Source organism: Gossypium raimondii, chromosome 4 (assembly GCF_025698545.1).
Source record: "Gossypium raimondii isolate GPD5lz chromosome 4, ASM2569854v1, whole genome shotgun sequence".
Lineage (NCBI taxonomy): Eukaryota > Viridiplantae > Streptophyta > Magnoliopsida > Malvales > Malvaceae > Gossypium > Gossypium raimondii.
The window spans coordinates 34,523,858-34,595,946 of NC_068568.1; the positions used below are offsets into that span (position 1 = coordinate 34,523,858).

At 34.0% G+C, this 72,089-nt stretch overlaps 3 protein-coding genes across 3 annotated transcripts; all 3 read left to right on the top strand.

Moving 5' to 3' along the window:
• The first annotated feature begins 34,332 nt into the window (after window positions 1–34,332).
• LOC105780898 (ABC transporter G family member 6) lies at window positions 34,333–37,118 on the top strand. The gene has a single exon (XM_012605428.2). The coding sequence runs from the start codon at window positions 34,611–34,613 to the stop codon at window positions 36,861–36,863; it is 2,253 nt and encodes a 750-aa protein (XP_012460882.1). The 5' UTR covers window positions 34,333–34,610; the 3' UTR covers window positions 36,864–37,118.
• Window positions 37,119–51,144: 14,026 nt separating this feature from the next.
• Window positions 51,145–51,795, top strand: LOC105778983 (classical arabinogalactan protein 11-like). Its single transcript, XM_012602737.2, has one exon. The coding sequence runs from the start codon at window positions 51,187–51,189 to the stop codon at window positions 51,574–51,576; it is 390 nt and encodes a 129-aa protein (XP_012458191.2). The 5' UTR covers window positions 51,145–51,186; the 3' UTR covers window positions 51,577–51,795.
• Window positions 51,796–65,452: 13,657 nt separating this feature from the next.
• On the top strand, window positions 65,453–65,932 carry LOC105778982 (uncharacterized). The gene has a single exon (XM_012602736.1). It carries the CDS (start codon window positions 65,453–65,455, stop codon window positions 65,930–65,932), a length of 480 nt encoding a protein of 159 aa, XP_012458190.1.
• The last annotated feature ends 6,157 nt before the right edge of the window (window positions 65,933–72,089 follow it).

Here is a 72,089-nt window from a genome sequence, read left to right on the forward strand (position 1 = left end):
TTTATATGTTCAATTACTTTTAATTTTAATTAATTGATTGAAAATAATGAATTTCTTTTAATTTGGATTCTTAAAACTCTTTTTCTTATTTAATATTAATTGCTAAGCATAGCTCAATATCTATTTTTTAACATGAATTTCTTCTAATCTTGACAATATTTCGTAGCATAACAAAAAATTTTAACATTGTTAATATTTTACTTAATTTGTATAACATTTAATAAATTTAGACTTCAAATTGAATCTAAAAGAAAGCTTAAGTATCAAATTAAGGAAAAAACACCAACTTCATGTACCAAATTGGGCTCAAAAATTTTAATTACCAAATTAAGAAAAATGTTAAATTGAAATATAAATTGATCAAAAATATAAATACCAAATTACTATATATATCTATCAAATCTTATATTAACCATTATGTATTATACTCTATTATCAGATGTACCCCTAATTAAACTAGCAAACTCTAATTCCCATCATTACTAGTCATCCAAGTGTGAAAATTTCCTTACGGGTAGCGCATTTTTCAATTGCATTTATTGCGTGGGTTGCAGTTGTTTTACCATGTCCGATAAAAGCTTTGAATGCTAATTAATTTAAATCTGTATTGGTACAAAGTGAAAAGAAGAAAAAAGATGAACTATGTTAGGATTGATAGTATATATATATATATATATATATTGGTAGAAATATAGTCTAAAGAAAATAAAAATTTATAAGGTAGGACTAGGGAGTAAAGATCCTCTACCAATATTCTTCTTTAAAGTTCCTTGAATCTCGGTAGGATTTTCAATAAGTACAGTTCTTCTTTATTTGTAAATGTCATTTTAGTTAGAGAGTTCACTACCTGATTATTTTCTCTACGAATATGTCGTATAAACTACTTTTCTTCATGTAGTCAAATATATTATATTTTAATGTTATTGGTTGGGTATAATGGTAAGATATATTACAGTTTTAAAGGATAATATAGGTTTAAATTTTAGAGACAATATTATTAAAATGGGTAGTCACAAACCTCGAATATAAACAAAAAAATAGACATAAAGAATACCAAAAAATATTATATTTTGATGTTAATTTATTAGATTAAAAGACATATTTCTATATTAATTTAATATTTTCACTAACTTATAAATAAAACATGATTTTTATGAATAAAAAATTCAATTGAAACAAATACAATTAATTATCATTTTAACAAAAATCAAATTAAAATTCATAAAAAATAGTTTTATAGGTTAAAAGGTGCTTAAATAAAAAAAATATTAATTGAGCCCCTCCACTAAATTCACACCCAAATTGAGCTACCGTCGTTAACAAAAAACAATCAATTAAACATCATCGATCATGGTTTCCATCTCTGATCACATTGACTGTTAAAATCATTTGATTGACCAATCAAATGGCAACATGTGATAGCTTCGATTTAATCTTATATGTTTCTCATAAAAATTATAAATATTATTAAAAATATTACAATACTAAAATTTATATAAATTTATAAAAAATTTACTAAAATTCTTAAAAACTTATAAAAATAAAAATAAATTAAAACATATTTAAAATATTTAAAACTTTCTATAAACTTATAAAAAATCATAAAAACTTATGAAAAAATGTAAAAGAATTGTAAAAATCATCGGTAATTATAAAACTTATACAAAATTCGTATAAACTTATAAAAGATTCAAAACAAGTTCTAATAAAGTATAAAAATAATATTTTTAAAAATTATAAAATATATAAAAATTATTTCTTCCTTATTTTGAAAGTTAAACCCCAAAATTAAAATAAACACGTGACATTAGACCAATCATTGGATAATGAGAATAGTCGTTAGAATATTTCATAATGAAATATGTTAAAATTTGCAACCATTCGATAATGAAATTTTGGTTTTATGATATCTAATTGTATAAAAATACTTTATGTCATACAATACTTAGCAAACAATTTTCAACTTTTCAATATCCAAACTACTATACTGTACTTTAAAAACTTGAGATGAAAATTTTAAAATAAAAATAATAATGTATCAATAAAATGAGAAGGTCTTGTAATTATCGTTTTATTTGTGGAAGATTGAGAATATTTTATTCAACATGAAAATGACCCTAACGGTCGATGACTAAATTTTTTTGTAGTTTATTAGAAATCTTTATAAGTTTTATAAAATTTTAATGATTTTAATAAATTTTATAATTTTAATAAGTTTATATCAATTTTACTATTTTTAATAATTTTTAATAATTTTAATAAAATATAAAATTAAATCATAAATTGTCACATGATATTATTTGATTAGTTTGTAAATTGCTTTTTAACTATTAACGTAATTAAAGACGGAAACTATTAAGGAAGAAGCTTCGATTTACAACAAGAGTGTGTAGGAATTTAGCAAAAACTCAATTGACTTTTTTTTTTTTATTAAAACGCATTTTATATGTATAAGCCTAAAAAGTAAAGTAAAGTAATAGGATTGGGATGATTTTCAATATTTTTGTGTTCCCTCATCCCTACCTTAGGTCTACCTGTTAACCTTAGAGATTAAGTAGTCAAATTAAACTAATTAATTTTGTGAGGGCAAATTAAACAAAGCTTACGCTGCAGTCGATCAATATTTGTTCTATATCCAACATCATTCATGTAATTAAATACAAACGAGTGTGCTTTCATCCACATGCATACCTTTTTTGTAGATTAAGAGCCCTTTTGGATTTTTCTCTGCACCTTCAACGAGGTTAGGTTTTCCAAGGAAAATTGAAGAAAATTTTTACATTTGAGGTACTCTGCTTGAAATTTTAAATACACCGAACCCCCCAATGAGAAGGAAAGAAAAACTCTATTTTACCACTCATGCTTGTATTTTATTTTATTTATTGTTTTTAAAATTTAACATTTATTTAATTAATTTACCTTTGAGATAAGTATGGTTTTAGTTATTATTTTTAACATAAATATAATTTTAATATTTTTTATATTACTTTATATTTGTAATATATTTTAATTTATATTTTATTAATAAATAATTTTTTGACGTACAAGTTGATTTTGCAGATTTAACAATAGTGGAATAAAATTTAGAAAAATATGCTTAATTAAAAAATAAAAATAAAAAATGTGTCTTATCAATTTTTGTTTAGGGTAAAATTCCTAAAAATATCATTTTTTATAAAAAATTTTTATTGAATTAGAGCGATTTTTTGAAAATTTATGGGATTAAGTCAGAAAAACGAGCTGGACACATTTTCAATGGATTAGAAGGAAAACACTGCTAGGGTTGTTTTATTTTAAGGTTAGGGTTTAGATTTTTGTTAAGGTAGGGTTAAGGTTAGGGTTTTGTAGGTTTTAGTGTTTTAGGGTTTGTGGGTATAGGGTTTTTTATACTTTTAAATTTTTTTATATACTCTTTAGATTTTGTATAATTTTTTGAGTTATAAAGTTAATGTTATTTTGAAATTTTGAAATTATTTAAGTCCAATTTGGTGTAATTTTCAAAAATGACAAGTACCAAAAGGATATTTACAACAATCGTATTTACACCAATCGTTTACTTGAATTATTCAAATTGTAAATTTTAGTTCAATTCAACCACACAATTGAACTACTCAATTCGATTAACTCTTAGTTTGTATTTTTTGCGATTTTTTTGAATGGTATTGATGTAGTTTACAGCAAGTTTAGGTCAACTAGAATTTTTCAAAAAATATTATCCCGAGAATCCTAGGATATCTGATGGGTGAGTGAGAAATTTGTAGGAGCTGAAATTGATAGTGAGAAAACGCTTAATGTAGGGCATGTTTTCTTTGCATTGCCAGAAAATTGCACTGAAAGTGGGTTCAGCTGGACGTGTTTTCATGCCATGTCAGCTAAAAACGCATCCAACTAGATACGCTTTCATTGCATATTTTTTACAGTGTACTGAATATGCGCCCTACGTGGAGCGTTTTCCCTCTACCAACTTCAGCACGTACAACCTTCCCACTCACCTGGGAAAATTTTCCAAATCAGTTGTCACTCATCCGAACTCTATAAAAGGATGGCTTTCAGGATTGAGTGCCATAAGGCAATTTCGAGCAAACAAAATTGCAAGAAGAATCAGAAGAAGTGGAAGTTCACATGGCATTTCGTAAGGCATAATTTGGAGAAAACACGTAATTGCATCCAGTAAGGTTTGAATTTTGTTGTTCATATATAATTACAACTCTATTTTTCTGCATAATATTTTTTTGAACATGTGAAATAAGTTATTTCATTGAAAATGAGTGGATGAATTAATGTTATTGTTTATTATGACAGTGAAGTCCGTGATACCTACAATTGTCGAAGTTGCATGCAAGAATTAGGTAAAAAATCGTCAGGTCCAACCAAATGAGAGTATCGTCATTGAAATATCAATTTTGTACTTCAATTGAGCTCATCAAATACAAGACTTTTGATATCAGAGGCATAAGAGAGATGGAGGTGATGGTGTGAACTGTAACACCCTCAACTTGATCCGAATCTTGGGTATTACCACACAATTACAAACACAAGCTTGATTTTGTAATGCGGTTTACAGATAATGACAACTTACTTAATTACAAATTTCAAACTAAAATACATAAGTAAATACAAATACAACATGAGGTAATTAAATTATAATGATATCCAAATTGAAACCCTAAATTATCACAAATACCCCAAGTGTGGATTTCTAATGAGTATTTCAATCTTTGGATCCTCCATTAAGCTTGCTTTGTATGCATAATAACTTGAAATGCCGCTTTTTGGCATAGTCCTAGCATCGTCCCTCCTAGCACAGACCCATGGTATCATGCCTGCAACATAACACACACATATAAGTTCACAAGAGCTTAGTGAGGGTAACATCTTTTACTTGGATTATATTTGCACATAGCAATCAATATTTTAGTCCGACAATTTCATTGTTCACAACCTTTATCTTTTTCTCTGGCGAATATTTCCTCAAATTTTATTCTCTTATAATTTCTTGTTGCCATGCCTTAGTTTAAGAATATTTCATTCTCTTCATTGTGTTCGATACTTTACTTACATTCTCTAAATCTCTGAGCCATCATCTTATCGTAAATTAGGTAAGAGCACATACACAAGTAACAGGTACTTCCTTTGATTATACAAAGGTTACGTCTTTATTCAAAATCCATATTAGTACTAGCTCATTACTTTGCCGTATCTCTTTAACTCACTATCTCTGATTGAACCTTAATCTTTATGATCTAACTTACCATATAGTCCATATGTACAATTCATAGTTTTGACTTCAATGTTTACGTTTAAAGGCAGTGTAGAGCATGCCAATTACTTAGCACAGAACCTGCCACAAGGACGTCCTTCATAGTTCATTACTGAGAGCCTTTCTAGAACACGCCACTAGAGCAGCTCATCTAGAGTGCGCCATAAAATTTCTTCTTATAGGAATCCTTACAGATGCCTTCCTTCATAATCTGCCACAAAGGCTTTCATGTCAGAATTTTCCACACAGGCTATTTATTCATGGTTGGCCTCCAAGACGGTTCTATAGAGTGTGCCAAGAAGGCATTCCTTACGAAGTTTGTCACAATGGCATTCCTTTCATACTGCACCACAAACGCATTGCTTATCTATTTTATTTTTGTGATATGAATTCGTATAAACTCACATTATGTGAAGTTTACCCATCATCGTATTAGGATACGTAGGGAACCCTGTTGGGTAATCATTGTTGTTTAGTTCCTTTCAGAAAATTCCATGGCCATGGGCTTTTCCTTTCAGAGATCGTATTTAAAGTCCTGACGGGCCTTTTTAAACTCCAACACGATGAACAGACACAGACTCTCTTAACAAACCCATCACGCACTGACACAGTTCATATTCATCTTTAATTCTACAATTTTTTCTTAACAGAGCATACTATAGCATACATCTAAGACACATATGTATGACTAAAACTAAACTTCCCAGATTCCATACCAGAACATGCATTCTATCCTTAGCATTCATCCATACAGTTGCATGACCATCATACTATACTTCTTTAGTTTCGGTTTCTACAGAGATGCCTTATATGGGTAGTATACATACAAGAGTCGATATAGAGACTCACTTGACATCCACAAATAATAGCGTAAATTCTAGATCCAACAAGAAATTACAGCTACCATTACTAAGAAACGAAAGAGCACCACTAAAACGGAAGAGCTCCATCAACATAAACCCAGATAATCCTTCATATAAAGCATTACTTCCTCATCTTACTGTTCAGACCCTCACAATCCTAATCTTCTATAGCATATCATGTAAAGCCATAAAACTTACTTTGACATGGAGTACCTACTGACAGAGACCCAGATCTACAACTCTAGCTTGAGGTAGAAAGAAACATTGTAAGTTCTTTAAGATTCAAGTAACAATACTTCTTGAAGAAGGAATAAGAAAAACTCTTTCTTTTCTAACTTGAGTATCTATATAAATAACCTAAGCCCTTATTGGAACCTGACATGTATCTTAAACTTTCAAGATTGCCTTCATAAAATGGTTTACAAATATAAGTAGAAATTCAATATTTTATAATTCTGGTTCAATCCTTCTTTCCATCCTAACTACCTTATTAATACGTAACTAACTTGATAACCTTATAAACTGGGCATACAATACCTTTGGCGATAACCCAATTTACCCAAAAATCGTCATTATCCTTACCAATCTCTTCTTTTCTACCACTCATCACATTCAAATAACAATTCTTACATAATACTATAACATCAACTATGCACCCAATCTATACACCAAAAGCATCAATTGGGTGGATAGCACTATGCCACTCATATTACTTTCATTTTACTCGCTAAATTTAGGATTTGCCAAAACAGGGTGTTACACAGACACGTATTATTAGCGGGTCACCAATACTCGAGTTATATACGGAGTTTGGAAACACAGATGAAGGCGGTCGGAGGTCAACATATGTTCCAGTTCAAGAGGCTGAAACAGAAGAACAAGCTGAGAGTCCAACGACAGAGTTGTGTTGTAGGTTCACTGCTTTGTTAGAAAGTTTCCATTATGATATCCCAAAATCATAAATGGGAAGAAACTCATCAATTTCAGCCCTAGTTACAACCACGAAAGTAGAACGTCCAGTAATTGGGGTTTGGTGGTAATCCAGAATATTAAACCCCGATACAACACTCAGTTAGTGGTTTTGATTTGAACTTTAGTCAACAATGTTCAACATTGGGAACACTTATATGGGTATGGCATTAAGTTCGAATGGTGGCAATCAGTAGGTGATTTTTGTTGTTTCGACAACTATACAAGAATTAATGATGCTAGTGGGGCCATCCAACCCTGAAGATGTTAGTGGGTTGAGAATGAAGAGGTCACTAAATTCGATGTCGATCCAATCCGGGATCCCGAGGCGGATGGTTCAAAAGTTGTATTATTTTTTGAACCAGAATCGATTCCAACTAAAACAAAAGTTGAAGGTTTAGACAGTTAAGGTTCGGGCGAAGATGCCAAAAAAGATCTGTAGTTCAAAGCTTACTCACCTCCGACCCACATGCATAATATAGATCTCTCAATAGAAGATGGTTTAGAGTTTGTAGAACTCCTATACAGAAGACCGAGCCATATGACTTCTTTGTTAGATTCGGGTGATTTAGAAGTAGGGAAGGAGTTTTCCTCTAAAGATGGTTTTTTCACTATTAGTAAAGAAATAAAACATAAAAAACGTGGTAAAATTTCACATTGTTAAATCCCGATTTAAAAAATTTGAGGTGAAATACGTAATGCAAGACAGGAGATGTGTATTGAAAATCATGGCTTCTGTTAAAAATAAGATAGGGTTGTGGACCATAAATAAATATATCACTCCGCATAGGTGTGTTGTCGCAGGTATTGTGTCATGACTGTCTTATATTTGGGGTATTGAATTCCTAATTTTAACGTACTTGTGTTGTTGCAAGTATTTCACAGAATCATCTAAAATTGGATTCGGAGATAATCGCGAACATAATACTACCTATGGTGAAAGCAAGTCTTAAGATTGTTGTGCTAGTTTTAATTACAAATATATACAAAACTAGTACGATTACACATCGTCGTACTACAAGGCGTGGATCACAAAGTAGAAGACATTGGAGAAGATGCATAATGGGTAGGACGCATCGTACAATTATTTGTGGAAGTGGTGTCAGGTATTGGGGAAGTACGTTCCAGGTTGCGTAACTAATCTGGAAACGATGTCTGTGTACTACAACGACCAGTTGGTCCATCGATGCCGAGTGTTTTATCATTTCTACTGGACTTTCAAGCAATGTCGATAGGCATTCTAGTACTGTAAGCCATTGGTACAAATCGATGGCACCTTTATGTATGAGAGGTATACGCATCGATTGTTGGCTGTGGCATAGGGATGTCAATAAAAAAATCCTGTCAATTGCCTTTACCATAACACGTTGGAGAAGAAACACGGTTGAGATTTCTTCTTGTCTAGGTTATGGAGGCATGTTGTCCCCTAACACGATAAATGCGTCATCTCCAACATAGGACCTAGAATACTGGCTGCAATTGAATGGTAGAGAAGCCTTTGGGATCGTATACACCATAGGTATTATTTAAAACATGATGTGGCAAACTATTATGAATAGAACGAATCTAAAGCTCAGTGCACACAAGTGATTAGCATGGGTATGTATTCACCACTATTTCAATTGTCTGATATTTAACTGGCCAGTAGATGTTGGGATTAATGCATAAAATATTCACTTTCCTTGACAGGGTACAAGCTCGTCAAACACCATTTCTATAAAATGTTGGAAAACTTATTAGCCATTCATAATGCTAGCACAAGGTATCTCTCTAACATACCTTTTGATTAGTGGACATAATAATATGACGATGGTCTACAATATGGGTGTTGGAAAAAAATCTGGTTTGAAAACAGTTTTCTTGTACAACGAAAAATTAAAATTTTGATAATCAAACTGGTTTGTGATATTTATAGCAATAAATCTTAATCAAATATGTACCTGTGTTTTTAAATAAGCGGATCCTTGATATTTTCTAGCTTTCAACCAAACGATTTTCTCTACTATTCTCGTACCACGAACTACTTTGACTGTGGGCTCGAAACAACAAAATCAAAACATAGAACACGAAAAGGTTTTCCTTTTGGGGTGAAAACAAAAATTCTTTCTTCTTTAATAGAAACTGGTAAAATTATTATTCTGAAAAATATGTTTATAAGTTGAGAATAAACTGATGCCACCTATTTATAGGAAGAGAAGGTAGAACCCTTATAAAGTTATAGAGGTTTATTTTAAATAGAAAAACAACATCCTACTTAGAGTATGAAAGGGGTGAATGATTCACCCTTGTATTTCTACTAAGGTTGCTACCTCTTCATGTTATATGAGAGGTTTTGGGCCTTTCACATCGGGTCCAATTACGAGTACTTCTTCGGTGTTTTTGACCTAGTACTCTGTAATGTGATCCAATCTAATTTTGTTTCTCTATTTCCCAAAATAAAATTTAATATTTACATATTAAATAATTTTCTAATCTCAATTTTACTCTACTAAAATTTTGACGATTCTACCATTAATAAAATTTTAAGAAAATTTGTTTAATATGTCACAACTCAACATGTTCACTATGACCAAATGGTTTGTTTTCATTTTCGGGCTTTAAAATAGTCCAAAAACATAAACTCATTCTTCCATCATTTTTTAAGTAATCCTATATAGGATTGTAAATTTCTATTTTCATTTCCATTTTCATTTTCGGAAACCTACTCCTATTTCCAAATGATTTCATTTCTCTATTTGGAGAAAATCATAATCATTCCTGAATGTTTCCCATTTTTCTTTTTCTATTCATTTTGTTCATTTTTATTCAAACACGCAATTCATTTCTGGTTTCAACGAGCTAGCAGAGGGATAAATTGGACATATGTAGTTGAGGCTCAAATGATTTATAATTAAGTTCGGGGTTTTTTCCTATTGATTATAAACTCATTTAGTCACGAAGTCATTCTAGTGTAGTATCGTGACTGAGCTTCCCCAATGACATACCATTACGAAAGCAGCTACTCAGTGCTCGTCCAATGACCTTGCCATAAGTGTGTTACCCTTATAGGATATCCTTAATCTCTTTGGGGTAATATCCGTTCTTCTAATATGATACTATTTTGTCTCATGGTAACCATTACATCTTCTTTCATGCAAAGTCAATCACTATCAAATAGTGATCAAGTCATCCATCACAAACACAGACGACCCGTAGCCACGTTTACTTTTCCTCAACCATGTAATGCCAATGAGATGATATCATTTACCCACGTTTTGGGCTATGAATTTCACTGTTGTGAATGACTCTACATACTACAGAAGTCGTACACCCAATGCACCAGCTTTTGGTTTCTTATCTATTTGAACTCAAACTTTTACTTACATTAAAGTGTACGAGTCACGCATACATAATTCATCATCCACTCAGGATTTAGGTATGATACACTATGAACGTCACAAGTGAATAAATCCATAAATGGATTTGGGGTCTATTCTTCTTGGGTGCTATTCAGTGTACTATAAGTCCAGTCAGTCACATCAATGCCTCTATCTTTTGAGAGTTATCCCGTTCAGATGCCCAAGACAAGGCATCTCCCCAGTTGGACTTTATAGAAGACATATTAGTCTTTCAATCAATTTACTCATTTTTTATTAAACTAATGTCATGTTTAGGTTTGTTTACTAATACAAACTATCTTTTCGTACTATGATCCGACTGTGTAATACTGCTTAGTATTAATTTAACGTTAGGCAACCAATGAGCAACATTTGCTTCCATTTTGCTTTACGTACAAAAACCATGTTAGGAAAATATACAAAATATTAATGTAATTCATGAATAAATTTATTAACCAATTTTGTTCGAAAAAATTACAAGTGTATTTGGACGAAAATATTACACTTAGGGCACCAGATCCAACAATAGGCACATCACGAAAGACCTGATGGAATGCATCAATTCTATATTGAAGGGAATGTGTCACTTTTCAGTAACCTCAATTGTAAAAGAAACATATTTTCATTTGGAAAAACTTTTTCCAAAGTGAGCGAAAAATATATTGGACGGAAGATGGGTGGCCACGTTTGGTGCGAGGACATTATGAAAGAAATTAAGGAATCTACAACATGAGCAAACTGTATGCACTCAGTATGTCACTCACACGAAGACCTATTGTTTTTGGTTACGGAGTTTGACAGACCCGACCGAGGTATTGCATGAGGAGCGTATCATGTACACTTGAGACAATGGACCTGCACCTGTGGGAGGTTTGACACTCTTTTATTTCCATGCGCTCATGCAATTGCAACATGTTCCTCCATACGTTTGGATCACATGAACTTTGTGGATAAAATGTAAAAATAAAACACATGTATAATGTATGGAGAAACGTATTCCCACCGGTCCCAAATGAAAGTATGTGGCTGTCGGTATCAAGCGCTTCATTCTAGTTGTTACCCAATAGTTCTTTTCATTGCAAACCAAAAGGTTGATTGACATCTACTCAGATAAGCGAAAACATTGATATTCAGGAGAAAACAAACCAACCTAGGTTATATGGGTTTTGTAGGAACCCAGGGCATACAATGTCGTCATGTCTACACCGACGAGTTACTATAAAGACAACACCTCATTAACTGATTTATTAATCTTTTAACCGAAATCTATTTGTTGATTTTTTTCATTCATACTTTTGTTTTTTTTAAATTTGTAAATATGCATTTTTATTATACTATAGAGCACAATACAATATACAACTTTGTTCCATTTTTCTCATACAAACTTGGTATAACAATATAAAATGACAATGATAACCAATTCGATTCAAAAGAATATTTATTTAAAAATATTTCATATCCAATATCGATACAATCTTATCGACTATAACTTAGCTAAACAATTAAGATTTACATAAGAGTACAAAAAATCATTCATATTGCCAATTCGATTCAAAAGAATATTTATTTAAAACATTTCATATCCAATATCGATACAATCTTATCGACTATAACTTAGCTAAACAATTAAGATTTACATAAGAGTACAAAAAAATCATTCATATTGCCAATTCTGATTCAAAAAGAATATTTATTTAAAAACATTTCATATCCAATATCGATACAATCTTATCGACTATAACTTAGCTAAACAATTAAGATTTACATAAGAGTACAAAAAAATCATTCCTATTGTCGAGCAGAATGTGTGCCACAATGTGGTGGTTGTTGATTGAGAGCCGAATTTATTTTTCATTCAAGTTGTATATCGGTCTCCTCATCTTCATCGTCACCTCTACCCTTAGGCACGTTGTGGTCTCGGCCTCTCATCTTCTTCGCCTTCATTAGTGATTGATTACAAACTGCTCTTCGGTTGTCCTCGTGTATCCTCCGTTCTAGGAATAGCTAGTTGCGATGATAATCTACCTTGGTAGAATAATAATCCTAAGGTGTTTGCGGCACTATTAGTGTAGGCATATAACCATATTGTGTCTCATACATCAATGTTAAAATAATCAGAATTTTTGTCGATCCCCTAAACATACTCCACCGACATGTCATCATTGGAATCGTTATTGTCTCAAACGTCAATGGCATCAAAGTAGAAAATAATACTTGGAGTCTATGTAGAAACAGACAAATGTGGTGCAAGATGTGGTGCTTGTGTAAAAATGATGGGCTTAGTGAAAGCACCTGAATAACTTGAGCCATACTGATTGGGGGGTGGTGCGACCATCAGTGCTTGTTCTTGCATTGGTGTAGATGATGGACCCGCCTCGACACCTGCTCCAAACCTTGGATTCTTAGGCGCTCGTTGTGGCCTCCTCGTATGATGTTACCTACCCATCGCCTCTTCCGTTTCTAGATATGGTCATGGCATGTATTTCGAATCGCAGGCTAACTCCTAAGTGATAATTGATTAGCAATTAGGTAAAAAGTCATACTTATGGTTCCAAATTTTGATATATTCTGCGTGGAATGTAACCCAAATTATTGGTTTTCCCCCGCAAGTCAATATGGTGTAGATCTTTGATGTCTTGGGATGTCGATGGAATCGTTTGCCCAAACCCAAACTGCCACATAACTCTATCTGATTCGTGTATCTGCACCTTAGTGTACTGTAATAGTTGTTTCTTAATGGTGTCGGAAACAGTGGTTTTCGGGCCATAAATTTGAAAGTGAGTTCGTAATAGTCAAATATAGTTTATAATAAATTTTGATTTGATCAATTATGTTATTTAAATGAGTAATTAGGTTCAAGTGATAAATCCTTAAAGGTAAGTGGTTTTTGAAAATGAGGTATCGGGACCTCGTTTCTATAAACCGAGCCTGTAGATATTTTAATAAATATTTATGGCGTGCTATTAGGGTTATGTTAAAATTTGGTAAAGAAATTTTAACGTTTAAATAGTTAATTAGGTGAAAAGAAATAAATCGTAAAAAGTGAATAAGTAGAATTCTATATGTTAAAGGGTTAAATGAATATGAATTTTTAAAGTAATGGGCTTATATGGTAATTATACCAAATTTTTAGATGGTGGATGGTTTTGGACCTTAAATTGTTGAAATTTTAAAGATTTATCGTAAGGGAAAAATGGTAATTAATCATTAAATTATTATAAACAAAAGAATCACATTTCATCTTCTTCATTTGGAAGCTTAGACACCTAAACAACCATTTTTAGGGTGGACTACATTCGGCCAAGTTTAATTTTTCATGCATGGTTAGTGATTTTGTCTTATTTTTAGTAATTTATGTTTTTGAGCTCGTATTAGTCTAATCTAGCTAACACATGGGTCAATTTGTAAAATTTTTAAATGTTATAGATTATTCCATGGATGAAATTGATATGTTTTTGAAGTTTTATGATAGTTGGTTAAGCTTGGTTGTTAAATAAACATGTTTTGTTAAGTATTTTTTATGATTTTAAGTTTGAGGACTTATTTATGAAAATGGTAAAAATTAAAGGAAAATATTGTGAATTGATGATAACTATGGGATGTTATGAGACTAGGTAAAAATCGACTAACATGAATTTTAGCTAAAAATGGTAAATTTGCAAGTTTCGGTTTTATGGACTAAGTTGTATAAAAGTTAAAATATTGGGGCCAAATTTTTTAAATTGTTAATAGAAGGGTTTAATTGCATAAAACCATGTGCTAGAATGTTGGAAATGTATTAATTGGGTTGAATTATTATTTAGATCAAGAAATGCCGTAATCGGATTTAAATTGAGGAAAAGCTAAAGTTTCGGGCTAGTTGTCAACTCTGTTTTAGTAACTGTTTCAGTCAAGGTAAGCTCGTATAAGGATTGAAATCATTATTTTCTATTTTGGATGAATGCAAATAGATATTTATGCTATGTTTAAAGTTAATTGATAAAGGTGTGATAAATTATTATTATGGATCAACTATAGAAATTAATCAAATTAAAGGATATGTGAACAATTATTGATGTGATTGGTGAAATTGTATTTGGTGGTCAGGAATTATAAATTGCGTCTTTAAATCTTTACTTTGATTATAGTAAGTTCATAGTGTTTTGATATGTTTAAGGAATTATATCTTGTTTCTATATCATTGTTTGTTAGTTAGTTGAATATATGTTTAAGAAATTTCATTTATTATTATTGGAAATCGATTCTTACAAATGAGTACATATGAAAATGAATAGTTGATGAAAGTATTTTTGTGATTTCACACTATTGATATGAATGTAATGGAGTTATTGTAAACATACGAAAATGATGATGTGCTTCCGAATAATGAATGTGTATAAAGTAACAAATTTATGCTTAATTCCTGGTTGAACGTAGTAAACGCTTAGGATATGATTGGCTAGACAATAGGGTTAATATGTGCATTTTTACGAGATTGTACTTCTGCGCCTCTGTTTGCACTTCGATGCCATTGTTACACTTTGGTGTCTCTATTTGCACTTCAGTGCCTCTATTTGCATTTCGGTCCACTGATTGCACAATCGTGCCTCTATCTGCACTTCAGTGCCTCTGTTACGCATCTACGATGCTTCTGGTGTGGTCTACTTACCCGAGTATTCGAGTCAAGTTACTAGTTCATTGGGCTATGAAATAATGGAGTTGCAATATATTTATGTACACATATATATTATGGCATATTTATAGTATTGGTAAGTGAAAGATATTATCATGAGTTTCTAAGTTACATGTAAGGATTGTTACTTTGAGTAAACGTGATTTATGGTATGAAAAATCCTTTGAAATGGAGGTTGTTTTGAGGTATTTGGATTGAATAGGTAACATTTGAATTATGTGGATGAATGATTTATACAGTGAAATTCTTTTCATGATATGAACTGGTATTTAAAGCTTTACAGAGTATATGACTATACGAAATGATCTATGATTTAAAATAAGGATATGGAATATATGATAAGTATAGTTAAAAGAAAATGAAGGTATATGGTAGTCATATGGTAGATGAATGGTGAAATTGAAATGTTTGATATGTCGTATGCCTTGAATGGGTTAGATTTATATGTGCATTGATTCACCTACAAACCTTGTGAGGTATGGTGTATAGGAAAAAGGAAATTTGGTCTATGACTAAATGGAATTACTCATGGTTGATTAATTTAATGCAATTGGTAAGTTTAAGTTCCTTTTTATGAGCTTACTAAGCACTAGTTATTTATATAGTTGTTTTCTTTGTTTTGTAGATCATCGAAAAACTCGATCGGTTGGAATTGCGTCAGAGCACAATCACAGTATCCATTGATCTACTTTGGTAGCTTTTGAATATATTGAAATGGTTATAAGTGGCATGTATAGGGTTTTATGTCTATTTGGCATGTATTGGATTGTGCCAAGCCTTAGTGTGCCTTAATGCTTTTGTTGATGGTTTGTATATGAAGTGTATTTATAAGATGTTAATGATTGTGCATGGCCTTTTGAAATTAGGAAGGAAATGGTTGATTGATATGGTTTTGGATGTGGATATTTGGTATATTTTAAGTATGTTAAAAGATTGAACTTATGTTGTTAAATTGATTTAGGTTAAGTGTTTGAAATGTGGTGCCTTTAAATGACATATTGGTTAGAACATATAGGATGGTTGAATTGGTATGCTTTGTATGGGTTTAAGGTGTGTTTTGGTCATATGAATGTGTATAAGAAAGGTGTGTTTTCATATTAAAGTATAGGTTTTGAAATGGCTTGTTTTTGGGGCTAAATTTGGAGTACACAGCTTGAGACAGGAGCTATCACACGGCCATGTGCCATACACGGTCACCTCACACGGTTGTGTGCCATTTATATTTTCAGTACAAGTTCCACACGGTTTGAGACATGACCGTGTGTCTCAAAAGAGTTTGTCACACAGTTTAGCACACGACCTACTACACGACCATATAGCACTATTTCAGATACACACATGAGCGGACACATGGGCTGGGACACGAGCGTGTGTCCCTACTTCGAATGTTCACATGGTTTAAGCCATGTCACACGGCCATGTAACCCCTATTTTTCTCAATTTTTTAGGTTTTACCTAAAATTTTTTATTTATTCAAAATGATCCTCAGTCGTTTTCAAATTGTTTTTAAGGCCCCGAAAGCTTAATTTAAGGCCAAATGTGTATGTTTGCTATAATTGGATTGAGTTGTTGGGAATTTATACTTAAGTTGAATTATTGTTCTGTTTTGAAGTTTAAGGTTTTGTTTTGTACATTAACATTCTGTAACCCTAATCCAGGATGGAGATTGGTTGGGGGTCTTACACGTACACTACCAATGGCACCTTCACGTGCCAGATGTCGGGATTCACCAACCATTCGGACGGGATGCATGCTCAGATCGGAGTATGGCGTCCATTCAAACTATATTAAAATAATAAAAAATTTAATTATATATTTACTATTAATTTTTAAATCAACTACTTTAATATTTGTTGAGTAATAATTTTTTTATATCTTACTGATAGGAATGTTTGGGTATTTATACATGCGGTTATAAGTGCTATTACAATTCACAGCAGGGCCCCATTACTTTATCTTTATTCTATTGTCTTTGATACTAACATTCTTTGTCCTTAGTACTGACATTCTTTGCAAACTCCAAGCCTATTGGGCACGTGTTTACAGAAAATGCAATCCTTTCTACTTTTAGGACTAACGCTTTGGGTAGGCTTTGTACTTACTGAAAACGTGTCTGGATAGCTTGCGAAGCATGTGGCCCTTTAGTAAGTCCTTTGGGCATATGTGAATTGAGACTACAATCTTCCTTTAGTTCTTACAAGTTGGGTTTGTAACTTTGCCTTGCGAGCTGCATCTATAGGTTGGTCTTTCGACCTTGCCCTGTGGGCTCGCGCAAGATTCTCGCGATTTGGGTCTACAGTCTTACCTTGTAAGCTGGTATGCCTTGTTGTCGACTCATGGTCAGGTCGTGGGTTAGAGGCTCGGATCCTTTCTAGAACTCAGGTCTCTGGTTATTGATATATAACAATCTACTCCCCCCAAGTGGGCGTAAAGGGTGTCATAAATTGGAGCTCCTTAGGTCTATCACATTAGGATCAAATGCAGCTTGATAGGTACGCTGCAGATTGTAATGCATGATGGTCGCTCTGTCACGTGCACGAGTGATTCTCGCGTGTGTATATTTGATCATTTAAAATTGAACCATTTTCATTTGTTCACATATACGCCATTGATTTCCCTCATTCATACGAACCGTCTAAGAGGCGAGAAGGGAACTTATTTAAAAATATGTCTTTTAGAACCCTAAATCATTTATTCTTAGCGTTTTCTACAATTAAAACAAAGTTGGTTTTTAAAAAATTTGCCTTTTATTTTAAATATTCTATTCTCTTCTTTTATTGATAGTACGGTGAGAGTGAGAGGAGCTGGTAATCGCATTTTCCTAGTCCATCAGCCGGTTTTGGTTCTGGTGACTGAGAAATCTTACGCATTTACCACTAAACGAGACTAGCTAGAACGAGTCTTGTTGGTGCAGGGAATAAAGCTTCCTAATTTTACGTATTAGTTTTCCCTTCCAAAAGGGTCACATCGGCTGTGCGAGACTCCCAATGATAGCTTCCTGCTTCCGTTCCACGCTCTGGAGGCTGGGTTTCATTTGCCGCTGCACCCTTTCTTCTACAGGCTTCTGAATGACTACAACATCGTTTTCCGGCAACTTTTGGGCTTTTCTTGGTGGCTCGCTATGGTGTATTTCCTTGACTATAGTCAGCATGGCGAGATACCTATGATCGCTATTTTCCAGCACTTATATCAGTTGAAGGGTCATGGTTCGAAGGATTCAACAGGGTTCTACTATTTTTCTCCTTACAATAAAGTGTAAACAATTATTCAAAATCACTATTCCAACCTTCATCTAAACCGAGGAAAGTACGCCCAAGTTCGCAATATGCTTGGTGAGGACTTCAGATTTCCCATAAGATCGACCTCACCTAGTAAGGATATGTGTACGTTTCAGCAAAGCCTTGCCACGTATGAAGTTGTTGCCCAATTTTAGAGGCTTCGCGCTAGTCACTCGCTGACTTTGCAGACGCTCATCACACCAAAGAATGTCTTTAGATATTATTTGGAAGGTTTTAGCCCTAACGGATGGAGGCTTGGTGACAATCAAGAAGTTGCTTAGTCGGTTGGTGTGTTGCTTAAGAATGCTACCTGGCCTATGATTCTTTTGATCAATTAGCCCAGATACTGTTGGTTCACATGGCAAAGCCCTTTAATTTCTTCTATTATTTCTACAAGATGAAATTTTGTCTGTTTACTCTTGCTGAGTTCGTACAAGGGTGGTTTGTTAGGTCAAATATTAATTTATTAACTGCTTCCACTAATCACAGTATTATTGCTGGTGCAAGAATCGACTAGGGCTCCATGGATACTTTAAGTGGAACTAATAGCCTTTCTCGCGAACTTGACGAGATAGTGAACATTGATTCCTTGGTTGGCGGTGCTCGCAAGAAGCGTAAGACCACCACAAGGGTTGTGCATATTAACTCTGTAAGCGAAAAGGATAGGAACAGTGCACAGCTTAAGCATCGTAGTACAAAGAGAGCAGATTATCTTGGGCTGTTGTTGGAGCTTCGAGTCCTCCCCATCATCTACCGACGAACTTACCATCTTTTACTTTGCCTGCTAGTTCACTGATCTCTGCTGTTAATGATACCCCTCTAGCTACTACTTGTATCTCTCCTCTTGTGCCCGTCATTAGAGGAATGCCAATTTGGGGTAATAGAGGTTTATTTCCTTGGCGTGGGGACTTGAGCGTGCAAGAGTACCCCTATAACCCTGATGTCATAGCCCTCGGATGGAAGGCTTCAGTGTTAGAAGCTATTAGGCCAAGTAATGCGTAACTACCCCCAGCCTCAAGCCTATGCTCCTCTCTATGATTTTTTCTTTCTGAGGCCAATGTTGTTGGATTAAGGTATGAAAAAGCCCGTCAAAAGGAGCTCGCGAATCTTAAAGAGGAGTTGGTGAGAGTTAGCGAGCAGCGTCGTAAGATGACGGAGGAAAATGATACCATCTTTAAGAAAAATAAAGATCTCAGGGACTATTTAGCCATAATGGAGACTAAGGTAGAGGGGTTAGAGCGTTAGGTGGCCACTAAAAGGGAAAGTAAGGATGCTCTGTAAGCTGAGTTGGATAGGCTTATAGAAGAGCACGCAGTAGAAACAGATAGGATTATTCATGAATGTCAAGACCAAGTTGAAGGCATGATTAGGGAACATCTTCGGGTCTTCGATAATTTTAAGAAAAAGACAACCAAGAATGTCTTAAGCTCTATTTCGAAGTTAAAGATGAAAATTTTGCTTCACGCCCAGGTCACTGTTAGTCCTTTTGATGTTCGCAAGGTGGATCTTGATGCTCTTGAAGGGGTGGATATGAGCTCGCAGGGCTTGGATGTGCTATGTCCTTCAGGTGCCGCGTGGGACTTCTTTGTGTCTACTTGGAAAGGTTTTCCAGATTTTTACATAGAGAAGGATCCTTCTGCGAACGAGGATGTGGTCCTCTCTGCTGTGAGCAACGATGTTACTCCTTCTGATGATATGTGCCGAGGCATAGAGAGGGATAATATCCCTTGATTTTTTGAATACTCTGTACTTTGTTTATTTTTTAATGAGAATATGTTTTTGTAGTTATTGCTTTTGTGTCTTTACAACTTTAATTATTTTATCGCACAATTATGTCAGTACTTACGAAGAACCTTGGACGATCATTCGCTGCAATCTTTAACGATAAATTTGAAAGGTAGCACAATTAGGGGTGTTAATACATAAGCTGTTTTATGCTTTGGAAAATTTTGAAAGATAGCAAGCTGCGGATACGAATCCACGAGTTGTTTCGTACTTAGAAAAATTTTAAAGGATAACAAACTGAGAGTTTTGCTTTCGTTAAATGTCTTAGAGGTTGTGGTTTTTCGCTTAAAATATTACAGTTGGGAGATTTGCTCTCGCTAACTATTTTAGAGGTTGCGGCTCTTCGCCTATGAACTTTAATATGACAATTGGGAGCTTTGCTCTCGCTAACTAGTTTTGAGGTTGTAGCTCATTCCCTAAACCTTAGTATGACAACTGGGAGCTTTGTTCTCGCTAACTATTTTAGAGGTTGCGGCTCTTTTCCTGTGAACCTTAATATGACAGTTGAGAGCTTTGCTCTCGCTAACTATTTTGAGTCACACGAATACTGTTGGCGAAGATTTTTCATTCATAGGATAGGGGGTTATACATAGTATTTCTTAAGATGTCGGGCATTCCAAATTCGTAGTACAACTGTGCCTTCCATTCGTGCTAGTTTATATGCTCTGTAACCTATTTTTTCTGTCACTTTATATGATCCTTCCCAATTTAGAGCCATTTTTCCTTATTAGGAAGTAGGTAGGCTAGCCTTAGTATTTCTCAAGATGAAGTTGCCCACTTGGAACTGTTTGTTTCTGACCTTAGAATTATAGCAGCTCACTACTTGTTGGGCTCGTGTTGCATTTCTAATTTTAGCTGTCTCTCTAAGTTCGTCGATCAAATCAAGGTTGAGCTTGAGGGCCTCTTGATTAGCTTCCTCATCAAAGCGACGTGTTTTATGCGACCTCAAACCAATCTTAGTAAGATTACAACTTCTGCGCTGTTTATGAGAGAAAAGTTATTTCTTCCATCCCCATGTGACTTGTAGTTCACAAAGCCCAGAAAATTCCTAGTAATTCTTCCAGCCAAGTTTCTTTAGCTTCTCCCACTTTTTCTTAATGGCTGACAAGATTCTTTTGTTCATAGCTTCCATTTGCCCGTTGGTCTGTGGCATTTTTGCGGAACTTTGAGCTAGAGCTAGTTGGAGGTTAGTGCAAAACTACTTGAATTTTCCTTGGAGCTACATGCCATTGTTCATGATAATTGTACGAGGTATCCCACATCTACAAATAATTGATTTCCATGGGAAAGACTCCATCTGCTTTTCTGTGATTGTCATTAAAGCTTTGGCTTTGATCCATTTGGTGAAGTAGTCCACAGTCTACTATAAATTTATTTTATGTTGTGGTTATAGGGAATAGACCAAGGATATCGACCCCCCAAGTTGCAAAAGGCCAAGGACCTGACATGATCTGAAGGGGCTCTACTGGTTGTTGCTAAATTTTGGCATTTTTTTGGCAAGAGTCACATTTGGGAACTAACTGATGGGCATTCTCCTGTACGGTAGGCTAGTAGTATCCTTGCCTAAGGATCTTCTGTGCAAGCAATCTACCTCTTAAGTGGTGACCGCAAATTCCTTCGTGGATTTCTCTCATAATGTATTCTGCTTCAGCCATTGACAGGCACCACAACAGTGGATGTGAAAACCCTTTTCTATATAGTACACCTTCCAGAAGGGTGTATCTATTAAACGTAGGATGAAACACGTTGTTTTAATTTAGAACATAATAAGTTTGCAATATTTAAGTATCCAACTCATATATAGGGAATTTAGTAAATATTTATAGTTCACAATAATGACATACCTTGCAGCCTTGCGTTGTAGATTTGTGAGCTCTTTCCTATCTTGACTTTCTTGTTTACCTTGCAGTGTGAGGACTATTAGCATCATCCATGTCTCCTCCTAGGCCATACAAAGTATTTGGGGCATATCATAGCTCGGGGCTTCCCTATGCTCAAGCAGGATTTTTCTTTTTTTGTTCAATAATGATGGAGGATGCTAACTTTGACAAAGCACCTGCGTGTATGTTGTCATTTCTTGGAAGTTATTTAACCTCGGCTTTGTTGAATCCTGTGAGTAGTTGAGTTGCCATCGCATGATATTTTTTCAGCACTGCTTCTTTTACATCATATTTACCATTTATTTGCTTTGCCACCAATTGGAAATTTGTGTGGACGATCAAATCCCTTGCTCCTAACTAACATGCTAGTTGCAATCTTGAGATAAATTATTCATATTCATTGGTGTTATTTGATGTTTAGAACCTGAACGATAATCCATATTGTCAATCGTTTCCATCAGAGTCAATTATGAGTGCGCATGCCCTTGATCTTGTTTTGGCTGTGAAGCCGTCAATATAAACTAGCCAAATTTTTGCGTTGTTAGTTTTATGTGTACTTTCTAGGGGTGGATTTACTATCAATGGTGTTCAACAAACAGAAAAACAATTTTTAGTACAAAATATAGGACACATGATACTTCGCCAAAAAACTTAAAAGTTGTTAGCATGTTATGCCTCATCATAAAATATGTCTGAGTAAACTACTAACTTTCATCAATGTTCATACATCACATAATCTTTACAAGGTATTTTACTATTCGATATATCAGGCTATAATCCGTATTATCTGTTGTGTCATTGGTCTTCTCAAACAAGCACTCCACTATGAAGTCTGCTAGTACTTATCCTATTATTGTTGTTCGTGGGGCGAAGTCTACCCCAAATTCAGTGAGCTCGATACTCCACTTTTTTACTCTTTCTGAGGTATCTACTTGGGATGACACCTCTTTCATAAGTTGATTAGTAACTATGATGACTGGATGGGCTTAAAAGTACGGTCGTAATTTGTGAGCTGTAATAATCAAGGTATAGATACATTTTTCCATTTTTTGTGTACCTTAGCTCGTCTTTTTAGAGTACCTTGCTGACATAGTATACGGGGAATTGATGGGCACCCTTTGATTTAACCAGTACTGTTGTGACCGTCTCTTTTGAGGTGGCCAAGTAGAGGTAGAGTATTTCTCCTATCTGATGTGACTTCAACAGTAGAGGGGAGGTGAGATACTGTTTCAATTTCTTGAAGGCTGCTTGGCATCCTTCAGTCCATGAGAAGGAGGTTTTTAGATCCTTGAAGAAAGAGAGGCATTTGTCCACCATTCTTGAGAAGAATTTGTTTAGCACCACAACCCTGCCTGTGAGGCGTTGAGTTTATTTTATGGTTTGCGAGGGAGGCATTTTCATGATGGCTTGAATCTTTTCTGGATTTACCTCTATCCCCATTTCTAAGATCATAAAGTCCAAGAATTTACTGGCTCGCACACAAAAAGCACACTTCTTTGGATTTAGCTTCATGTCGTGAGCTTTTAGCATTGCAAACGTCTCTGACAAACTTCTCGCGTGCTCCCCCCATGGACTCACTTTCCACAAGCATGTCATCCACATAAACCTCTAGGTTGCAACCAATCTGATTTTTGAATATCCTGTTCACTAGCCCCTGGTAGGTCGCCCCTGTATTCGTGAGGCAAAACGACATGACCTGATAGCCAAAGAGATCCTCTTCAGTGATGAAGGTCATTTTTTCTTGGTCATCTCAGTCCAATAGGATCTGATTGTAGCCTAAAAAAGCATCCATGAAACTCATGAAACGATGGCCTGCGGAGGCGTCAACTAGATGATCGATTGAGGGTAAGGGAAAGTTGTCCTTGGGGCACGCCTTGTTGAGGTTTATGTAGTCGATGCACAGCCTCTATTTACCACTCACCTTCTTCACTATTACCACATTTGAGACCAAGTTTGAGTATTCTACCTCCCTGATAAACCCTGCCAATAGTAACTTATTGACCTCTTACCTTACTGCCTATACCACCTGCAGTGAAAACTTTTTTTCTTTTCTATTTTATCGGCTTTGCTTCAAAAAGCACATTCAACTTGTGCTTGATTATCTGCGGGACCACACCCGGCATGTCCGCCATGGACCAGGCAGAGACATCCAAGTTTTTCTTTAGGCACTTGATTAACGTGTTTTTTTTGTCCTCCTTTAATGCTGACGAAATCTTGACCATTCTCTGCTTATTGTCTTAAAAGAGTTGCAGAGTTTTGGTGTACTTCGCAGTTTTGGGCTTTTTACTTCTATGCTACTCTCTCACATCTAAACTGTCCAGGTTAAGAACTTGGCTTGCTAATTCATCCTCCTACAAACTCTGCCCTTCAGTTATGGGTTCCATCATTTGCTTGATACACAGCATGTGGCATTACCTTGCTGTGCGTTGATCAGGTCATAGGAAACTAACCCCAGTCTTTGTTAGGAACTTAATTTTCATACAGAAAGATGCCACCACCATCCTCACCATTTTAATCATTGGTCTCCAAAATATTGCATTGTATGCCACCGAGTGGTCCACTACGTAAAACTAGACATACTTTATGGTTGTATGCTTGCCATCCCCTAAGATGATTGACAGGGTGACTAAGCCTTTCACCTCGACTAGATGGTTAGCAAAACCGTATAGCTGGCTAGATCTGGATAACGACCGCTCTTTTAACCCTATTTTTTGTATGCTCCCTAGGATAGAACCTCCACTGTCCTTTTGCTGTCGACCAATATTCTTTTGACTTCGAAGCCGGTGACTATTGCTGAGACTACCATTAGGTCATTTCCCTCTTCATCGCGGACTACATCTTTATTGTCGCTACCAAACTCAACACTCCACTTTTCTTCTCGTCGCGGCCTCTTTGGAGCACTGACTGACATCACACTTTTCATCTGTGCCCGTCTCTTTGTGTTTGATCCCGCTCAGCCGTCGTCAATACCCTCGATCACATGGATGGTGCATCGTGCCTTCTGTTTGCTTTTGGGGTCGCCTCTTAAGCTCTGGCCGTACTGCAAACTACTCTGATTGACGAATTCAATGAGTTCTCCATTTCAGACTGTGTCCTCTATGGCATCTTTCAGTATGAAGCAATCTTCAGTTCTGTGCCCTATATCATCGTGGAAAGCACACCGGTCCCTAGAGTTTATTCTCCTATCAATGTTCCTCATCAAAGATGGTTTAGGGAAGATGCCAAGACTCTTTACTTGGCTAAGGATGTAAGTACGTGTAGCGTTCAGAAGGGCGTAGGCCTGAAATCTCTTGGCCTACTCTTGCTGAGGTCTTTGAGGGTTAATAAATGCATCACTCTGGGTTTTATTTCTTTATGGTTTATCGGTTCTAACTCGTAGGGACTAGTTGGGGGGCCCTACTTGTTGCGAGGTCCTTATATGTTTCTGGGCTGCCTATCTTCTCTTTGAAAGGTAGCTCATGACGCTCTTTTAATCCCCTCGACCTCTACGAACTTATGAGCTCGCTCATATATGTAACGGAAATGCTACAGTAAGTTAACCAAAATGAATAGGTAAAATCATAATCATTTCAATATAATTCCTCAAATAAAATAAAGTAATTGAACTACAGTATTAACATACATTTATTGTGACACCCCAAACCCGACCGGGACGAACCAACCTGAATTCGAAGCATTACATTAGCCACTTAAGTGACTCTTCAGCTAATGATCTCACAATACACACCCCGACCTTATAACACCTCAATTTTATCCATTTATTAGTTATTTATTAATGCAGAAGCAATTTGTAAGCCAATTTTAAACTTTTTATACATAATTTAACCAAAGGGCATTTTTATCATTTTATCACCTACGATTCAACTAACCCAAATTTAGATCTATACATTTACCAACCCTCTTTTAGTCAATTTATGTAAGCCATAAAAATTTTAGCTTAATCAGAGTTTATTTTCTATGTCTAATTCAAGTTTTATTATTAAGGACTAAATTGTAGCAATTTCAAACTATCAGTACTATACCTGAATATTAAATTGAGTGCGTTTCTAACAAATTTTATCAATTACAAGTCTAATACTAAAATTTTATCAAGTTTCCTTATCATTTAAGGCTCTAATTAGACTTATCAAGTTACAGGACTAATTTGTAATTTAAACATACTAGAGAACCAATTTAAAAAGACCAGAATTCAAACCCCCAACAGTCCACTGCAGTTTTTTGGTGTGAAAAATTCAATTTTAAACCCGATTTTGAGTATTTTAATGGCCAATTAAACCTGATTTAGCTACAATTAAATATCATACATATTCATACACCTTCAATTGAATTTATTAACACCAATTAAGCCTCAATTAAATAGAATTAAACATTCAATTTCATGCATATCACCCACTGGTTAATTCAACCAAGTGGCGTACCTTAGTCGCTAGTAAACCACTCCATGGAAGCTTCATTTAAACAATGGTTAGTGTAAACATTATGCCTCACACATTGTGTTATCAATCACCGTGTTATCAAGTAACAATACATTATAAATTATCCAATAATCAAACTCAAACATGCATATATCATATATTATAAAACCATCAAAAATTAAAAATGTCCAATGTCCAAGTCCAATTACAACCAAAATTAAACTAAGCCTCGGAAGTTCCACAATACTCGATTAACATCTCTAAAACTTGTAACTAAATCCTTATCAAGCCTTAATCTCTTGGAACTCTCTTGCTCGGCTCCTCAGCTCCTCAATCTCGTCGGTTAATTGCATGAATGTGAGGGTGTGAGCTTAAAAAGCTTAGTGAATGTTAATAAAACGACAAGTAAATTAGCACCCAAATCATGCTTAAATTGAAACCAATCAAATACAAATTTTCAATTACAATATCAATCCATAATAATTCAATGTCATATGTTCAACCATGTATCAAAAATCTTAGTTAATCATGGCATATAACCATCAATTTAGCATATAACATTTCATACATTTATATTAGCATATACAATCATGGCTTAATCGGGTGATCATACATCGAATAAACGGATCTTCTTACTCCCAATCAGAATTAGAATGAGTCCTGGATTGAACGAGCCAAGGCCGCAAGCTTCCTTATTTATAAAATGGTTTAGGATTTAAGGTTTACTTTAGATTTATTAAATGATGAAAATTTATAAAATTAATTAATATTTTTATATTTATATATTTAAATATTAGATTTAAAAAATTGATAAATAAATAAATTAATGTAATGATTGATATAGATAGGTAACTATCTATTTTGGATAGGACCAAATTATAACAAAAATAAAATAAAATAAAAACTAAAATCATTCCACAACGAACATCTAGCAAAATAGTTATATTTTAGTTAGGAAATATCTCTAATAAAATGGAGATTAGATTAGAAAAGAATAATATAAAATCATGATTAACGCCTCATCTTTAATAGAAATTTGATATGTGAGAGATTGATTGCTTACATTGGATAATTCTAACTTAATAATTAATTACAGTCACTTAATCATTTGTTTTCTTATTAAAATATATAATATTTATTTTGAGAGTACTTGTTTTTTATAAAATTCAATTTATAAAAAGGTAATAATCAATGTTTTATAAAATCATTTAACTAATAATTTTTAACAGACAAAATAAAATATTTTTAGTAGAATAAAACGGCGTCATTTTGTTCAAAATAAAATAATTTTTTGCCGCAAAAGATAGTTTTTTATAAAAACGCCGCAAAAATCATTTTACTTAAAAAAAAAGGAGCGTTTTATCCCCAAATTTCTCCGCCTTAAATCTCCAAAAGGAGCTCCGCTACTAAAGCAGATAAGGTTTTTGGAATTCCTTTTGTGCTTTCTCTTTGTCAAAAAAGACTTCTGTTCTGTTCGGTATTTGCAGAGGAAAAATAGATAATGTGGTTGGTCTCCCAATATTTCCTTAACCGAAAAGAGGAAAACCCTAATTTTGTCTCTCCCAATAGACGAAAGGAAGGGAAAATGTTGTTTTACTTCAAAGCCCGGGCAGAAGCTGGCAATTACACCATTTTCATGGGTCTTGACAAGTACGAGAACGAGGAGCTCATCAAATATGGCTTTGTCGAAGATATCTTGTAATTTCTTATTTGAATTATTTTTCCAGATACATTGAAAAATTTTGAAATTTCGCCATTGTTGCTGTAGAGGAAATTAAATTAGGGCTTTTTTTTTCTCCTTCACCCTAATAAAATAATAAAATAATTTGAAATCAAATGAAAAAGAAAACCCTAATTCTATAAAAGATCGATTGAGTGAAGAATCGGAATCAGAAATCAGTGAGAGGGCAAAACCCAGAAAAAGAACAATATGTCGGGGCCGCAAGAGGAAGATAAGAAGCCTGGCGATCAATCCGCCGCACATATCAACCTCAAAGTCAAAGGCCAGGTCTTTCTCCACTTGAATCCCTCCATTCTATTTTTTTAAGTTAATACTGGGGGATAATTTTCCCTCTTTTTTTCCCTTTTCACTTGTTTGTTTGGTTATTTTAATCCCTATTTTTTTTCATTGCAAATGGAAAATTATGCTAATGTGGACTAGGATTGATTTCATAATTCCCTTTCTTTTTACTTGTAATTTATGTGTTTGATATTTGAACTTTGGGACTAAATAAGATGTTGGTATGATTGGGATTGGGTTGTTGCAAAAATTGTTCTTTTTATGTTCCTGTTTTTGTTGTTATGGAGCTTAATACTTGAAATTAAAGTTAATTCGTAATTTTCGTCTTATAATATTATTTTAATTATTTTCTTCTTCTTTTTCTTTGTTATGATTTGTGCATGCTTTAGTTTAGACTAGACTGTCTTCAATAACTTGAGTTTTATATTTATTACTTTAAAATATTGATAATTGAGGAAATAAGCTCTACTGATTAATTGTGTTCATAATATTTGGAATAAAAAAAGTAATCTGCATTGCTACAACATGCAATGGTAAGTAGAGTGTCTGTCGAAGTATAGACCAGTAATAGAAATCACCTTGGGGTAATCTAACTTCCTAAAATCTGAAGTTCAACAGAAGCATGTCATGACACAATAACAAACAAATTTCTTATACATAATTTTTTTTCTTGATTTTATTTATGTGTTCCTGTTACTGTAAAATTACATATACAGCATGAATTAGTGTAAAAAGAAAAAAATGGTTGAAGTTGAGCAAGTGTAGACAATATTTCATTCCTTATACATCTCTTTTTCTTACTCTCTAGTGCCCTTCTGTTTTTCAGCTGGTGTTCCATGCACCACGGTTCCTTTTGAAGAATGAAAATTGAAGCTTTTTCTTTCCATGTTCACAGATCATGGAAAATTCTTTATACATTATCATCACTGATGGTGCTTACCTCTGGAAAATTCTTCTGTTCACAGATCATGAAGAACAATATTTCCCATGGGGACATAGAAGAAGTTTAATCAATTTGCAATATGCACAAACAAGAATCGAATATCAAAAAATTCGAACATAGAAGAAGTTTAATCAATTTGCTTGCAAAAACTCTTCAAGGTCTATCTCTTTCATCTTCTTAATTAATTGTTAATCTTCCTAATGGTCACCTACCAAAGAAAACGACGTTTTGCCAATCAAACTAGGTATGTGTTTTCTTGGTTTTTAATATATATTCTTTTGTTTTGACAAAGAACTTGAGGTTTAATTAAATTTGACTAAAGACTTGGAGTTGAACTAATTTGATTCTTGTTTTTATTTTATTTTATTTTATTTTATTTTATTTCCAAGAAAGATAAAATATTTTATTTATCAAATAATCTAAAAGATTTTGAATTCATGATTATTGGTTTTGTGAGCATATTAGACAAGACAAAATTTATGTTTAATGCATGATTATTGAACTTGTTTCATTTGTTATCCTTTTGCAATAGGAGGAACCGAGGTATCAACTATTTGCGTTGTGAAACATTCGATTCGAGACCTACTTTTGGACACTATGTTTGCTACATTCGATCCTTTCCTAATATGTGGCATAAGATGAATGATTCAAGGGTAGCGTTGATGAATTTGTTCACATTTTAATGTGCATTCGGTTTTACTAAGGATAGTTACTAACATATCCGGTTCGAACTGGATACAATGTGTTTCTTGTTGAAAGTTTCTTGCTTATGAAGGATACCTTCTGAGGGTTCTGTTTCCCCCTTGCTTTAAATATTTTGCTTGTTCTTCAAGCATTTGGATCTGATAATTTCATCGATATTGCAAATTTCCATCCTAAGTTTGAAATTTAAGTGTCAATTTGTAATATGCTCGATAACATTTTGATGGTACTTAGAATAATAGTGCATAATGGTCATGTTCGTCTTTTGTAGGTTACTTGTGTTGAAGAAGAAGTCGTGTTTGTCCTGTGAAGCCTACATTTTGCTCTATGCTAAGCAGGGTATACCTTGGTTTTCAACTACAATAGAAGTGCAAAAGCCTTGTGCAGACCCTGGAATTTCTGATTCTTCACCAAAGTCCTAGATGACATACCAATCTTGAGGTGGAAAAGAGTGCCAATTGCAGCGCCAATGAAACTAAAGATGTTGCTGATAGAGCTTCAACTCAATTCTCTTGTGATGTGTATAGTCATAGGCAGGTTCAACTAGTCAGTCTATTTCTCATATGTATTATTTATTTTAGTTTTGATTCTAAATTTTTATTTTTACTTTAATATTTACGACAACTTGAGTTCTAACTTTTGGATTTTAATTGTATTATTAATTTATTATTTTAAATTCTAAAACTAAATTCATTAATTTTTATATTTAGTTTTAAAGTTAAAATTTTCATAAAAAATTTAATTTAAATAATATTTTTTATTTATCCTTGAAAGTATATTTAAAGTTCAAATTTAAAAAATAAAATAAAATAAAATATTTATCATAAAAATAAATATTATTTGATTAAAATATTTTTTTTAAATGTTATGTTTTTAGTGGCGTTTTTGCGAGAAGCGTCCCTAAAGGTTTGTTCTATAGCGGCGTTTGTGGTAAAGCTCCGCTAAAGGTCTTGAGATATAGCGGCATTTGTGGAAAAAGAGCCGCTAAAGGTCTTGAGCTATAGCGGCGTTTGTGGGAAAAGCACCGTTAAAGGTCTTGATCTATAGCGGCGTTTGTGCAAAAGTGCCGCTAAAGGTCCCGATCTAGAGCGGCGTTTATGGAAAAAGCGCCGCTAAAGGTCCTGATCTGTAGCGGCGTTTGTGGGAAAAGCGCCGCTAAAGGTCATGGTCTATAGCGGCATTTATTTCTACGTTTGCGGCGTTGACAACAACGGCATTTTTTGCGGCACTTTTTGCATAAAAAAACACCACTAAAAACCTATTTTGGTGTAGTGTATTGTCGCAATTTTGGGGGCCAACGGGTTGTTGGAGCAGAACAACCAGTCCATGTCCTATGACTCAGGATGTAATGCCCATACGTCTCAGCGCAACTCGTCCATTTTGTTTTGCCATTCTTTCACTTGTGTGCTTGAGGTTTCATCTTGTGTATTCATGTTGTCTTGGGAACCAGAGTTGTCCGCGTGCATCATTCTTTACAACTCCTCATTCTGTATCAGTAGCTCTTACTGGAAGGCATGTTGTTCTACAAACTGCACTTCTTGAGCGGTCATTTGCTCTCTAATGAATTTCATCTTCTCTTGGAGGACCAAGAACTATTGTGGGGGTGCCTCCTTGTTAAGAGAAAGTGGCAGTCCCTAACCTTTGGAGAGGTCCAGATCTAAGAAAAGGGAAGGTCCCCGACAAACCACATTGTCAAGGTTTTCTAGCCTATCAACGGACCATGCAACAAATAAGTCTGTCTTGTCGTGTTGGGCACCGAAACTCGATGCTCTGGCTTGTCCTCACAAGGGGTTGAAGGGGAAAGTTTCGTTTGGCTGAGCCATTTGCTTCGAGTGTCAAAGAAAACTTAACCAAACTAGGAGAAGTCTAATGATTGGAAGTAAGTTCTACGCTCACCACACTAATTGTTGAGTAATAGTTTTCTTATATCTTATTGAGTAGGAATGTTGGGGTATTTATACATGTGGTTATAAGTACTATTACAACTCATAGCAAGGCCCCACTACTTTGTCTTGATTTTATTGCCCCCGGTACTAACATTCTCTGTCACTAGTACTAACATTCTCTACGAACTTCATGTCTGTTGGACACTTGTTTACGGAGCACGTGGTCCTTTCTAATTTTGGAACTGGCGCTCTAGGCGGGTTTCGTACTTATTGGACACGTGTCTAGATGTCCTGCGGAGCACGTGGCCCTTTTAGTGAGTTATTTAGGCGTATGCGAAGTGAGACTATGATCTTCTCTAGGTTCCTATGAGCTGGGTCTGTAACTTTGCCTTACGAACTGGACTCGTGAGCTGGTCTTGCGACCTTGCCCTGTGGGCTCGCGCAAGGTTCTTGTGAGTTGGGTCTACAGCCTTACCTTATAAGCTAGTATGCCTTGCTGTCTACTTGTGGTCGGGTTGTGGGTCAGAGGCTCGGATCCTTTCTAGGACTCAGGTATCTGGTTATTGGCATATAACAATATTATATAATTAAAATTTAAAAAATAAATACTTTATCTTCTAATCATTGATCTAATAGAAGTCGTATATCTTGAATCTCCTCTAGTAGTCCCACATAACTCGTCCCATGTTCCACCTATTGAAAGAATTTGTTAACACAATCATTTAAATTTTAAATAATTTTATTATGATAAATATATTATCTAATGAATTTTACCTTGTTACAAGTGGGAATGTTTAAGGGTAGTCCACTCGAGGACGTAAAGATGGCCGTCGATACCACCCCCATAATTGCAGTAGTATCATGCAGGCACCGATTTTATTTTTATGATTGCGTCTCCCGAAACATCTCCAGGTACAATGTCTCCAACACATTTAACCCTCAACTGAGTTCTCCCGTCTCTCTAAAGTGCACGAGTTTTAGCAACCACCTTAAATGGACAAGATTTCGTAATTTATCGAGCATTAGGAGACCCCCGATGATCATAAGGATGTATGCCCGAGCATGTTGTTGTCTTTCAACTTCACTCGATTCCACATCGATCCCACCAAAATTTATTTTCAACCAATTCATATCTATTCGGGCTCCATAAATCGTGTTCGGAACCCTCATTAAAAGTTTCTCACATGCATTTCTTAATTCGGTTGCGATAATTGACCTAATCACTACTGGTCCATCCATAGTAACTCGAGCTGTAATTGCACGTCCTTGAGTGTGATAGTACACTCGCCACATGGAAGATGAAATGTGTGTGTCTTGGGTTTCCACTTTTCCACCAACACGTTTACAAGTGTGGGGTCTAATTTACACCCTCTACCCATACGAGCCACATGAAAAAATCTTACATCTCTCAAGTATGATTCGATTAAAGACGATGGAGGAGTGGGTAGATTACAAATATACATCTCCAAAATCCGATCTTCCAACTATATCTAAAAAAAATACAAAATATTACATTTTAATATAACAACAAAATATTTAAATTAAATTAGATTAAATATAATAAAAAATTTCTTACCATTTGCAATTGATCGACCGAAATGTGCTTGTTCTCGAAACGAATTAGAGATTTTTCCATTACTAATTTCAATAAATACAAAATAAATTGTAATACAAAAATTAATTTTAAAAAACCTTAATACAATTTTAATAAAAAAGAGGGTTGAGAGGAATAAAAATTGACTGAGAAATTAAGAGGGAATTGAGAGAAATTTAAGAGAGATTTGAGAAAATGAGAGAGATAAGTTGAGATTGAATTGAAAAAGAATGGAATTAGGGATTTAAATAGAAAAAAAAATGTAGTGGTTGGGTTGGGGTAGCCATTGCCATATAGCCGTTGGGTAGAGGGGAGTCATTGGAAATTGACCATTTTCGTTTTTACAGCTTAATCGTACAATTTTTAAAAAAATCTAATCCAATAATTTTCTTTAAAAAGTAATATATAATGCATTGAATGTTATATTAAAATGTGTAAAAGAAATATGGCTGTTATTTCTTAAAAAAGATTTGATTACATGCGGAAATCTATTAACCCATCAGCCCTAGGTTTATCTATTAACCCATAACTAAACCATTAAAACTTGAGATTAAGTAGTCAAATTATAGGCTTTAATATATTCCATTAAACTAAAGTCATCATCCCCTTACTACTAACTAAATAAAGCTTACGCCCTAATTCCCCTAGAACTAATAAACCCATTACACCACGCGTCTTTCACCCATCCATCTAAACACATATCCCATCAAACATACTCTCCCGCGTGTGCTATTCTTCTCCTCCCATGAACTTCCTCCTTTCAGATTTGGATGATTTAGGTGGCCGTTCAATTACCGCCCAATAAAACCAGTGCTAAGAAAAATAAAAAAATTTTAATAAACAAACAATTAATATTAAAACTCCGATATATAGAGAAATAGAATTCTCCAAAGCCAAAACAAACACCCATTTCACTCTTAAAAAAGAAACACCTATACTTTTTGGTCTTCTTGTCTTAAACCTATCATGTCTCGTATTGTCGCCGAAAACATATCATCGGCTAATACTAGCAATAACTCTTCCCAGTATTTTCAGCCCTCATTGGAGCTTACCGCCGGCGAACTCTCAACCGCCAGAGGGCCTTCCCCAACACTTGGCCAACTACTTAAACACGTCGGTGATGCGCGGAAAGAAGTCACCGGAGACGAAACTCCTATTCATGAAGTCCTCGTCAACGTCACCGAGCCGCGCCCGATACCCTTCGTCCTTTCCTTTAACAACCTTACTTATAGTGTAAAGGTTCCTCGCAAAATGGCGTTGCCTGGTTTCTTCAGACGGAGGGGCGGAAGCGCCTCTGCAGATGCTGCTGTCGTTGGCAATCCACTTGCCGCCAGAGATAGTTATTTTATGAGGACCAAGACATTGCTTAATAATATCTCCGGTGAAGCTCGTGACGGTGAGATACTGGCTGTGCTCGGAGCGAGTGGTTCGGGTAAGTCGACGCTAATTGATGCTTTAGCCAACAGAATAGCTAAAGGGAGTTTGAAAGGAAACGTCACTTTAAATGGCGAAGCTTTGGAATCTCGAATGTTGAAAGTGATTTCAGCTTACGTTATGCAAGATGATTTGCTTTTCCCAATGCTTACTGTCGAAGAAACCTTAATGTTCGCAGCTGAGTTTCGCCTTCCTCGGACTTTGTCGAAATCTAAGAAGAAAATGAGAGTTCAAGCCTTGATCGATCAATTAGGCTTAAGAAATGCAGCCAAAACTGTTATCGGCGACGAAGGTCATCGTGGTGTTTCCGGTGGAGAGCGGCGTCGTGTATCGATCGGAATCGATATAATTCATGACCCCATTATTCTTTTCTTGGATGAGCCTACATCAGGGCTGGATTCAACCAGTGCTTTCATGGTGGTGAAGGTTTTACAGAGGATAGCTCAGAGTGGAAGCATTGTTGTAATGTCAATTCATCAGCCAAGTTATCGTATTCTTGGATTGCTTGACCGATTGATATTTTTGTCTCGTGGACAAACTGTTTACAGTGGTTCACCGACGAATTTGCCACTGTATTTCTCGGAGTTCGGGTATCCGATACCCGAGAACGAGAACAAAACGGAGTTTGCCCTGGACTTAATCCGAGAACTCGAAGGATCTCCTGGAGGAACAAAAAGTTTGGTCGAATTCAACAAGTCATGGCAAAGCATGAAGCATACCGGAGACTCCGAGCCAGATGAACTAGGTTTGTCATTAAAAGAAGCAATTAGCGCCAGTATATCTCGAGGCAAACTTGTTCCAGGTGCTACAAATGATATCAATTCATCTTCCATGGTTCCAACATTTGCAAATCCATTTTGGAAAGAAATGGTGGTATTGTCGAAGCGATCAATCCTAAATTCAAAACGGATGCCGGAGTTGTTTGGAACTCGTTTGGCAGCAGTTTTAGTGACAGGGTTCATTTTAGCGACAGTATTTTGGCAACTTGATAATTCACCAAAAGGGGTGCAGGAAAGACTAGGGTTTTTCGCATTTGCAATGTCGACAACATATTACACTTGTGCCGATGCTCTTCCCGTTTTTCTCCAAGAAAGGTACATTTTCATGAGAGAAACCGCTTACAACGCTTACAGAAGATTATCATACGTTATATCAAATGCATTAGTGGCGTTACCAGGCTTGATTTTCCTTTCGTTTGCTTTCGCAATGACAACATTCTGGGCAGTAGGGCTGGATGGTGGATTATCGGGATTCTTATTCTATTTCTTAATGATGTTTGCTTCATTTTGGTCTGGAAGTTCATTCGTGACATTCCTTTCGGGTGTCGTCCCGCATGTGATGTTAGGCTACACGATCGTGGTCGCTATTTTAGCGTATTTCTTACTCTTCAGCGGCTTCTTCATCAACCGCGACCGAATCCCAGTTTACTGGATATGGTTCCATTACTTGTCCCTTGTGAAATACCCATATGAAGCAGTTTTACAAAACGAATTTGAAAACCCAACCAAGTGTTTTGTGAGAGGGATTCAAATATTTGACAATTCACCACTTGGAGTAGTCCCTCCCGCCATGAAAGTGAGATTACTGCAGTCATTAAGCAATACTTTGGGGATGAGAATTACAAGCTCAACATGTTTGACAACAGGCTTGGATATTCTGAAGCAAGAAGGGATTACAGATTTAAGCAAATGGAATTGCTTACTGATTACAGTGGCATGGGGTTTCTTGTTTCGGATTTTGTTTTACTTCTCTTTGCTCTTGGGAAGCAAAAACAAGAGATCTTGAAACCAAACAAAAAAAGGGTTTAATCCGATAAATACAATAATGGTCTATATTCGAATTCGAGTTTAGTCCTTTTGGGTTTCTTGTTCAGGATCTTTTTGTTATTGGGAAATAATGTGAAGCAAAAACAAGGGACTGTGAAAAAGAAAATTTGGGATTTTCAGCATAATTTGTAAAATAAAAATGAGAGGAATATTTAAGGTAGTTGTTGATGTAAGAAGTGAATTTGGCTGAGAAATGTTGTTGTAATTTGTGTTTTATTTATTGTATTTATTGGGGGGTTTTCATCAATTGAATTGAACTGTTGAATGGGAAATCATTCATTTCCCCTTCTCCAAAATTTTATTTCTTCATTATAAAGTAAATTACAAACTTATAAATTTATTTTTGTTTGACTTGTAAACTTATGGTAAAGATTGTGTTTTGAGTTTTGACTGCTATTATGTTTTCTTCTTGCGTAGGTAAACAAATTCCAACATAAAATATAATTTAAATTTCGTTTATTTGCTTTTTTATTTTTACATCATCTAATTATTAAATCAAACCATCCAACATTACAATTTACATCATTATTCATAAATCTTTATACAATTTTTACATTATTATTCACAAATAGATAATACATGTTCATAAATATAGTAAATTATGCCACATTCTTGGTGTGAGTAAACAAATATTTATAAAAGAAAATTGTAGAGAAAGCTAACAAGGATTAAATCTTCAAGTTATTTTGTAAATTTATTTCAAGTTTCATTTGTTTTCATAATTTTTAAATAAAATATAAAAGATAAAAAATACGTCATAATAATAATAATTGTTTTCTTAAATGATTTTTTAATTTTTCTAATTAAGTTGATACTTAATTTACTTATAAAATCAATTCAATCAAAACTTAATAATATATATATATATATATATATGCAAATTCTTCAATTTCCGGAACTCACAAAATCTCTCAATAGAACTAGTAGATAAAATTCCATTAAAAACAATACATTTACTTCTCATGTTATAAATTAAAATTCTCGGAAGCATGCCAACAAATATTAAATAAATTATATGAAGTATTAAGGAGAAACTTTGAGAAACAATTTGTGTCGGAAGAAAGCTGGAAATTTTAGTTGTAAAACCTTGAAAAATACACCTTTTTTTCACATGGATATATAAAGGATAAGGGTTTTGAATCTGCACTTTATGTACAATAATTGACTTTCGTTCACCAATATTTTAAACTTAAGGCATAATTATTTTTGCACTCTAACTTTACAAAAAAATTATTTTATCTCTCTATTCAATTATTATATTTTTAGCCCTTAACCATTTATCTTTTATCAAATCATCACAAAATAGATGAAAAATTAATGTTTGTTAAGTTTATTGACATGGTGTGGCATACATGTGGATTGCAACATAGATGGCATGTCAGTATTTAATTAATATTAAAAATATTTTTTGTACTTTTTAATGATTTTAAATTTAAAAATATTTTATACTTTTTGAATTTTAAAATTAAAAAATTAATTAAATCTTGACGTGTCATTCACGTGACAATCTATGTATATACCACATCAACGTAGTTAAAAAACGTTAATTTTTCTATTTATTTTAGAATGAATTGACAAAAATATATAAATTTATAAGTTAAAAAATTAAATACTATAAAATTAGAGGGTGAAATAAATTGTTAATTTTGTCCGACTTTTATTAAGGCTAAAATAAAGGGACCATCCTTTCAAAGCTGTTCCATTCAATTCAATCATATATTAGTTTGGTAGCCTACACACTTTAATAATCATGAAGACTAAACAGTTACCTGTTTCTGAGGGTTTTAGGTTTTCATACTGTGTTTTTCTTCTTTTACTCCAAAATTTGTTCAACAAGAAATTCCAAATATAAAATATAAGAAATAGGTGTAGAAATAAAACTAGCTGACAAATCCCATCAATGCAAGCCATCCAACTTTGAAAACAGGTGAAATATTGCCTAACAAATAATGCGTTCTTCAATTACATTTATTTCCTGGGTTGCTGCTATTTTACTATGTTTAACAAAGTTGGTTTTAAATGCTCATTTAAATTTGCAGTGATAATTTAAGAAATTAAAATGTTTAGTATCTGTTCTCCAAATTACCAACTCCCATACAAATTCATTTCACTTGCAATTATAATAGTTGGATTTGGTTTTGCAAAATTAAAAAAAATTCGAGTTAATAATTTTTAAAATTAAATCACCCATCCAAAATAAATTATGATAAAGACAAACTCTGTGATTTACTCATTTTACATGCAAATTCTCTTCTTTTGTCTATTTAATGACTTTATTCCAATCCTTTAACATTACTTTGGTAATTTCCATAATTTATGTTTTGTATTTTTCCTTCCGTAATATTAAAAGGAAACAACCTAAACTATTTTACTTTTTTAACTAAATTCTGTACTTTGATTTGTATCAAGTAAATAAATGTTGATTTTATTTAGGAAGGTTATTAGTTTATTTGAGTACGATAAGTTAAAATTTATTAATTTATTTTAGTGCAATAAAAATATAGTGTTTTATCAAAAGAAACGGTAAATTTTGAGTTTTTTTAATATAATTTTATGTTGTTATATTTTTCATGAGTGAAAAATTACCTTTGGTTAGAATTTTTCCCCATTGACTTTATTTTGTTTTGTTTTAATTTTAATTATGTTTTTTTAATTTTAAACCCTTTATTTAATTTTTATATTTATTAAAAAGAAAATTATCATCAATTTTGTAATATGATATTACTTATCACTTTCTATTTTTCGAGTAAATTTTATTTTCGTAGATCGCATAACATTAAGCATTATGTATCAATTACTTAACTTGAATTAAAAGCACAACTTACCAATTTTCCCAATTGAAACTACGGTAATGGTGAGTAAATGAAGAAGAAAATGTTCTTTCTTTTTGATGGATGGTGGAAGAAAATGTTTTAGATTAATAAGTGATTAAGTGTTGTTGTTTTGAGAAGCTGAGAGAACATATGACAATAAAATAAGATAGAAAACAAGGAAAATACTTAGCAAATTTTATGAACTGCTATCAAATTCTCATCATCTTCAATTTCATATGAATTACAATATATATAGGTGTAGTGTAAAAAATAGAATGTCGATAATGACAATGTATTGCAAAGAAAAAATAAAGAAAAATAAAGAACATACAAATTTTATGTGAAAATCCTTTCGGAAAAAAAACCACGGCCAGAGGAGAAGATAATTCACTATGTCGAATTCAAATGATTACAAGAGGAGAAGACTATGTCTATTTATAGGCTTGTAAAATCATATTCTAATAGAAGGAGTGTAGTAATGTTGAAACACCTTATTCTAATCAATATCAAATAGATAAAGTGTAACAAGGTTGAAAAACCTTATTCTAAAATAAAATAAAAGAAGTGTAGTTCTATATAGATTTTACTTTTATTTTATTTTACCACTGTATTTTATTTTAACAAGGATTCGGGTCACTCAATTCTAACAATCTCCACCTTGACATGAATTCTCAATGAATAAGTTCTTCACCACGAACTCTCAACGAACAAGTTCTCCACCTCTTCCATGAAATCCTTTCAGGGGTATTTTTCAACAATGAATGCCAACCAAGTCTAAGTAATGCTCAAACTTGGTTATGGGAAGTGACTTAGTCATCATATCTGTAGGATTTTCATGAGTACTAATTTTGCTCACAACAATATCACTACGAGCCATAATATCACGAACAAAATGATACCGAACATCAATGTGCTTTGATCTCTCACGGAACATTTGATCTTTTGTAAGGAAGATGACACTTTGACTGTCACAAAATACTGTACTGATTTGAAGGTCTTCATTGAGTTCACTAAAGAGTCCCTTCAACCAAATGACTTCTTTACAAGACTCAGTAATCACCATGTACTCAGCTTCGGTGGTAGACAAAGCGACTGTAGTTTGCAAAGTGGCTTTCCAACTGATTGCATAACCTTCGATTGTAAAGACATAAACTGTGAGAGATCTTCTTCTATCAAGGTCTCCAACAAAATCAAAACCAACATACCTAATGACTCCATCTCTAGTTCTTCCAAACTGTAAGCAAACATCAGTAGTACCTCGTAAGTATCTTAAAATCCACTAAACTGCTTTCCAGTGTTCTTTACCAAGATTCGCCATGTATCTGCTAATTGCACGAACTGCATATGATAAATCTGAACGTGAACAAACCATAGCATACATAAGAGAGCCCAATGCCCTAAAATATGGAACATGTGACACATACTCAATTTCATCATCTGATTGTGGAGACAAAGCCGATGAAAGTTTGAAATAGACTGCTTAAGGAGTATTAACAGGCTTAACAGTCTGCATATTGAACCTGCAGAGAACTTTCTCAATGTCCCATTTTAACTTAGGTACAATTTACTTGTTTTTTTATATATGAGAATCTCTATACCAAGCATTTTCTTTGCTGGTCCTAAATATTTTTTTTATCAAATTCTTTACTAAGCTAGACTTTGACCTTTTTTATCTCTCCTTTATCTTTCGTTACTATCAACATGTCATCAACATAAATGAGTAGATACATAAAAGAACCATAATTGTTTTTCTTAAAGTAAACACAACTGTTAAAGCTATTTCTTTTGAAATCATGAGAAGTCATTAATGAATCAAACCTTTTGTACCACTGTCTTGGTGACTGTTTCAAACTGTAAAGGGACTTTTTCAGCAAGCAAACATAGTCTTCTTTTTCTGAGGCTGTAAAATCCTCTGGTTATTGCATGTAAATATCGTCCTCAAGTTCTCTATGCAAAAATAAAGTTTTTACATCTAACTGCTCAAGCTCCAAATCATGCATGACCATAATACCAAGCAAAGCTTGAACTGAACTATGGTTCACAATTGGGGAGAACACATTTGTAAAGTCCACTTTTGGAATTTGACTGTAACCCTTTGCAACAAGCTTTGCTTTACATCTGAGTTCTTTAACTCCTGGAGCCCCTTTTTTCTTTTTAAGCACCTATTTACAACGAACAACCTTTTTGCCTTTAGGAAGTTTCACAAGATCCTATGTTTTGTTTTTGTGGAGTGATTCCATCTCCTCTTGCATAGCAAACATTCACTTTTTTGAGTCTTCACGGCTAATCGCCTCAGAATAATTAGATGGCTATTGGTTTACATCTATATCTTCAGCCACATTTAAAGCATAAACAACTGGATCAACTTCAACATGCTTCTTTGGAGGTTTAATCTCTCTTTTAGTTATGTTTTCGATAATAGAGTATTGTGGTGAATATTCTGAATTTCTGTACTAGCTTGAAGAGTCGACTTTGTTTTAGATTCTAAATTAATCTATTGCTCCACCTGCTTTTGTTGTTCTTTATTGAAAGAGTCTTTAAGAGATAAGTTAGGTAGCATAATAGTTTCATAAAAAACAACATTTCTACTAATCACAACTTTTCTATTGTCAGGACACCATAACTTTTACCCTTTTACACCAACTTTATAACCAAGAAAAACACATTTAATGGATCTCGATTCCAATTTTTAATTATCAACATGAACATACGCATGACACCTAAAGATCTTTAAATTAGAAAAATTAATAGAATTACCAAGCCATACCTCTTGTGGAGTTTTTTTATTAATGGCAACAGATGGAGATTGGTTGATCAAAAAGCATGTAGTAGAGGCTGCTTCAGCCCAAAATGACTTTGGTAAGTTGGCATTTGACAACATACATCGAACCTTCTTCATTATCATTCTGTTCATTCATTCTGCAATGTCATTTTGCCGTAGAGTATGACAAACTGTCAAGTGTCTCATGATCTCTTCTAACTTACACAGTTCATTAAACTCATCAAAACAAAACTCTAAGCTATTGTCTGTACAGATGTGTTTTATTTGCTTTCCTGTTTGTTTTTCAATCATAGTTTTCCAAGACTAAAATACAAAAAACACATTGCTTTTCTACTTCAGGAAAATCATTAATAAGTGTTAGCATATAATTAGCTCCACTTTTCAAAGGCACTCTAGATGACCCCCATAGATTATAATGAATATACTCCAACATTCTCTTCGTGTTTTGGATTAATATGGCGAATCAAACTCTCTTTTGCTTCACAAAAATGCAGTGCTCACAAAATTTCAGTTCGCAAATTCCTTACCTATCAAAAAGTCCTCTTTTGCTCAATTTTGCCATGTCATTCTCACTCATATGCCCTAGGCGCATATGCCAAAGTTTAGTAACATCATCATCTGATAAGGAAGAGGAAACTATAGCTGCATCACCAGTAACCATAGAACATTGCAAAACATATAACTTGGTAGTCTTTGTCTTCCGTTTCATCTCAATGAGGGAACCTTTGTAAATCTTCAAAACCCCACTTTCAGCTATGTATTTGTACCCTTTTGACTCAAAAGTACTCAATGAAATCAAATTTCTCTTCAATTCTGGAACATGTCGCATGTCACTAAATGTTCTAACAACTCCGTCAAACATATTAATTTTAATTATTCCAACACCTGTGATTTTACACGAAACATTATTTCCCATCAAAACAACACCTTCAGACACTGTTTCGTAAGTTGTAAGCCAATCCCGATTGGGACTCATGTGGAAGGTGTAGCCCGAATCAAGGATCCACTCCTCACTCACTTTAGAATTGTTGACAGAAGTGACTAGAAGTTCACCATTATTATAGTCTTCTACAAGATCAGTTTCACTGAATTTTTCTGGTCATTTTCCCTTTTGATTCGCAGCCTCCCTTTTGATCTTGTTCTGCAGCTTATAGCATTCAGATTTAATATGCCCTTTCTTATTGCACGAGTTTTAAGTTTTACCTATGTTTGAAGATTTCGTTCTACCCTTAGATTTATTGCGAGGATTTTATTCCTATGTCCTTCCATGATCATCATTAGCATTCTGATCTTGTTTCCCACGAACAATGAGACCCTATCCCTAAGAGTCGGGTTTAACCACAAGATGTTTCATCTTATCATACGAGGTCAAAGAATCATAAACCTCATCAACTATGAGAGACTCGCGGCTATATAAAATCATGTCTCTAAAGGTTGAATAAGACGGAGGCAATGAATAAAGTAAAATCAACCCTAGATCTTCCTTATATTCCTTATCATACTAAACCTCTATGGCCTTCAAGCCTGAGAGAATATCTTTAAACATTGTTAAGTGTTTGTGCACAGATGCACATTCCTCCAAATAATAAGCATAAAGACGCTGATTCATATACAACTTACTGGTTAGAGATTTTGACATACATATTTGTTCCAGCCTCTTCCATAATGTAGTGGCAGTCTTCTTCTTGATCACATCCTGTAAAATTTCATTAGACAAATTCAGATGTAACTGTGTTAACGGCTTTTGCTCTTTACTCCTCTTCTCTTCCTCCATCAATGTCGAAGGTATCTTATCTATCCCTAGTAGGGTATCCTCTAAGTATATCTGCGCAAGAATTGCCTGCATCTTTATCTGTCATAAAACGAATCTGGTGTTGCAATCCAACAGTGAAATTTCATCCTTCAAAGATGTCATTACTGTGATTGAGATGAACAACCCAAAAGCTCTGATACCAATTTGTGAAAAATAAAATGTCAATAATGAGAATGTATCCCAAAGAAAAGAGAAAGGAAAATAAAAAACACATGGATTTCACGTAGAAACTCTTTTGGGAAAAAACCACGGGTAGAGAAGAAGATAATTCACTATGTCGAATTCGAATGATTACGAAAGGAGTTGACTATATCTATTTATAAGCTTGTAAAACCATATTCTAATAGAAAGAGTGTAGTAAGGTTGAAACACCTTATTCTAATCAATATCAAATAAATTATGTGTAATAAGGTTGAAAACCTTATTCTAAAATAAAATAAAAGAAATGTAGTTCTATATAGATGTTACTTTTATTTCATTTTACCAATGTATTTTATTTTAACAAAGATTTGGGTCACTTAATTCGAACATGTACTGGTTACAAATAATCAACAAATCCCACTAAGTCACACTAAAAAAGTAAAGTTAAAACTTACACAAACTGATTAGGTAAATTAGTACCTAAAAGCATCAAATCAATACTAACTCTACTTGTTTTGACAAGTAAACTCAAATAAGCAGAATAAACAAAACATTGATATCAACATATATGAACCCTGCTTGCACTTTAACTAGGAGTTCACCAAAAACCTTAACAGCTCATACTTTGATGTGCTCGCAGCTTTGATGAGCTCGCATCTTTAGGTGAGCTCGCAAGGATAGAGTTCACAGACATGTTTGAGCTCGTAGCTTTGTAGGTTAAGTTCACCACTGCATGAATGACCACTTCGCAACACTCCTCCTTGGCCATAATACCGCGAACTCCAATATCATGTCTTAGCCTCTCGAACCTCATCTTTCCAAGAGGTTTTGTAAGAATATCAACAAGTTGAAAATTTGAACTACAATGAACCAATTTCACTTCATTTGAATTCTCGACCTCTCTAAAAAAGTGATATTTTATCTTGAAGTGTTTTTTCTTGCCATGGAAGACAGGGTTCTTTTTAACTGCAATAGCAGATTAATTGTCACAACATATCTCTGTTGCTTCCACTTACTTTAGATATAAATTAGACAAACTTTCTTAGCCAAAGTGATTGGGTTACTACTGCAGCTGCTACAGTGTAATCAGCTTCAGTGGTCGATTGTGCAACAGTTTCTTGCTTCCTTAAGCTCAAACTGAATACACTTGGTCCTAAAATGAAAAAGTACCCTGAAGTGCTCTTCATATCTTCAATAAAACCAACCCAATCACTGTTTGTGAAACTAGTCAACTTCAGCTCATTTTTCTTCACATACTCAACTCCATAACTCAAGGTTCTTTTGACATACTTGAGAACCCTCTTCGCAACTTTAAAATGGATCACATTACAACAACGTATAAATCTCGAAAGTAGACTAACAGAAAACATAATATCTGGCCTCGATGCTGTCAAATAAAGCAAACATCTTATAAGGCTCCTATAACTGCCTTCATCAACTCTTTCAAATTCACCATGGCTTGAGATTTTTTCACCTTGAGTAATGGGAGTCCCTGCTAGCGTGCAATTTCACATACAAAATTTGTTCAAGATCTTTAATGTAAAACTTTTTTTTTACGAAGATACCTTGATCTAATTGAAATACTTCTAGACCAAGAAAATAAGTCATGTCTCCAAGATCAAACATTTCAGTTAGCAGGTTTCCACAACTGCCAGTTACTAGTAGATCATCAACACAAAAAGACACTATTACTAAGGTCTCATTTCCTTCTTTCTTCACATACAATGTGGGTTTGTTGATGCTCCGTTCAAATCACAAACTCACTAGGTGCTTGTCAACTCTCTCATACCAAGCTTGCGGAGCTTGTTTCAAGCCATACAAGGTTTTCTTCAGCTTGCATACCATATGCTATTTGCAATTAGCTACAAATCCCTATGTTTGTTCAACATAAATTTCTTCCTTTAAAATACCATTGAGGAATACAAACTTCACATCAAGCTGATGTATTTTTCACCCTTTCTAAGTTGCTATAGTCAGTAGCAGCTTGATGGTGTCTAGTCTAGCTATTGGCATAAACATTTCAACATAGTCAACACCATATTGTCGACTAAATCCTGTTGCAACTAGCATGGCTTTGAGTCTGTTTACTGAACCATCAGCATTTAACTTGGTTCTGTAGACCTATTTAACACCAATAACCTTCTAACGAACTGGTCTGTCAACCAATTCCCAAGTTTCATTCTTCTTGATCATGGCTATCTTAGCTTTTATCCAGCTATTCTTTTTTGCTACCTCTTCATAGCTCGCAGGCTCTAGTACGACAACATTACATCTTCATATACTTCAAATATAAGCTTGATGCCTCTGACTGGTAAGTCATCAAAATAATCAGCATATTGGTTTTGAACTTTATCAGTTCATACGTTCAGCTAAACCTGACTTTGTTCAACCATTTTTACTTCTGTAGCTTCCCAATTCTACATGGCTTCCTCATTGAACTTAACATCTTTGCTTTCAAACACTTTGCTTGTGAAGGAATAAAAAATCCTATACCCTTTCTTGCAACTGCTATAACCAACAAAGATACCTAGTTGTGCTCTTCTTTCTAACTTGTTCCTTTTGACATCAAGAATAAGTGCGTAGCACAAGCAACCAAAGATCTTTAGCTGTGACATTGATGGCTTGAATCCGAACTATTATTCAAAATGTGCCATATCCTTCACAGCTTTTGTTGGCAACTTGTTGAGCGAATAAATTGAGGTGCTCGCAACTTCAGCCCACAGCTTGTCTTGTAGTTTCTTCTCAAACAATAAACATCTTTTCATGTCCATAAATTTTCTATTTTTCTTTTTCATACACCATTTTGCTAAGGGGTGTATGTGTTTGTCAACTGATGCTTGATCTCAGTATCTTCACAAAATTTTTGAAACTTTTTAGAAGTATACTCAGTCCCATTATTTGACCAAAGTATTCTTAGCTTTGAGCAAGCTTGATTCTCAACAACAGTTTTAAACTTCCAGAAGACCTTGACAACTTCATACTTGGACTTCAAAAAATACACCCAATAATATCTAGTGTAATCATCAATAAACAAAATGAAGTACCTACTATTACTAAGTAAAACAGTCTTCATTGGTCCACATACATCAGTGTGAACTAGATGTAGCTTTTCAGTAGCTCGCCATACCTTGTTAACAAGAAATAGAAGTCTTTCTTGCTTCCCAATCTAACATATTTCATACACTGCAATTCGTTAAGTAACTTCAGACATGTTCTCAACCAAACCATGCTTATACAACATACCAAGAAATCTATAATTGGCATGCCCCGGTCTCTTGTGCCACAAGTCAGTACCATTAGTTGAACTAGAGTAAGCTTTAAAGGTGACTAAGTTCCAGTTTAGAACAAAGCTCCTATCACTCATTTTAACTAACATAAGCTCATGACCAGTTGAATCAGATATAACACATTTATTCTTTTAAAAAACAACAGAATAATTCTTTTCAACAAGCTGACCAACACTGAGCAAGTTCTGATCTATATCAGGTATAAAAAGAACATCAGTAATAACTTTTGTACCTGTAAGAGTGCAAACCTGAACATCTCCCTTTCCCTTGGTTTCAATGATCTGGTCATTTCCAACTCTGATTCTCGAACTGAAGGATCTGTCAATCTCCTTGAACATGATTTCATCTGAAACCATATGGTTTGTACAACTATTGTTAATCAACAAGTTTTTCTTGTCTTGGTTGTTGACTGCGAAGTATGAAGCAGTGAATACGAGCTCCTCTTAAGCTTGATTTTCATTAGCAGCTTGAGCCTAATTAGACTGTTGCTTTTGCTGCTGCACTTTGTTTTTACAAATTCTAAAATCATGGCCAAATTACTTATAGTTTTTACACTACACACCAAATCTGGTCCAACAAAACTTTTCTGAATGACCCATCTTTTTACAGTTTGAGCATGATGGATACTTTTTCTTCTCACCATCTCTTTTTGACCTCTCTTTTGTTTGATTCCATTTCTTCTTACCCTTGTTGCTTGAAGAACATGGACTCTCTTTCTTTCTTACTTGGTAAACACCTTCTGCGTGCCCCTCTTCTCTGCTCGCTCTATTTTTCTCCTAAGCATATAGAGCATTTATGAGCTCTGACAGAGAGATTTTTGTCAAGTCTCTCGAGTCCTTCAAGGATGAGATCTTGGACTCATACTTCTTTGGCAATGTTGTGATTACTTTTTCAACAATCCTTCGATCATTGAACTGATCGCCAAGTAGCCTTATGTTGTTGACAATGGACATGATCCTGTTTGCATACTATTTGATTGTTTCTATCTCCTTCATCTTCAGGTTTTCAAAGTCTCTCCTCAAATTCAAAAGTTGTTGCTACCTTGTCTTCTTAGTCCCCTAGAACTCCTCCTTCAACTTATCCCAGGCTTGTTTGGGAGTTTCACAAGCCATAATTCTCGTGAAAATAACATTAGACACACTATTTTGAAGGCAAGGCAGTGCTGTCTAATTTAAGCTATAGTTGGATTAGCTCGCAAAGGTGGTGGTTCTTTGTCCAAATCAACAACTTCTCACAAGTCATATGCCTGAATATACATTTTCATCTTCACTACCCAAATATGGTAGATTTCTTCAGCAAAGATAGGAGGTGGAGGTGGTGTAAAAATTCCAACTAACATTGCAATACAAACAAGATACGATCAACACTCTTTTCAAGAAGAAAAACACACACAAGGCCCTCAAAGACTTAGGCTCTTGATACCAATTATTGGTGTTTTGAGAAGTTGAGAGAACATGACAATAAAAATAAGAGAGAAAACAAGGAAAATACTTAGCAAATTTTATGAACTGCTATCAAATTATCATCATCTTCAATTTTACATGAATTACAATATATATATATATATATATAGGTGTAGTGGTTACAAATAATCAACAAATCCCACTAAGTCACCTTGAAAATGCAAAGTTAAAACTTACACACAAATTGATTAGGTAAATCAGTACCTAAAAGCATCACATCAATAGTAACCCTGCTTGCTTTGAAAAGTAAACTCAAATAAGCAAATTAAAAAAAAAACATTGATATCAGAATATGTGAACCTTGCTCACACTAGGGGTTTACCAAAAATCTTAACAGCTCACACTTTGATGTGCTCGCAACTTGAGTTGAGCTTGCAAGTTTGATGAGTTCGCATCTTTAGGTGAGCTTGCAAGTGTAGAGCTCACATACTTGTTTGAGCTCACAACTTGAGTTGAGCTCGTAGCTTTGCAGGTTGAGTTCGCCATTGCATAAATGGCCACTTCGCAACATTAAGTTTAATTAATATTTATTAATTAATTAATATAAAGTGATTATTTAATGAAAATCACATTAGTAATGATGAGTGAATTTAATATCATATTCCACTAATTTAATGTTAACTTTATCTATTTGTTATATAGCCCCTAATTTAATTTTTAACTAGGTGTTTTTTTTTATTTTTTAATTCAAAAACCATTAGCAATTCTTTTTACAATTTAATCTCTATACTACTTTTAATAACCACATTAATTCAATCACACTCACTAATTCGACCCTCATTTTTATACTCTGTATGTAATTATTCTATTATAAATTATTTAATAATTTGATTAATTAAATTTGGTTAAAACTATATTTTCCAATACTATTGAAAGCCGTGTCGTTATAAACAGAGTTTGATTTAAATTTTAATTATTATAAGATATAATCAAGGGCATAGTTAAGGGATAGGTGGTAAAATTATATTGTAACCCCTTCATAATTTAAAAATTATAAATTAATATAATGATAAATTTACATTTTAATCCTTTTAAAATTTATGATTTATCTCTAACCCCTTAAAGAAATTTTTTCACTTCAGCTCGAATATATGCATAACATATATACCTATATTAGTTCCCACCAAGCAACAGAAATGTTTCCTCTTTCTATCTAGGCAAAGGTTAGTGAATTCATTTGTTAAGTGCTAAGCTGATTTGGATTCTATCTTGGAACAATTTTGGATTTGAAGGCAATGGATTCCCTTCTCTTCTGTTCTTTTTGGATAGAAATTTCGTAATTTTATTGATACGAAGTATCTGTTGATTTAGGTGACATTCTAGAAAAATTCTTTGGTGAGAAAGAAATGAAATTTCCTTTTAACATCTTGGTTTCCAAAACTATATAATTGATTTTGCTTGCTATCCGGCAAAATCTATATATATAAACACATTTTTCATAAAATAGTGAGAAGCATCGTTCTTATTAATTGAGATTATATAACCCTATTTTGTTGATCATTCATGTCGACATTAAAAGAATATGTTATTGAGAGGAGTTAATTATAGACACATAAAAAAATACAAAAATATATTTATATGTAAATAAAAGAAATGCAATTAATCTTTCCTCTGTGTCAAAATTCAAACTCAAGAACCCTAAAATGAAATCTTGAAATCAACATTAAAAATGTTGTATTTAGAAGGAAAAATATTGTACGTAGAACACAAACAAACAAATTATCTCTTTATTTCTCAAAATTTCTATTGCGTATTGAAGTGAAAAACAATGCAATAACATGTTTTGTTAAAAATGTGAGGTGTTAAATGTTGAATTTCTTCCACAAATAAAGCATGAAACTCGGCCAACCTCTCAAAAATCAATTGATTTCCCATGCATTTCTCTTGTTACCGTTTATTTAAACCTGTGCCTTAACTAATCATCAGTTTTGCAGTGCTTTTCTCTATCTTAGAGAAGCTACTGCATTAATTAATTTATTTAATATGAATAAATTAAATCAAGGAAATAACACACAAGAAAAGCAAAGAAAGATGGCACGCCAAGTATTTGTCATTGCCCTTGCTTTCATGGCTGTTGTTGGGGCATTTGCTGCCAATTCTTCACCTTCCGCGTCGCCATCTTCTTCTCCTGCTGCCAGCCCCGCAGGTGGCCCAGCTAGCTACCTTGCTTTTTCCCCTGGTGTCGAGAGTCCAAATGAAAGCGAGGACCCAAGTGAGGAACCAAGCGAGGACCCAAGCGAAGGCCCAGAGGCGGACGAACCCGCTGCTGACTCTCTAGATGCCGACTATTCTGGTGGTGATGCCCCTGCTTCTGGCCCTGCTGGTGCTAATGCCCCAGCATCCGAAGCTCCTCCAGCCGACGCTGCTGCATAAACTGCTAATGACGTTGGTTTAAACTTGTGTGTTGTCCAAAACCCGACAATGTTTCTTCCTACACTTGGATTCTGGATTTAGTTCTGGCTAAAGAACCGACGTCTTGCTATTTGTCATCGTTAGCAGTGTTACTGGATTCGAATAAATATTGGTTTTGGACACATGTTTTTATCATCATTTTAATATTTTAGTGTTTTTAATTATGTTCAAAAGATTATGACCTGCATCGATATCAAAACCTGTCCACGCATGAACTTCTATGAAAATACTTTAGAAAATGAGATAACCCAAGTTTTACTAAAGTTTTGGAGTTGTTTTTGGCTCCTTAAAAACCCTCATTGATAAAGGATAGTTTATGTTGCCTTTCCGGCTCTATATATTAAGGCCTTAAGCAATTGTTTTAAAAGCAGTTTAAAGTTTATTTTCCTTCATTATTATACTTTGAGTATATTTTCAGAAAATTTTTAATTAAAATTTTATTAGTTTGTATTTTTTTTTTTGTCAATAAGTTATCATTTGGTGCTGGTGTTCGAGGATGTAGATAATGTAGGTGTTCGAGGATGTAGATAATTTGTTGAACTTTGTAAATTTAGTGTATTCTCTATTCTATTGGTTTTTTTGTTGTTGCAATTTAATATTTAATTGTAGTTTGTCAGCAGATTTGGGTAGTTTTAATTTGTTATAGGTGTTCATTATTGAAGCTACACTTGTGTGGAATATTACTTAGTGTCTCTAATAATTGGTATCAAATCCTTGATGAAAAAGAGTTAATTTTATTAGTAAGCTTTGTGGTTACAGCATTGTCTAATCTTTAGCATCAAAAAAGAAATTTTCACTATTGAAAATTATTTGTGGTTCCTTAATTACTGGATATAGGTGTAGTTGTGTGAAAGTGCATGTTTATAAAAAGTTCTAGCTAGGAAAGACTTGGTATTTAAAAGTATGTATGTGCACCACTCTTTCCTAGGAACTTGATTACTAGATATAGGTGTAGTTGTGTGAAAGTGCGTGTTTAGGAAAAATTCTGACTAAGAAAGACTTGGTATTTAAGAGTATCTATGACCCACCTCTATTTCCTATGAACTTACCTAGTGCATTATTCTTGAACTACACTCATTAGTCCAATATCAAGTGCTTGTTGAAATGGCATTGAGGTTGTCATCAAGCTCGTCACCTATACCATTAAGGGCAGTAATACCAAATACAAAGTTTTTGATGGAATTGTTTGATGAAACTTGTTATTTTGGCATGTCGCAATGGGAGGTATTAGACATTTTGCTTTATCAGGGTCATGACATTGCTATTAAAGAAGAAAAACCAGCAAACATAAAAGAGAAAGAATGGACTACCATCAATCACTTGACATGTGGTACAATTGAATCTTGTCTTTCTAAAGGACAGAAGTATAGCTTAAAGAATGAAACTTCTACATATAAGCTGTGAAAAACATTAGAGGATAAATTCTTAAAGAAAAGTAGTTAGAATAATCTCTACATGAAGAAAAGATTATTGAGGTTTGATTATCAATTAGACACTATTATGAATGAACAAATCACAACTTTTAATCAGTTAGAGGCAGACTTATTAAGCTTGGATGAAACCATAAAGATGAATATTTGGTTTTAATATTGCTATCATCTCTTCCCGATGAATTTGAATATTTTTAAACAACCTTACTTCATGGAAAGGATAAGGTAACTTTTAATGAACTAACTAATGCTTTGTATGGTTATGAGCTCAAAAAGAAAACTAAGAAAGAAAGTAAGAACAATGTAACCGAGGCATTGGTAGCACAAGGTCATTTGAAAAAAAAAGCAAAAATAAAAAAAGAGAAGGAGATCAAAGTCAAAAGTCAAATTTGGAAAAGATGAATATGCCTTTTGTCATGGGAAAGGTCATTGAAAGGACTACGTGAAGCTAAATAAGAAATATAAGAATGCACCAGATGCTTGTATTGCAGAGCAAGATACCAGTGACTCTGAAATATCATTGGTTGATTTACCATCGTCACTATATTCAGATTAGTGGATATTTAATTCAGGTTGCACCTATCATATGTCCCCTGATCAAGAATGGTTATTCGATTTAATGGAATTAGATGGAGGAGCTATTTATATAGGTAATAAAAATGTCTATAAAACAATTGGGATAGGTTCAATACGACTACAGAATTAGGATTAATCAACCAAATTTCTAATCGATGTTTAGTATGTACCCAATTTGAAAAAGATTCTCATCTCTTTGGGAGCCTTCGAATCCAAAGGTTCAGTTGTTATTATAAGAGATGTAGCTTTCAAAGTTATATCTAGAGCAATTATGGAAACAAAAGGCATTAGGAAAAATAACTTATATTACTTCCAAAGTAGTACAGCTATTGGGGCAACAACTGTAGCATTCAATGGATGACAAACTAGATTCGACCAAGTTGTAGCATATGCAATTGGGGCATGTTGGTGAGAAATCATTACAAATTCCAACAAAACGAGGATTGTTAAAAGGTGCAAAGACTTTCAAGTTAGATTTTTGTGAGCATTTTGTTTCTGGAAAGAAAAAAAGAGAGTGAAGTTTAGCATCACTATCCATGATACAGAAGCTATTTTGGATTATGTTCACTTAGATGTTTGAGAGCCTTCCTAGACACCTACGTTAGGAAGAAAACATTGCTACGTAACTTTCGTTAATTACTTTTTCAGAAGAGTTTGGGTGTACCCAATGAAAACTAAGGATAAAATGTTTGGAATTTTCCTTAAATGGAAAAATATGATTGCATCAAGGGTTTTATAGGTTCTTGAAAATAAGGAAAAATAAACCAATATTTTCTTTCAAAAGAATTATTTTTTTTCTTAGGTTTTATAGGTTCTTGAAAGGGTTGATAGCAAACTAAATTTGTGTGTTTAATGTACTTATTTATGATCAAATTTTGAATAGAATGATACTAAGATTGTGACTTCTTGTTTTAATTTTGTCAAGACGCAATTGGAATATCGAAGTTCAAATAAAAAAATTGGAATAGGAAGCAATAAAAGGGGCCAAATTGAAAAGTTACAGAATTAGTGGCTGATTAAAAATCAAATTGTAAATTTGTCAAACTCTATAAATAGAAAAAAATATGATTTTAGTTGGTTGATTAAGCATAATCTTAGGCGGAATCATGCTAAATTTGACATATGAAAAGTGTATAAATACCTTGTAATGGTGGCTTGGAAAAACAGACTGGAATATAATTAAAAACAATCCTTTTCTCTTTCACGAATCAGTTGCTATTCAAGTTTACTGCCATTTTTTTTCCATTTACTTATTTCTGGTTCAATTGCTTTTTAAGTCATTTCTCCTTTTTACCTATCACCATTACATTCAAATACACTTTTAAACCCCAATTGAGTATGATTTATTTCATGCTCAACTAAAGCCCATTTAGCTTTAGGCCGATTATCATTCCTATAAAAAATCATGAGATATGAACCCACACTAAAAATTTTTAACACAATATTCCTTATCTCTCCGATATATGGGATAGTCACATTCGTCCCTTAAAGTTGATCCAATTTCAGCTCAAAGTGCACATTGGAAGAAAGTTGTTTTGGCATATAGTTGGGAAAGTAAGTCAGTTGTCCACCATATTCAAGTTCCCGTGAACAAACTGGTGTGTCCAATTGGAAAAAGCTAGTTGGGTTCCGTCAAGGGAGATAGTGATCAGATTTAAACGACCCACGTGGTTGAGGCCGTTAATTTGAGTTGGACTTTTCTAAATCAAAAGGCTACTAAGATCTTAAATCGTGAATGCGTGTTACATGGTTAGATAATCAATAAGGGTTGGTTTCCAGGTCGTACGGTGACCAACTACACAAGGAAGAGTTGGCGGTTGGGGCATCATTGATAGATATAACCAACTTATCGATAAGAGAAAGGAAATCCATTTTCAAGGATCTGTTTGAGTTCGGAGTGTATTGAGGCTAAGACTGAGCATTCACACACTAATTTACCAATTTAATTTGAACTACTTAATTTTATTTTCACAACTATCATTTTGTTATTATTTCATTTTATTTTATACTTGATTTTCTTTATCAACTAAACTCTCCCTTATTTATTTTTCAGCTCTGCACGCATAGGTTGTGGGCATGACAGCTGACTAGACTCAGGAATTTGGTCATGTAAATAGGAAAATCAGGAATCTCAGTCCTTTTGGGATCGGCCCTACTACTCTATAATACTATTTAATTCAATTAGAGAGTAGGAAATCACATTTGGTGGTTTCGATGCCCATCAATGGTTTTATAGGTTTTCTTATGTTAAGTTAATTGAAAATATGAAATGGAGAAGACAAATCCATTAATCTCTCGATATGATATCCCACCCAAACAACATGATTTCTCTCTTTTAAAAAAAAAATTATGTGGCGTACTTTCTATATGAGCCCTTTGATTTTTGTTTTCTGTCTAATTTGATCATTGAACTATAATGATTTCTATTTTGTTTCATCCTTATACACATATTATTTCTAACTTGCCCATTGAAAATTTTGGCATGGTTTGTGTCATCTCCCACATGATTCTGGTTTTTTTAATTTAGTTATTGACTTAGTTATGATTAATTCGATTAAGTCCTAATTTTATTGTTCATGACCAATTCTATTCTTTTTTTTTTAATTCCTTTGTTCTAGATTGATTGTTTAACTTTCCTCACAATTTCAAGCCATGTAAAAAGTGTAACAACTTTTTAAAGTGTATTTTAAAATATCATCATTGTTTTCTATCAATCAATCAATTAATTATATATTTTATTTTGCTTTTATAAAATCCTTAACCGTTAAAAACTTATTGTATTGTAATAATTAAAATTTTAATTGGATAAAATGTGCGTAAATCCTAGGATAAATAGAAATTCATATAAATTGTAACAAGTTAATTCTTTGTTAAAAGAATTATTAAACTATCAAATGGATCCTAACAATGATAACATCATTAAAAACACATAATTATGTTAATAAAAAACTCAAGAATTTGTAGCATCCTAAACACTCGACCGATTGACTAACCAAACAAGAATGCTACAATCATACTAATTTCTAGTTTGAGACATTAACATGCAAATTAATGATGATTAACAATAATAACTTCATTAAATTGTAACAATCAACCTACGTTGGAATAATTATAATGTTGTTCAAACTCAGTTACAATAATATTTTTTTATCTTGAGGCTTAGCCTACAGGTTGCCCCCACTATATGCATTTACATTTAAGAAGAACAAGCTCACATAGGCTAGACAGATTCTGGCTTAGTCCCTCTCCAGTGTCTCGCATAGCCCATTTTACCTGAAAAGCATAGCAAAAAGCTAGGTAAGTTCAAATACACTTAGTGAGCTATTAATATAACATACATGATCATGATATTATCATATGATATGACTTCAATGGTCTGGTCTCATGTTTGGCATCACTTGCACGAGGTCAGATCGCATGTATTCATGGTGCCCTCTTGACATGATTCATATTGGCACAACTTTCCAATTGGCACGTTTTATACATTGACATTGTTCTCCATTTTCATCATTTGTGCATTAGTATATCTTGTAGGATGGTTTTGCTTACGCATCTGCATCAATTTCATACAAGATAACTCGTTATCAATTTTTGTAGTCGATCATGTACGAAGTAGCTTGGAAGAGAATATTGTTGCGGACTGACACTCAACAATTGATCCTTGAAGACTCATGCATAAAATTTCACATTTGAAGGACCTTTATGTGCAGGCTCACACATGGTGACTTATACACGTGGATTTAAACTTATCAAGTTTATACATGCAGATTCATATTTGCGGGTCCCTGTTTAGTGGACACGTTCCCGCAGACTCATACATTCGGACTTGCATATGTGGATTCATACATACAAAATCATTCTTGGCAAACTTAGATTTGTAGAATCATACCTTGATAAACTTAAAATTGTGGATTCATAATCATCAGCTAGTCCTTGTGAACTTCTGCTTCAAGAATTGTCCTTACGGACTCTTACATGTGGGTTTATTGATGTAGAATCACATAAGCGGATTCATAGATACAAAATCATATGTGGATCCAGAGATGCAGAATCATATATACAGACTCATAAGTACGGATTCATATATGTGGACTCAAAGATGCAGAATCATATATGCGGATTCATAAGTACAGGTTCATAAATGCGGATTCATAGATATAGATTCATGCGTATGGATTCTCGTGAATTTCATGAATAGATAGTGTAACACCCCTAACCCATCTCCAATATCAGATTATGGTTACAAAAAATTACAATGCAAAACAGAACCTTAAACATCGCAACATGGACCAACATGCAATTCACATATTTATATTCAATAACATAATTTAAATATGATATAAATACTTTTACATGCCTTAATTGGACTTAAGTGGCCCTAAAAATAGTTTGGGAACAATCAAGGACTTATTCGAATCAAAACAGAAACTTCAGGGTAGAATCCAAAATTTGCAAAAAAGGGGTCACACGGGCATGTCGTAAACCTTGTGTCAGATCGTGTGTGTATTTGAAATATGGTCACACGGGCATGTCGTAAACCTTGTGTCAGATCGTGTGTGTATTTGAAATATGGTCACACGATCGTGTCACGGACCGTGTGAAACCTACACCTAAAATTTAAAATACACTACCGTGTAAGGTGACCGTGTGTGCCACATAGCCGTATGACAGCCCGTGTCCCAAGCCGTGTGCAGTAAGTGTTGCCCCTAAAACAAGCTATTTAAACCACAAACCTTGCACACCAAGATACACTAATTCAACCATCTTTCACATGTTTAAAACAAACATCAAACATCCAAAAACATACCAATTTCATGCTCATCCTAAATCTAACCAATGTGCCATTCTTATGGCTCTTCAATCACAACCTATCCAAATCATTCAAACATACATTATAACCTGAACAAATATCTCTATATTCACTCACAGCATTAAACCATTTCCACCACATATAGATTGTCTCAAGCCACATATTTACATAGTACTTAAAGTGACCAAAAAACACAAACATGCCAAAACATTACGAGTCCAAACAAACGCATATACACAAAAGGGCATAACCATACAAAGTTGACTAAATAACATAATAAGAAAAACTCCATTTATAAACAAGCCCTATACATGTCATCTATAACCTGGAACTTATATAGAAAAAATCTACCAAAATAAGGTTCGAATAGTGTGATCATGCTCCGATGAGATTCCAACTGGTCGCGCTCTCTAATGGCCTACAAAAATAAAGAAAATCAACTACGTAAGTAATTAATACTTAGTAAGCTCGTATAATAGAACTTAAACTTACCATATACATTAGATTAAACAAGTAAAGATAGATTCATTTCCTTGTGAGCCAAATTCCTTTCCTATACACAACAACTCATAAAGTTTGTTGGTGAAACGTTGCACTTATAAACTTCACTAAAACATGGCATAAAACATATCAAAGTTTCAACTTCCTCAACCATATTCATCATATACTATGCACTTGCATTTACATTACATTTCACACTTCATCTTCATATATTTCATTTATGTACTAGCATAGCTAATAATATATATATTTCAATTTCAACCTGAATTACCTATTGAACCAAATGAAATAACTTCAGTTAATCAGAAAATACTCATGTCACCATTTAATTCTCTAAACACACTTCAATTATAGCTAGAAAACATATTTATGACATACGATACATATAATCACACCATAATATTAATATTCATTATCAAACCATACTAATCAAAACGTTCGTCTCATATTCAAACTTATAATAATTTTCACATCGAAACATGTTACTTGAATAGCGACTAGTTGAAGAATGAAACATCGACATTTTCATTACTATCCTTTTTGACATTCTCATTGATATCTTCTTTGTATATCGTCCTTTTCAATCTATTATTAGTACTCGGTGGCGAAAAAATCAACGTAACAAAATTTTGCGCCCAGCGCTAGTTGGATAAACTGATGATAGGTGTGCCCTACACTAGTCAGATAAACCGACAAGTTCTTGCGCCCAGCGCTAGTCGAATAAATCGATGATGTCAAATGTGTGCCCAACTTAGTTGGATAAACCAACAATGTTTTACGCCAAGCAGTAGTTGGATAAATCGACAATGTTTTACGCCTAGCGCTAGTTGGATAAACCAACAATGTCAAATGTGTGCTCAGCACTAATCAGATAAACCGACAATTTTTTGTGCCCAGCGCTAGTCAGGTAAAACCCACTAATACATATGTAATTACATAATCCATAATTTCTCATTTCATAACTTAACCATTTGCATATATATATAAATATAATAAAGATATCAAAGTAATAACTAAAGTATTTAAATTAAATAAATAGAGTTTTAGTTCAAAGACTATGAACTTACCTCGACTGAAACAGTTACTAAAACGGAGTCGACAACTAGTCCGAAACTTTAGCTTTTCCTTGATTTAACTCCAATATTTAGCATTTCTTGAACATAAATAATATAATTTCATTTAATTAAAAAATTCAAATAATTTAAAATATCTAATTTAAACCTATAATCCATACTATTGTGAAATTACAAAATTAGCCCAATATTTTACCTTTTATGCAATTTAGTCCCTAAACTCGAAACCTAAAATTTATCATTTTTTTAACCATCAACCAAGCTAGCTGAATTTCTCTTATTCACATATCAGCCCATAATCATCAAAATTTTACATTAAATACCATAAATTTTACTTTTTAACAATTTAATCCTTTAACATTAAAATTACTAAAAAATCATTTAATGAAATACTTCTATTTAACAAACAAGCTTAACAATCTATCATAAAATTACAAAAACATATCAAATTCATCCATGACATGATCTATAATATTTAACAATTTTACAAACTGACCCCTGAGTTAGCTAGATTAAGCTAATACGAGCTCAAAAACATAAAAATTACTAAAAGCGGGACAAAAATCACTAACCATGCACATCACCCATGCTTGACTGAAAGCTTCCTTCTTCTCCAATAGTTTTCGATTGTGAAAAACACAATTGGAGAATATGACAACAATGGTTTTGTTTTTAATTATGTTATAATTTTGTTTATTACCATTTTGTCATTTAATAATGAATTAAATTTCATGGAATTTGTCATCAAACTGTCCACTATAATGTTAAACTGTAAAATTACCCATTAAGTCCTTTAATTTAAGGATTCATAGCCATTTAACCCCTTTAACATATAGAATTCAACTTTTACGTCTTTTACGATTTAGTCCTTTTCGTTTAATTAACTATTTAAACGTTAAAATTTCTTAACCCAATTTTAATATAACCTAAAATACTCCATAAATATTTAATAAAATATTTACGAGCTCAATTTATAAAAACGAGGTACTAAAACCTCATTTTTCCAAAACCACTTGACTTTATTTATTTACAACTTGGACATAATCATTCGTTCAAATAACATAAATTATCAAATCAAAATTTATTATAATACTTTATTTGAATTTTAAATATTAAGTAATAATATTTACAAATTCACTTGTCGATTTTGTGGCCCCGAAACCACTATTTTTGACACCATTGAGAAACTGGCTGTTATAGATAGTCTCGTAGACTTTCATATAGCGGAATCCTGCTTATAAGCTTTGCATGAAAACTTTGAGACAAGTCCAATAGACGATCTTAGCTTGAAACATTAGGATAAGTCTAACGATTTGTCTTTGTTTGAAACACGAGGACAAGTCCAGCGGACTGTCTTAGCTTGAAACATAAGAAAAAGTCCAGCGAACTGTCTTACCTTGCGTATGTCCATGGATATAGGGCTTGCATACATACATGAGGCTTAGAGCCTCATAATTTGCAAAGTCTCATACCTGAAAAGAACCCTTGTAGGGTCATCACATACTTGTGCACATATATCTCCATATAGTCTAACCAAACCGTTGCAAAGCCAAATAACATGCATAAACATTCTCCATACCCTCCAAATGAACCTCCGCAAAGCCAGTTAACATGTGGCACAAAGTGCAAAACATGACAACTCCTTATTCTTTCATCCACAAACCAACACATACCTCTCATGCATGGTATGCAATTCATTCTCATCAAGTTAATATATATACCAAAAATTCAGCAAATTCACATATACAACTAATCATATGGCTCAATTGCACATAGCAGAGTATATCAACATTTCACCATAACACTAATACACATTATAATTAGCAGATGGTTCAACAAAACAACATGATTAGTAGCATTTACCCAACATAAATTTTATAGGTACCCCAAATTTCATGCTCGTAACAAACCTGCATATGTACTGCAACGCTTAATAGACCCACTAACATTTCAATAGAAAGCCCATAACAGATCAACATCTTCATCATCAGTAAGACACGTTATTTGCCACAAATTGATGTGACAAATTAGGCTTTTCCAACGCACCTAAGGAGCTTTGTCTCGAGCAAAATAACATATTTAACGTACTTTTTATTATTTTCATATTTTCCATTAATAAGTGAAAATGTTTCATTTTTTTCCAATTTTGTGACCAAAATTGGTAGATAGCGCCATTAGGAGGCCTAACATGTGTTTGAGTGATATAGGGACATGTTAGAGTTCAAAAACGAGCAAAAATGACACCAAGGACAAGGGTATCGCAATATCCTCTTTGGGAATTATGATATACACCCTCCAAGGAAGACCCAAAGGCTTAACATTACTCGAGGTATTGCGATACCACCTTCTTCAAGGGGAGAAACTTGGACAAAAAGGGTAGCCTTTGTCTACTCGGTCCACCAATCACACAAGGCACACGTAGGTGTATTTTCTGCAATGAAAAGTCACCAGAATATACTTCAAAATAGCCAAAAATTTCTGAGGAGGAGAGAGAAGCACATTAGCTTAGTTTTAGGTTTAGTTTTATCTAGGTCTTCTTTAGTTTTTTTTGTGCACTTTTCTAGGGTTTATATTTTTCTCTTATTCTACCTTAGTTTAAAGTTTATTTTCATGCATTTACTTCTTGCTTTTGTTGTTCTTAGTGTCAGTTAAGCTAGTTATTACTGTAGGTAAGGTTTATTTAAATTTCTAGCCTATGTACCTTGCTTTCAAGACCTTTTAAGCTTTAGTTTAATGTATTTCAATTGATTTTAATATGAATCTATTAAAGCTTGTTCATTTTATGTTATTTGCTTTAGATTTCTTGGTTAAATTCTTTTAGTTTTATGTTGTTTACATTTCTTGCATAAAAATCTCAACTTTCACATTTTTCTTAGTTTTACTTTCATGGCTGCCTTGTTTTCCATTTTCATGTTTACTTCTTCCACTTTAAGCATGAGTAGTTAAACCTCAAAGAAGATTGATTGATGGAGATGCAGGTAAACTAAAATCTTTGGAAAAATGACTAAATCATAATAAATTGGACTAAATCGAACAAAACTAAGAACTTAGGTAGTGATTTCCCTAAGGGAACATCTAGGCAAGTGAGACCGGAAGGTAAACTTGTCGCACACCCGTTCATTAGTCCTAGATTAACTAGTGAGACTGGAAGATAAATTGTACCTAATTCGTCTAAGCCAGTAAAATTGAGATTGAAATAATTTAAATGACTTATGTCCCTACTTCGAGTTTTGATGAACCACATTGAAGTCAACCAAACCCCATTAGTTATTTATTGTGTAGTCCCTTAGTTTTACATTCTTTCCAATTTAATCCTTAGAGTAGCACATTTAATTTTCTTGCAAATTCTTCTTGTTATGAATTGTCGTACTATAAAATCATGTTAGTAGCCGCTTAAACTCTATTGTGTATGCTAGTTATTGCTCAATCACCTCTTCATTTGGGTTCAACCCTTTAGAATACTTTGTGTTCCATCAAAACTATAAATATTACAATTGACATTGTACGCTTGCAATAAAATTGGGCTTTAATTGTTTTTGTATAAATTACTTGTTTTAACGAGCATGCGTGCAACCGATCAAGTTGTTGGCGCCGTTGTCGGGGAAGACGGTGTTAGATTGAGTAATTTTTAGGGTACACTTTTAGGAATAGATAAGTGGCCAAAGTAGGATTTATAAATAAGACCTTATTTTCTATTTTTTTGCCAATTTTAATTAATTTTCTCTAATCTTTTTTGCATGTATAAGGCATTCTATGACTTGAACCGATATCGATGTCTTACCATTTGAGCTAGAACTGGAATGTATCATCACACATGCGAGGAGGGTGCAACACCCTAGACACGTACCACCTCTACTAAGAGAGCAACTTATGAAAAATTTGCAATGAGGGATTCGACAACCACTACAGCTACCCAGGGAGTAACGATTTTTGCACAACTGCATGATGTCTAACTTAGATGTTGTTCGAGGTACCATTAATCGTCCGGTGCTTAATGATAGCAATTTTGAAATCAAACCGGCCGTGATACAAATGATACAATTGAACATTCAATTTCAAGGGTCAATGAATGAGGATCTATATCAGCACTTCAAGCAATTTCTAGCCATTGGTGATACTTTCAAATATAATGGGGTATCCGATGAGGCTATACGTCTTCAGTTATTTCCTTTCTCTTATTGGAAATGCTTTTATGTGTTTAGATTCACAGCCGATAGATTCCATCAACACTTGGGATGAGCTAGCGAGCAAATTTTTGGCAAAGTATTTTCCTCCGAGCAAAACCATGAAACCTCGGATGGATATTACAAATTTTTGAAAATTGGATGAAGAGTCATTATATGAGGCTTGAGAGCACTTCAAGTTGATGTTGTGCAAGTATCCCTACCATGGTTTACAAGATTGGTTGCCACTTCAAATATTCTACAATGGACTTGACAGAAACTTACGCTCTAGTCTTGATAGAGCATCCTCAGGAGCATTCATGTTAAAGACCTACGACAAGGCTTGTCAACTTATCGAGGACATGACAATGAACTCTTATATGTGGTTGGCTGAGCGATTCATATATATGTCCCAAACAATCAGCAGTGAATATTGTTGGAAGCGAGGACAAGTATCAACAAGTCCTCAAAAGGCTTAATCAATTGGAGATGAGTGCAGGCAAGGCGCAAGTCCAAAACCAACCCAGTCTAACCCATTTTAATGTAGGATATGACGATGAGAGAAACGATATGAAGGTTAATTATGTAGGGAATAGAGGATATAACCCTTAGTCCGACACCTATAACCTGGGATAGCATGACCATCCTAACCTTAGATGGGGAGGGAATCAAGCAGGACCTTTTAATCAAGGGAACAAAAACCTTAATCCTCTAAAACTTAACGCATCGTACCAACCTCTATTACCTTTTAGGGTACCCTAAGATCAAGAGAGAAAACGAACATATAGTAGTGACCCTTCATTGTTAATTAGGGTGAGTAAAGTAGATGGAGATTTACATCTAGTACAAGTCGATATGCATCAAATCTATGGTTAATTAGACCAAGTTTTGCAATTGCTGCAAAATAATTTAGCCTCTGTCATACCTAGTAATACCGAACCCAATTCGAATAGGGAAAGAAAAGAGCATGCCAAAGTGATCACCCTTAGATCAGGAGCTGTGGTTAAGGAACCTATTCGACCGATTTGTGGGGAGAAGAAAGTGAGTACCCACACTTCTTGTGTTGGAGATGAGGTGGTAGAGAAGGAAAAACTCGAAAGAGTACCCACACAATTTGAACCAGAGGATAGAACCATTCCAACACAACCATCGAGTTCGAAGCACAGACCCTTTTCGAGCTGTCTAGAAAAAAAGAAGAAGCAGGATAATGAGGAGTTTTTAGACCTCCTCAAAATGTTTAAGGCTTTGAATGTCAATCTCCCATTGCTTGAGGTCCTAGACTAGATGCCTAAATATGTCAAATTCCTTAGAGAAGTTATGTCTAGGAGAAAAAGGATCCAGAGATTTGAGCGGTTCAATCTTAATGCCGAATGTACTACTGTTGTGCCTAGGAGAGTCCCACCAAAACTTAAGGACCTTGGTAGTTTCACCATCCCCATAGATATTGGGGGTTTTAATTTTGGCAAAGCACTTTATGACCTTAGACCAAGTACCAACTTAATTCCTTTGTCCATCTACCGTAGGTTAGGCCTAGGTGACCTTAGGGAAACTCCAGTAACCCTCCAACTAGTCGATAGGTCCCTTGTCCACCCGAAAAGAGTTTTGGATGATGTTTCGATGAGAGTTCGACATTTCATTTTACCAATAAATTTCATAGTTCTCAACTTTGAAGAGGATGTAGAGATACCTATATTGTTAGGGAGACTATTTCTAGCTACCTCTAAAGCCACCATAGATGCAGACAAAGGAGAAATGATGATATAAGTCAATGGAGGGGTATAAACCTTTAGATGTGTGGAACTAGAGCTTAAGGTGAATGAGATATCCCCTAATAAGGAATTAAAGTGCCAAGCCATCCAGATAGTGTCAAATCACTTAACTAACAAGATGAAATATTTGAAATGGCGTGTGTTGGTAGGTTCGAGACCAAGGATGCGAGGCATTCGAGACAAAGGATCATGAAGAGACGTTTGTAAGCTCTAATTTATATAGGTTTTTTTAGTAGTTTATAACACCTTTTAACTTGAAAATAATATTAATCCTGAGTATTTGTTAATTAATCAAGTGAATTTTTTTCATATTTTGATGATGGGCATGAATTTATAAAAAATGCAAATATGTGATTTATTTTATTAATTTTGTGCATAAATTAAATTATTTCATGTTATTTATTAATGTGTTATATTTTATTATGTAGGGAGACTATGAAGTTGATAGAACATGAAACTTATTATAATTCTTGCATGGACATGAGCAATTCTACCCTACTTGGATGGCAAAACCATGCAAATTGGGTCATGGAGATGTTACTTTGACCCAGTTAAAAATGATGTTACATGGTGGACAAGTTTGATTATTTAATGGGTCACAAAACTGTCCAAAAAAGGAGAAGACAAGACCAATTCGGCACAAGCATGTTGGCTGCCCAAAAATTAGTTTTGGGTTATTTATTTGAGGTCTCTATAGTTGAAATTAAATTAAAAAAGAGCCCATAAATTTTTCCTTTGAAACCGTCCAACCTTTTCTTGATTCTAGCATGATTTCATGCTTGAATTAAGCAACCATCATCCACCCTTTTTCCATAATGTGTGGTCGGCCAAGTAAAGGAGTAAATTGGGGTATATTTTTCACCATTTTTAGTAAACTCTCCCACCAATCTCAAGTATAAGTACCCACTCCCTTCTTACATATATTTCATCCCTTACTCAATCCCTCATCTCTCATTTCATACCATTCTTCTATTCTCTCATTTCCTCTCTTCATTCTCATACATAGCATCCCATAGTCTTATTCTTTCATTTCCTCTCTTCATTCTCATGCATAGCATCTCATAGTCTTTCTTTTCTTAGCCAGCAAAACCTTGATAAGATCATCTCTTGGCCGGCCACCTTAAGAAGCCATTAGCAAAGGAGTAGCATAAGGATCAAAGGAAAACATCTTCAATTAGAGTTCTCAAGACTATTGATTTGATAGAGTTTATTCTTTTTTACTTTGTTACTCTGATTTTAATCATTTTTGCAATGTGCTTTGCTATCTTGTCATCAACAATGGTAGCTTAAATATGTTTAGCTAGGATGATTTCATTGATTCAATGAATTTGGCTTAAATCATGTTTATAGTGTTTGTGCCTCAGTTGATCATGTTTTCAATTAAACTCAAGTATGTATTTCATTCATACGTGATTGGATGCATTAGAATTAACTGAGCGGTCCTAATAAGACAATGGCTAATGGACAGGGTAGTTAAAAAGTGCATGCTTATTTTAGATTCTAACCCAACTAAATTGAAGATTCATAATAACTTTAACGAGCTCTATTATCTTACATAGTTTTTAGGTTTATGTGATTAAATTGTTTCAAACCTAACCTGTCCCTGTTACTTCACATGAATTCTAAAAAACTCATAGTTTAATATGATCAGTAAAATGCATGTTTTACTAAGTAAAAAATTCCGAAAGGACTAAATTTGGTTTCAAAACTCATGAAAGATCAAGTTTCCATGGAATATTTTCCAAACACTGTTAAGCATGAGAAAAATGAATTAAGTTAAACGATGTAATTATTCTAGCCTATTCATGTTATTGATTGTTGAATTTTGTGTTTTTGCTGCTAAACTCATTTCATACACTTCACTTCATACTTTTCATTTAGATTAAAATTGCATTAGGGATCACCTTACATTTAGTAATTATTTTTGCATCACACCACTAAAAAATATTGTGTTCTATCACCAGATTGTTAACTCTAATTTTACAATTAATTGATTAACATATACAGTCCCTGTGGAGATGATAACTCTTTTACTTACTTATTACTTGATAACAACTGTGAACACTTGCACAAACTTACGCGTTACAACGTTCCACGAACCAATTCATAGGTTTGAAAATAGGGAAACATGAGTTGGTGCCCGGAACCTTGTGCAAGCATCACTATGGGGGTATTACTTATCACCTCGAGAAGAAATTTTAACTTGCCACCTATGGAAAATGAATCGAAAGTTGTAAACATTTGAATTATTGGGCATAGACTCCATATATTTTCTACATGTAGATTAGGATTTTAATTTGTGTTGGTCTAGTTTTAAACTTAGTAGGTTGAACTTTTTAGGATTAAGATGAAAATTTATAATTTTGTTGTGCTTTTGGGGTTAGTTTAGTGAAATACCAATACCCAAAAGGGGATATTGCGATTTCTTGGATAGTTTCGAGAGGGGACCAAAAATATTTTTAGTATGATGATTTCGAACCCTCGATATCATGATGCCCATGGAATTTCAAACAACAAAAATTTTGGTTTACACATGGTATTGCGATACCCAACCTTCGGTATCGTGATATCTCAAACATAATAGAATGTGGGGAGTTCAAAAATAGGGGATATCACAATATCCACTATAAGATATCATGATATCCAAGTCGGGTCAGGCGATAACCAACTTTAGGTATTGCAATCCGCGTGTTTTGTAGCTTTTTAAGCCTCCAAACACACCAAAACCCCTCATTCCTCTTATTTTCCTTCAAAACATTTATTTTAAATCCTTAAAAACCCTTCCCTCTCTATTTTCTCTCAACTCCCCTTTAAATTCCTTTCAAATTTCTTTGATATCTTTTTACTTTTTGCTTTATTTTTCTTGTTATCTTCTTATTTTGCAGGTATGATACTCTTTTTCCTTGGGAAACACGAGATTTCATTGACTTCATTGACACACACATAACATGGTTTAAGTTTCCCATTTCTCCTTTGTTTTGCATTTGATATCGTTGCCTTCGTTATTATTTTTAATATTTTGCAACTACATTATAGGTAGCTTGTTTAGAAATTAATAAACATGTCTCCTATAACTAAGAAACAAGCTAAGTCCCAACCCAAACCACCTCTGTCACCGAAGTATGTCCTTGATAAATTTAAATTGAATGAGGCTGATACTTTTTTCTCAAATATTCAAGGAAGAACTTTTATCTTTGAAAGGGGCTTCAAACCTTTGGTTTCGAACTATGAGGAATTTTTCAACTTAGTCCGTTTCAATCGTTGGATGAACCTTGCTATGGTGCTGACTACATTACCCGTACTTCTGGTAGTTTTGGAGTTTTACTCTAATTTGAAATTTTCTGTGAAAAATAAGGTATATGTTCGACATAGTAAAGTTGATATATCCGTTAGAGCTATTAGTGAATATTATGTCGTCCATTATTATGAAAATAATGATTTACATACCATGGGTCTGAATAATTTTGAAAGTGTTGATAAGGACGCTATTTTATCATTTCAAACTGAGGAGGAGGGGGAATGGAAACGAGAGGGTTACAAGAATCATCCCTTATCTTTTAAGTAGGCTATAATGTTTCCCGTCATTAAGATGTGGATGCAATTCATTTGTGATCGCATCTCACAATTACTCAACACTAATACAGTTAATGTTTTTTAAGCTATCTTGTTATATTATATTTTGCAGTGTAAGCGAGTTAGCCTTGGGAAATGGGTCAATAAATTGATCCGAAAATGTGTATCAGGCATTAAGGTTGGAATCTATTTTTCTCACTTGATTACTGACTTGTGCCACTAAGCTGGTGTGGTAATGGGGACTACAGAACAATTTCATCGTCCAACCACTAGCATTATTGGAGACACCCTAATGCATCAATTCCAAGAGCTTCATAAAAAAACAAATACAATAATGGCACCAGTAGTGAAAATAGAAAATAGAGGTGCCTCCAACTATGACGAAAAAGAGCGCCAATAAGAAAATCGACAATGAACCTATGCAGTGGGAAAATAGGTTGGGTAGGGACATGCGCTACAACATACGACTCCTAGAGTCAATGAAGCCGTTCATGGAAACTTTCGTAAGGAGTCAAAGGGCACAAGGTATAGAATGGGGTGAATGGTTGAGCAATTCTTCCAAGGGCAATGAAGGTGCAGCAGAACAACTAGAGGAGGCCGATGAGGAAATAGATGATGAGGCCATAGAGGATAATGACTTTGTGTCCTATCAAGGAAACCTTGAGAATGCCTTTGTATTTGCAAGGCAACAAAGAGGAGGACTCGTCATACGTGAGCCAAGTAACCAACCTTGGATGCAATCCTCAAGGTCCGTTGTGAGCGACAAGGGTAAAGGAATAATGGGACCAAGCGAGGGTCTCGAGGATGACTCTTAGTAGTTACATGTTTTAGCATTCTATTTATTTTCATACGGCCTGTAAACTATTAAACACTTTTGGATTTGGTTTGGACATTTTTATTTTATGTTTGGTATTGTTACTATTGTTTTTATTTGTTTTTCTTTCTTTTTTATCTTATGTGCAACGATTTACCCTGAAAGGCTACACGATATATAGAGATTCAATGAGGAGGTGGACATTCGAGCTAGACTGATGCTTCATTCTAGGGAAGTGCGGTAATCTCCTATCCTTTCTTTTAAACACATTGGAGACAATGTGTAGTCTAAGTGTGGGGGAAGGATGCAAATAAGCTTTATGTGTGTTTATTTTTTCTTATTTTTATGTTTATTTGTGTGTTTATTTAGTTTTTATGCTTTTTTCAAAAAAAATTAAAAAATCCCAAAAATATTTTTCGTTTTTGTTTTAATTTTCCAAAAATCCAAAAATATTTCTTGTTTTCGTTTCTATTTTGTGCTATTGCTTGGTGCTTGGATTGTAATTAGGTAATAAGTTAGTAGTTGTAGATATCAAATGAGTATATAGAATTTTCAAACTTGTAATTTTGAATGATACTAGACAATTTCTTACTCCTAACTAAGATTAATTAGATCACTTAGTTAATATGTATGATAGGCTAAAGGTAATAACCAAAATCAAAATGTATAAAATGTACTGTAGGACGAATAAAATACACAGATCCTTGTAGATAAATAATTCGAATTGCTTATTGTTCATTTAGATAGATATATGCTTGATAGAATTGTTTCTAGGTGATTAATCTGGGAAAGACATTAGGCATTGTTTGTGTAGCCAAGGACCTACCTTAAATGCCACATTATCCCTAGTTCCCGAATTTGAGCCTTACATTGCCCCTTCTTAATAAGCCTCTGTGTTTGAAACCTTAAGCTGAAATTGAGTTTAAAACTCAATCCTTCATGGTCCCTAAACTTTGTAATGCACCATCGAATGGACGTTAGGTCATAGACATTGGAGGTTAGGTAGGAACATTACAGAGGCTTCTTATAAAGTGTACTTGAGTGACTAGTGAAGAAGGGTTGAATTAGCTTGTAAGTGATTCTTGCTAAAAATTGTGCATAAAAATAAAAGAAAAATATGAAAGAAAGAAAAGTGAGGATCAAAAGCATTATGAGAGAAAAGAACAAACAAATGAAAAATGTGCTCAAAACGAGAAAAAGAAAGGAGCATAACATAATGTCTCAAAATCATAGTGCACAAAAACAAGCTAATATCAACCACCCTCTTCCACATTGTTGGAGAAATAAGAAAGATGAGAGAAGGAGAAATAAGGTGATCAGCTAAAACGATCACATTTTGGGGGAACTAAGAACAATGCCATGTGATATACTATTCATAGTGCTTGAACTATTTTGAGATGACCTTTCTTTGATACCAACCTTAGTCTTAGAACGTTTATAAGCCTAGAAGACCTTTGGGGCCTGACTAAGTCACCAACGCATTAATTTGTATATAACTTACATTTGTTAGAACAAAGATGATCAATTCCTTTTAAATATCTATGAGCGATCCGTATAATTTATTTAACGGATAACATTTGTATATATGAGCATTTACATTGCCTTTATGTTTATTAACACTTTAACTTCTTGAACTAATAATGTTTGCATTAGGAATAAGTAAATTAGCTAGATATCATTCTTAAGTTGCATGTGAAGTAATTCTCGTACAAGTTTGATGTTTTACTTCTGTGTAACTTAATTACCTAATTCAGTCAAAGAATCG

Excerpts from the sequence above, each read along its gene's own strand:
- LOC105780898 (XM_012605428.2), top strand. The coding sequence starts at position 34,611 with ATGTCTCGTATTGTCGCCGAAAACATATCATCGGCTAATACTAGCAAT.
- LOC105778983 (XM_012602737.2), top strand. The coding sequence starts at position 51,187 with ATGAATAAATTAAATCAAGGAAATAACACACAAGAAAAGCAAAGAAAG.
- LOC105778982 (XM_012602736.1), top strand. The coding sequence starts at position 65,453 with ATGCCTAAATATGTCAAATTCCTTAGAGAAGTTATGTCTAGGAGAAAA.